Source organism: Lycium barbarum, chromosome 9, assembly GCF_019175385.1.
Source record: "Lycium barbarum isolate Lr01 chromosome 9, ASM1917538v2, whole genome shotgun sequence".
In the NCBI taxonomy this organism is placed as follows: Eukaryota; Viridiplantae; Streptophyta; class Magnoliopsida; order Solanales; family Solanaceae; genus Lycium; species Lycium barbarum.
Window position 1 is genome coordinate 111,398,684 of NC_083345.1, and position 72,089 is coordinate 111,470,772.

General features: G+C 34.6%; 7 protein-coding genes and 1 pseudogene across 7 annotated transcripts; 2 read left to right on the plus strand and 6 right to left on the minus strand.

Annotated features, from left to right (window-relative positions):
* Nucleotides 1–18,997: 18,997 nt before the first annotated feature.
* Nucleotides 18,998–19,894, minus strand: LOC132612170 (uncharacterized). Its single transcript, XM_060326491.1, has one exon. The coding sequence runs from the start codon at nt 19,892–19,894 to the stop codon at nt 18,998–19,000; it is 897 nt and encodes a 298-aa protein (XP_060182474.1).
* Nucleotides 19,895–20,809: 915 nt separating this feature from the next.
* Nucleotides 20,810–21,706, minus strand: LOC132612171 (uncharacterized). Its single transcript, XM_060326492.1, has one exon. The coding sequence runs from the start codon at nt 21,704–21,706 to the stop codon at nt 20,810–20,812; it is 897 nt and encodes a 298-aa protein (XP_060182475.1).
* A 915-nt stretch (nt 21,707–22,621) lies between these two features.
* Nucleotides 22,622–23,518, minus strand: LOC132612172 (uncharacterized). The gene has a single exon (XM_060326494.1). The coding sequence runs from the start codon at nt 23,516–23,518 to the stop codon at nt 22,622–22,624; it is 897 nt and encodes a 298-aa protein (XP_060182477.1).
* Nucleotides 23,519–24,433: 915 nt separating this feature from the next.
* LOC132612173 (uncharacterized) lies at nt 24,434–25,330 on the minus strand. The gene has a single exon (XM_060326495.1). It carries the CDS (start codon nt 25,328–25,330, stop codon nt 24,434–24,436), a length of 897 nt encoding a protein of 298 aa, XP_060182478.1.
* A 914-nt stretch (nt 25,331–26,244) lies between these two features.
* On the minus strand, nt 26,245–27,141 carry LOC132612174 (uncharacterized). Its single transcript, XM_060326496.1, has one exon. It carries the CDS (start codon nt 27,139–27,141, stop codon nt 26,245–26,247), a length of 897 nt encoding a protein of 298 aa, XP_060182479.1.
* A 914-nt stretch (nt 27,142–28,055) lies between these two features.
* On the minus strand, nt 28,056–31,166 carry LOC132609416 (uncharacterized). Its single transcript, XM_060323393.1, has 2 exons — nt 30,740–31,166; nt 28,056–30,459 (listed from the first exon to the last, which is right to left on the minus strand). Exons 1-2 carry the CDS (start codon nt 30,749–30,751, stop codon nt 28,057–28,059), a joined length of 2,415 nt encoding a protein of 804 aa, XP_060179376.1. The 5' UTR covers nt 30,752–31,166; the 3' UTR covers nt 28,056.
* A 10,319-nt stretch (nt 31,167–41,485) lies between these two features.
* On the plus strand, nt 41,486–49,447 carry LOC132609417 (2-oxoglutarate-dependent dioxygenase 19-like; annotated as a pseudogene).
* A 3,970-nt stretch (nt 49,448–53,417) lies between these two features.
* LOC132609418 (GCN5-related N-acetyltransferase 8-like) lies at nt 53,418–54,440 on the plus strand. The gene has a single exon (XM_060323394.1). It carries the CDS (start codon nt 53,526–53,528, stop codon nt 54,189–54,191), a length of 666 nt encoding a protein of 221 aa, XP_060179377.1. The 5' UTR covers nt 53,418–53,525; the 3' UTR covers nt 54,192–54,440.
* Nucleotides 54,441–72,089: the final 17,649 nt, after the last annotated feature.

Consider the following 72,089-nt stretch of genomic DNA (forward strand, 5'->3'; position numbering starts at 1 on the left):
GGTCGTATCTCAATTTTATAAAGCAGCAAAAGCGTACAATATTGATCTCTTCAATGACCATTTCAATCAAATCAGAGATTTGGTTCCTGGGGCCGCCGAACATCTTGAACGTGCTGGATTCCACAGATGGAGCAGGGCATTCTGCCCCGAAAATAGGTATTTTCATATTTCTGTTTCCAACAAGTAACGTATCTGCTGCAACTAATAGGTAACTTATTGCGGCAGATATTGTACTTGTTGTGATTTTTGACACAGCTGAGCCTCAGCCACATGTTCCAACACTAATATGTTTGTTTTGTCAGGTATGATTTTATGACGACAAACGCTGCTGAGTCGGTGAACTCAATGTTCAGTGTTGAAAGAGAATTTCCCATTACTGCTCTATTTGATTCCCTAAACAGGAGGTTTATTGAGAAATTTCATGAGAGACGTATGGAGTTCATCGACTCACCAACAATCTTTGTTCCTTTAATGGAAAAAAATATCAAAATTTGTCAACTTGGGTAATAAGTTATTGGCCCATCAAATTGTCAACTACAAGTTCAGCGTCATCGGCCACGGTTCAGTTGCAATAGTCGATCTGCAAAGAAGATCTTGTACTTATAGAGTTTTTGACCTGGATAAAATACCTTGCCCACATGCTATGGCAGCGCTTCGAGTCCAATATGGTGAAGACTTTGGAAGGCGAATTTATGACTACTCATCTCCATATTACAGGGTGGAGAATTACATAATTGCATACTGTGAGGAAATGAATCCTGTGCCTTCTGAAGAATCTTGGGAAGTTCCTATGGAGATTTTAGAGAGAGAAATACCTCCTCCACATGTTGATCCGAGCAAACCGGGAAGAAGACGGACAAAGAGGAGACGTGGAATCAGGGAATCACTTGTAACGAGGAAAAGCAAATGCTCCATATGCAAAACAGTTGGCCATAAAAAAACTACATGCCCAAACCGAATTGTTCCCTAGTTGTTAAATTTGCAATGTTTTGTAATAATAATTACTATTGTTTGTGTTTGTGAAATTGGACTTTATGACATTTTTATGTTGTTTCTGTTAGTAAAATTGGTTTAAATGATATGTTGATCTTGCTCAAATCACCAATGTATGTTCTGTGGTTTTGCAATTTCTGAACAGTTTTCACCAAGTAAAAATTCTGTTGCAACAGCTGTGTAACTTGTTGGGATTTTGCCAACCAGATTATGTACTTGTTGCAACAACTAACTTAACTTGGTTTTCCAACAAGTGACATGACTTGTTACAGTAAGTTCCTATAGTGTTTTGAGTTTTTACAACAAATGGAATGAGTTGTTGCAGAAAGTCCTTAACTTGTTTCATCCAACAAATAGATTGAGTTGTTTCATCCAACAAGTGATATGACTTGTTCAACAGCTATGTTACCTGCTGCAACAGATTATGTACTTGTTGCAACAGGTTAAACAACTGCTACAACAGATTATGTACTTGGTGCAACAGGTTATACAACTGCTGCAACAGATTATGCAATTGTTGCAGCAGATTATGTAATTGTTGCAACAGATCATGAAATTGCTGCAACAACTAGGATATAAGTCACATATGTTTAGTTATTAACAGAGGAAACCAATGATATTTAGTGTTAAGCAAAGGGATTCAATGATATTTAGGGATCAATATATTTATCTACTAACATCCTTAATGGATTTGACGGTAATTTCATTGATTTGATGGGAAATTCTAAGCGTATACTTCCCAAATCGAGTGATCGTTGGTGTAATTTGATGAGAACTACTTGATTCACCCATATTTAGGTGTAAACAACGAAAACCAATGATACTTATTGTTTACTAAATGTTCCTATCCAATTTGATGGTATTCTGAGTCAGGACATATGATCAACTAAGCGTATACTTCCCAAATCGAGCGATTGTTGGTGTAATTTGATGAGAACTACTTGATTCACCCATATTTAGGTGTAAACAACGAAAACCTATGATATTTATTGTTTACTAAATGTTCCTAACCAATTTGATGGTATTATGAGTCAGGACATATGATCAACTAAGTGTATACTTCCCAAATAGAGAGATCGTTGGTGTAATTTGATGAGAACTACTTGATTCACCCATATTTAGGTGTAAACAACGAAAATACAATGATATTTATTGTTTACTAAATGTTCCTAACCAATTTGATGGTATTCTGAGTCAGACAATATATGATTAACTAAGCGTATACTTCCCAAATCGAGCGATCGTTGGTGTAATTTGATGAGAACTACTTGATTCACCCATATTTAGGTGTAAACAACGAAAACCAATGATACTTATTATTTACTAAATGTGAAGCTTTTAAACAGGTTACTCATCCGTTACAACAGATAATGCACTTGTTGCAACATATTATTAACTTGTTGCAACAACTAACCCATCTGTTACAACAGATTAAAACCTTGTTGCAACAGATGGGTTAGTTGTTGCAATTTCTTCAACAATTGAAAGATTTGTTGCAACAACTGACTCATCTGTTGCAACAGATCACAAACTTGTTGCAACAGATTATCAACTTGTTGCAACTTCTAAAACAGCAGTTAGATTTATCGCAACAACTAACCCATATATTGCAACAACTGAACCATCTGTTGCAACAACTGACGCATCTGTTGCAACAGATGACAAACTTGTTGCAACAGATTATCAACTTGTTGCAACTTCTTCAACATCAGTTAGATTTGTCGCAACAACTGACCCATATGTTGCAACAACTGAACCATCTGTTGCAACAAATTTACATTTTGTTGCAACAACTGACTCATCTGTTGCAACAGATTATTAACTTGTTGCAACTTCTAAAACAGCAGTTAGATTTATCGCAAAAACTAACCCATATATTGCAACAACTGAACCATCTGTTGCAACAAATTGAAATATTGTTGCAACAACTGACTCATCTGTTGCAACAGATTACAAACTTGTTGCAACAGATGGGTTAGTCGTTGCAACTTCTTCAACATCAGTTAGATTTGTCGCAACAACTGACCCATATATTGCAACAACTGAACCATCTGTTGCAACAAATTACAAACTTGTTGCAACAACTTACTCATCCGTTGCAACATATTAAAAACTTGTTGCAACAAATGGGTCAATTGTTGCAACTTCTTCAACAGCTGTTAGATTTTGTGACTTGTTTAAAACAACTTAAATAATGAACACCTAATATATACTTAACAAAATGTCTTAGAAAAGTATTGAACACCTAATATATACTTAAATTACATAATGTCATAAAAAAACTCCTAATGTATACTTAAATTGTTCAACAGGCCATATTTTGGCTCCAAAAAACGCAAAATCAATGAACTGTTTATTAACCCATCTTAGGGCTCCAACACCTTTTCAATGACACCTAATGCCCATCTCCATTGCATCCTCCCTACAGAGTTGTCGCTGATTAGACTTTCAGGTTTTGTCACAGTTGTGCCGGTAAGCAAAGCCTCCATAAAAGCAATTGACCACGAACCACATGCCTTACCAGTGACATTGCGGGGGAGATTCTGTAGCCTATTGAATTCCCACGATTCATTGAGTAACTTTGCAGGCAAGTGTGCGAACATTCCACTCTGTTGCAATAACTTGGGCCACAACTCCATTACCGGCTCCATGAAACAAAAGAAATCAGATTCTTCATAGACAGGAACGTTGCAGTCATACACATTTACCACTCCCTCTTCAATCATGAACTCGAGAGTGACAAAATGTGTGGCATTAATATTCATCACTGTTAAAACCCTCTTTGCACTAGCCCACGAGCAGCTTCCCAGGTAGGGTCTGACACCCCTGCAATAATCGACCATATCATCATCCTACTTGAATTCAGCAAGTCTAACCTTCAGAGACACGGCATTTGGAACTGTACTCTCTTTTGTCAATTCTGCGTACCTCTTGGACATGTTGTTGTAAAAGTTGAGGTCCAGGATTATGTCAGTGGAATCATAGTACTCAGGGAAATTGATTTGCCTCATACGCATTAGAAGCAGGACTTCATCTACATACTAAAGTAAAAATAGTAAAACAGTTAGTTACTTGGTGCAACAGATTCAACAAATTATCTACTTGTTGCAACAGCTAGTTAACTTGGTGCAGCAGATTCAACAAAATAAAGGAACTGTTGCAACAGCTAGTTTACTTGTTGCAACAGATTATCTACTTGTTGCAACAACATACTGAATTAGATAGATATATACAAGTGTTGAAACTTACCCAATCCTCCCACCAAATTTCCATGCTTGTCAGAGCCTTGAAGTCTGCTGCTCCAAATTCATGCATTGAGGACATGGTTCTCCAACTCTTTTTGGACTTGATTGCAGTCTCAACCTTTTTCTTTCTTTGGGTATGTACAGGCTTGAAAATGTCCACCTTCTTTAGCACTTTTGGCCCAACATCAAGAAGAGGAGTCTCAATTGACTTACTAGGAGTAGCAACAGATCTTCTTGATCTAACTGATGCAAGTGCCTTGGCAATTGCTTTGCCCCTCCTCCGAGCATGAACAGGAGTATAAGGTGAGGAAAGATTCTTTGATGGTTAGATACCCCTCTTGGATATCAACCTCTGCATAGAAGTGTTTGTAGCTTCTTGGGCCTGCACCAATTCCTCCACCTTTCTAATCAAATTATCCATTTTGTCCTTGCAAGTGGTGCACTCACAAGCACATGAGGGCACCTTAGAAGTACCGGCACCAACATCAACAAATCTTCTACCACTCAATCCACCACTACTAAAATTACCACCAAATCCGAAAAAATCACTCAATCTAGGAACTAGAGTAAATCCACCAATATTAGCATCATCATCTCTTAATTTTTCCCCTGCAATACTTGCTGGGACATCATCACCACCACCACTAACAACAACATTAACAGGCTGAACAACATCACCAACAGTATCAGCACCACCAACAGCAACATCACCACCAGTGCCAACAACAACATGACCACCACTACCAGCTACAACATCATCAACCCTAGTGATGGTTGTCACTCCAGCCAATTCCCCTTTGAACCCATCAATCAGTCTGTTAGGCACAGATTCTATGGGCACAAAGGTGACAAGGCATGGCATCTCCAACTCTCTTATTGTTGGGACAAGCCATGGGTTCACAACCTACAACAAAAAAGTAGATATATCATAATGGTGCTAAATCATAAAAAGCAAAACCTATTTAAAATAAGTTAATAGGTTGTTGCAAAAGGTTACACATCTGTTGGGCAATGTCCAACAGATAGGAAACTTGTTGCAGCAGGTATCTCATCTGTTGGAAAATTTCCAACAGATGGGTAACTTGTTGCAGCAGGTTGCTCATCTGTTGGATATTGTACAATAGATTAGTAATTTGTTGCAACAGATTAATAATTTGTTGCAATAAATTATTGTACTTGTTGTAAAAACTTACTGTAACAGATTCAGAAGTTATCAAATTAGTAAATAAAGTGATATGTTGCAACAACTGTGGTACTTGTTGGAAATTGTCCAACAGATTGTCAACTAGTTGCAGCAGGTTTATCATCTGTTGGACATTTTCCAACAGATGGGTAACTTGTTTCAGCAGGTTACTCATCTGTTGTAAAAAACTAGTTGCATGTTATAACAGATTCATCTGTTGGGTAACTTGTTGCAACAGGTTAATTATCTGTTGGACATTGTCCAACATATGCATAACCTGTTGCAACAGATGCATGTGTTGTTGCAGCAGATTATAAAAGCTATTGCAACACCTAGTCATTTGTTGTGTTCTAATGCTTATAGCTTCCTTAGGGAGGTTGAAAAGGTCAACACTCAATTTTGTGTTGTTCCTGGCAGTGAGCCATCTAAGAATTCTTGGATAGGTAACTTCTTTGGAGCATTCCTTGACTTGACGCCTGAGGTGAGGAATGGCTTCAAATGCCCAAGCCTAGAAAAAAAAGATGCCATCAAAAATCAAAATAGTGATTGAAAAAAAAAGGTAAAACATTAAAGAAAATTTACCATGAAAGCCCAAGGGAAGCCATATAGGTTTTGTGTCTTCCCCGTTGGCTTCAAATCCTTCATCAAATATTCAACAGTCAAGCTAAAGCTTTGACAACCCCAGGCATAGTTGTTGAAGGCATCATAGTCCTCAGCAAGTTTAATCAATCCAAGCGGTATGTTGTAGTTTACGTCTCTTGCCCAAAGAACACTATGCACAAACCAAACTAAGCACAGTGCCTCCTTGTGCTTTTTTTTGAAAGTTTTGGACTCCAAGTCTTGCAATAATTTCTTTTGAGTGTAGCTCTTTCCCACTAAGTTTACCAAAGAGACATCATTCTTAGCTTTGGAACCCTTTGCTTTCTTGTCTGCCTTGGGCGTCCGGGCTGGCTTGGTTAATACAACAATAGGAAGAGGCTCACAAGGATAACATCTCAATCCGGTAACTATGGCAAACTCCTTCATGCCAAAGCAAACCGGCATGCCATAGTAATTGATCCAAATCTTATCCTTTCTATCACAAATAATCTTACGCTTCAAAAGCTCAGAAACCATTGTCATTTGAAATCGGGCACTAGTATCTTCAGGCAAATCTAAATAGAGCCCAAAGCAGCTAGCCCTAAAGAAATTCTCCAACCCCTGCTGCCGGAGAATGCCCCTGAAGGTGTCAAAGCCCTTGCCCATGGTTGATCTAACCACAAAATCACCAGACAAATCCTTATTTCCATTCAGCGGCATCGTCACACCGTACTTTTCAATGCTGAAACTCTTGACGACCTCCTCAATCGAAGGTCTATTGGGATCTGTGGCAATACTAGAAGACTCAACAAGATTGGCATCCACATTATGTTTCCTCTTTCTTCTTAACTCAGCCAAGATCTGATCTGTTGATTCTTCTTCTTCTTCATTACCATTTTCAGTTTCTGCATCTTCTTCACCTCCTTCATCCCCTTCAGCTCCTTCATCTCCTTCTTCTTCACTTACTTCTTCTTCATCTCCTTCTTCTTCATCTCCTTCAGCATTTTCTTCATCTCCTTCAGCAGATTTTTCATCATCTTTTTCACTTTCTTCTCTAGTTTCTTCACTTTTTTCATTTTTATCACTTTCTTCTTCATGCCCAACAGAGGTTTCGTGGGTTTCCTCTCTTTCTGAAGCCCCAGTTTCACTAAATCTTTCCTCATTTGTTGATTGACAAATAGCAGTCACAAGTTTATCTAATGGTGTTTGCACCTTAGCTCTTTTACTACTTTCTCCCTCAGTTGGTTTCTCTTTTTTTCTTTTAACTGGAGCCATTTTATCTACACACAGGAGATAGAAAAACAGTTTTAATTGGTTAGTGCAACATTCAAAGTAAAAAGGGAAAAGGAATATGTTGCAACAAGTAATCAGTTGTTGCAACAGATTAATAATATGTTGCAACAAAATACGAAGCTGTTGCAACAACTTATTACTTGTTGCAGCAGAATCTTAATCTATTGGAAATAGAAAAACATTTGCAACAGCTTAGCAACTGTTTTGATTTTTTACAACAGCTTGTTAATATGCTACAACAACTGCTTCAGTTGCTGCAAAAACCTCAACAATTGTTTTGCTTTTATCCATCAGCTGTTGGATAAAATCAAAACTTTTCCTAAACCATAGCATGACAGCAACAACAACAGCAAAAACATCTAAATTTAACTACAAAACATCTATATTTCACTACAAACACACAACCATCACAAATCTCACTTACAACTTAAACAAAATACACCAAATAGGATTTTTTTAACCATGCAACCTCAGCAGATGTTTGCAACTGTCAAACAAGTGCTGAATTTGCTGCAATAGCAACAACAACAGCAAAAACATCTAAATTTAACCACAAAACATCTATATTTCACTACAAACACACAACCATCACAAATCTCACTCACAACTTATACAAATATACCAAACCATGCAACCTCAGCAGATGTTTGCAACTGTCAAACAAGTGTTGAATTTGCTGCAACAGGTAATCTCAGTTGTTGGAAAACATCAACAAAATTGCAAGCCTTTTTTTTAAACAATAAGGAGAAGAAGAACAAAAACAGCACCAAAAACCATAATTTCACAACCACAACCACTATTTACAAACTCACAAACCCCAACAAGTGCAACAAATACACGAAACTACAACAAAACAAACAACATTCAAGAAAAACCCATGCTCTTCTTCATCTTCTCTAACCAAAATCATCATTTTCACACTCTGATTTCAAAACCCTAACTTTTGAACCAAGTGGAAAAAAAAAGTTTACCTGAGAATGAATAGACAAGCAACAGCAATGGAGAGAGAGAAAAAAATGAGCAGCAGCAGCAACAATGGAGAGAGAGGAACGAGCAACAACAATGGTGGTCACCGGTCGTCGATTTTTTACAGCAGCAATGGAGAGAGAGAGACAGAGATGAACTGAAGAACTGCTTTTTTTTTTTTTTGAAATAAAATGAAAAAGTAGTTGGGGTCGTGGGGGAAGTGGGTTGGAAGGAGTTTTTGTATAATGTGTGTGGGTTGGAAGAAGTTTTTGTATAATGTGTATGGGCTTTTGTGTATTTTGTAAAAGATTATAAGTTTTAAAAATTATAATTCAGTCCCAATTTAAGTTAATCAAATTTTTAAGACAAGTTTGACCTTGGTTGGTCAAACTTGTCACCATTTCTAATTATAAGACTTTTTTGTCACCATAAGTTAAATCTTCCTACAGAGTTGATATGTGGCAGTTTTGCAGTTGCACAGTTTGTGCCCCCAAAAAAAAAAAAGTGCTGGAAACTGTGTTTTAATTTAAAAGAGCCCAGCCTTGTGAATCCTAGCCAGAACTTGAACACCCAGGTAAATAAGTCTCACTTTAAATTTTTTAGCCCATTCCCTTATTTTACCCCTTGGTCCAATACAGATAAATCCCCTACCTCACACTCACAGCACACTCACCCACATGACACACAGACGCATAACATCACTTGGACAGCAACACGAATTCCCGACTTTTGTAGGACAAAAAAAAAGTTGAACCAAACTAACACAAAAAAAAAAAAAAAAAAAAAAAAAACATAAGTAGGTTTCACGCACTAATTTAGTGCGTGAAAGGACCAAACTTCAAAAATAAAAGTTTGGCCTTTCACGCACGAAATTCGTGCGTGAATGAGACCATTGTGTAAAATACTTAACTCTCAAATAAAAATGGGCGAAATTAGCAATGTTGGTACAAGTAAAGATGGATTACAATAAAAGAATCTCTATTTGAAGTGTTATCAAATTGAGAGTATTATAGAAAGTTTTATATTATTACAAGTAAGCTTAACTGTTAATGGTATTAAAAAAAAAACTGACAATGGGCAGGTATGGAGTAATGGAAAGGTGAAAAAAGTGAGGGGAAGACCAGTACCGACTAGTGGTGATGTAGTGGAAGTCAACAGTACCAGCAGTAGTACTAACTCCCACTGTGTATCACTGACATTGTTAGTTACACTTCCTCATGATAGCACTGTCTCTCCGTTGCTTCCCAAATCGCCATCACTTGCCGAGAGTGACACTGATGAAACCACGGTACTCAACGAAGAAGATGATGGCCTTGACGACAAGAATTCAAACACCATAGCACTGGAGGAAAGTCCAATGTTCAATTCATTTTCTTTTGAGGATTATGCATGGAGAGTCTATCACGAACGTCTTCTTCTTAAGGATCCTCTTGTGAGATACCGTGTTTGATTATTGATAGTGTTATTTTGGATCAGAATAATCGCCACTTTAGAGATTTTTACATCATGCAGTTGGTGAGTACCGTGTTAGCATGAGAGAGTAAACGTATCTAAGTATGTTGATGATGATATAGCTTAGGTTGCTCATTGATGATATACCTTTTTGTTGGCCTCATTCACGGACGAATTTCATGCGTGAAAGGCCAAACTTTTATTTTTGCAGTTTGGTCCTTTCACATACTAAATTAGTGCGTGAAACCTACTTATGTTTTTTTTTTTTTTGTGTTAGTTTGGTTCAACTTTTTTTTTATCCTACAAAAGTCACGGATTCCAGCAACACTCGTCTCAGTACTCTCTCTCTCCCTCTTCTGTCTCTGTTTCCAGATTTTTTTGTTTCTCTTCTTCTTTGTTTACTTTTTCTGTGGTCTTTTTGGTATTGAGTTGAGCTCAAATTGTGAAATGATGGTATTGTTGTTTGATTGGGATGAGAATATGCTGACTGAACTATAATTCCCATGTTTTTGGGAGGGTAATTCAATCCCCTAATTGTGACAAAAGCTTGGTGAGAGTGATGCACACAAGCAGCTCGATAAATTGTCTGAGAGGGAAATCAATTCGCCGGTGAAGTTTGAGTAACCAAGCGCTATTAGGAATCGATTGTGAGTAAGTTTTGGGTAGTCAAGTAGGTCGTGGACTTCTGACTAACCATTTAGTTCCTCAACTGAGTTTGATCGTGGAAGTGGATTGGATATGTGACTGGTCCGGTGTTTAAATGGCTTTTTTTGTTAACTTTCAAAGTGTTGGTTGAATGCATTGTATAATTGTTATATTGGCCCTTAAGGATTTTGTGCATCGTGAGTGTTTTAAAAAAAAAAAAAGACTTTTTGGCTGAATAGTCTGATGGATATTCCTAATGTTTTTCGACAATTGTGTTGATTATTTTATTTTGTGAGTTTAAACCTTGCTTAACTTGACGCACTCATTATATTGTGTGCTCACAGAGTTCTTTTGATGTTTTAGTATTCCTTTGCTTTAATTCTGAACTAGTATGGTTGAAAGCTGTTGGTTTGCACTTCTAAATGGTTCTTGATAGTGGAGTTAAGGCATAAAGGACATTCAATTTAGCTTTAATGGGATGGGGAGAAAATTAAAATTTTGTGGAAGCTGATGTCAAATAGCAATGGGACAAGGTGCCTGGAATCCCCGAACCTGTGAATATCTTTGGAGGCTGTTAATGTAGTAAATCTGAAAGAGATACTGTTGGTTGATAATTTTCTGCCTGTTCTTTAAAGTTGTTGCTTGTGTGCTATGATCATGACCTACTGTACGAGGGGAAGTCTGAGTACCCTGATACTACTTGCGTCTTTCTTAACTGGGTTATGTGACTGGTCCGGTGTTTAAATGGCTTTTTTTGTTAACTTTCAAAGTGTTGGTTGAATGCATTGTATAATTGTTATATTGGCCCTTAAGGATTTTGTGCATCGTGAGTGTTTTAAAAAAAAAGACTTTTTGGCTGAATAGTCTGATGGATATTCCTAATGTTTTTCGACAATTGTGTTGATTATTTTATTTTGTGAGTTTAAACCTTGCTTAACTTGACGCACTCATTATATTGTGTGCTCACAGAGTTCTTTTGATGTTTTAGTATTCCTTTGCTTTAATTCTGAACTAGTATGGTTGAAAGTTGTTGGTTTGCACTTCTAAATGGTTCTTGATAGTGGAGTTAAGGCATAAAAGACATTCAATTTGGCTTTAATGGGATGGGGAGAAAATTAAAATTTTGTGGAAGCTGATGTCAAATAGCAATGGGACAGGGTGCCTGGAATCCCCGAACCTGTGAATATCTTTGGAGGCTGTTAATGTAGTAAATATGAAAGAGATACTGTTGGTTGATAATTTTCTGCCTGTTCTTTAAAGTTGTTGCTTGTGTGCTATGATCATGACCTACTGTACGAGGGGAAGTCTGAGTACCCTGATGCTACTTGCGTCTTTCTTAACTGGGTTATGTGACTGGTCCGGTGTTTAAATGGCTTTTTTTGTTAACTTTCAAAGTGTTGGTTGAATGCATTGTATAATTGTTATATTGGCCCTTAAGGATTTTGTGCATCGTGAGTGTTTTAAAAAAAAAAAAAGACTTTTTGGCTGAATAGTCTGATGGATATTCCTAATGTTTTTCGACAATTGTGTTGATTATTTTATTTTGTGAGTTTAAACCTTGCTTAACTTGACGCACTCATTATATTGTGTGCTCACAGAGTTCTTTCGATGTTTTAGTATTCCTTTGCTTTAATTCTGAACTAGTATGGTTGAAAGCTGTTGGTTTGCACTTCTAAATGGTTCTTGATAGTGGAGTTAAGGCATAAAGGACATTCAATTTGGCTTTAATGGGATGGGGAGAAAATTAAAATTTTGTGGAAGCTGATGTCAAATAGCAATGGGACAGGGTGCCTGGAATCCCCGAACCTGTGAATATCTTTGGAGGCTGTTAATGTAGTAAATATGAAAGAGATACTGTTGGTTGATAATTTTCTGCCTGTTCTTTAAAGTTGTTGCTTGTGTGCTATGATCATGACCTACTGTACGAGGGGAAGTCTGAGTACCCTGATGCTACTTGCGTCTTTCTTAACTGGGTTCTAAGTTTCAAGCACATGGAACCGGAAAGTCATCTGAGATACTACAAGAACAAGCAGAAGCAAAGCAATCTTTCATTGGCACCATCTTTTCAGGAGTCTCTCTTAACTTTGATTTTCACTTTTTAGTTACATTGAGGACAATGTAACATTTTAAGTTGAGGGAGTCTTTATTTTGACAGATATTTTTGTGATGGGGGTGATATTCATGATGGATGATAATTTAGTAGATTGGTTTTTTTTTTTTTTTGGTATGTTTTTATGACATTTATATTAGTATGATTTTTTTTTTTTTTACTTTTTTTTTTACTAGCTTTTTTAGTTTTTTGTAGTATTAGTTGTAGGAATGGTGTTGGGATGTGACTTTTGCTCCTTGACCAATTATGGCTTGCTTGGTACCAACACATTTAAACCTTGCATATGAATTCTTGATTTTTGAAAAAGAAAATCGATTGAAGTAAGGATTCTTGTTGTGACTTTTCGACTCAATTTTTGGCTCTTACTTTCACTAATTAGTCTCTTTAGGCTATGAGTGACTTTTTGAGTTCATTTGTTTCAATTGGTTCTTGGATACATATTCTACTTGAGTTTTCATGTGCCATGTGTGGTGAGGTTTGTTTATGAGTTCTTTTGCATAATTTCTAGTCTAGAACTTGCCCGGAATGAGTTTCAAGGCGAAATCCTAGACTGCACTTGGTTTGAAAGATGGTGTTAGGTCTTCCTTGGACCGTTTTTTTGCCTTAAATATCCTACCCTTATATATTTTTCCTAGTCAACCCTTTTTGAGCCTTTAACCTTTTCTTTGGCAACCATGTTACAAGCTTTAACCTTTTATTCTTTATTGACCTATCTTTTGGCATCCTACCTCCCTAAGTGTTTTGAAAGTGCAAACATAGGCCAAAACCCTAAGTTTGGGGGTGATGGTTGGAAAAAGTTATTATGTGGGAGTTACTTTAAAGGTGAAAAGGTGAACGAAAAAAAAAATGAAGTAGTAGAATAGAAAAAAGATTTTTTTTTTTTAAAAAAAAAAAAGAAGAAGAAGAAGGAAGGAAAAGTAAGGAGTTGTGAATAAAGGGAAGACTAGGTGGTGAAATGAAAAAAGGGTGGAAAAGTTGTTGAATGAAGTGTGCTTTGATTGTTGCAAATTGTAGTGCTTAGGGAGGTTTTGAGTCACTCTTACCCAAATTGTGCCCTAGCTTAACCAAAAGACTACATTACAACTCTTTAAGTCCTAATTGATTTTGAACCAAGTGTGTCTACATTAGTGGAGAAATACATGAACGACAAGCTTACAGTACTACTTGTGCATTTGAACATCTTTGTGAGAGAAGAGAGTTAATTCTTTCCATTTGATATCTCATTTGTATTTTGAATTGCATTTTGTGAGATTGAGATTCTCTCTTGATTGTGAGGGCACATGGAGATTTGAGTTGTGAATGTGTTTCATTTACCAATTGGGAGGAATGAACAAAAGAAAGTTGTTTGTGATAATGAGGCAAATTTTGAAGCTTTAATGTCATGTCTTGATTGCTACTTTGATTAACTTGGTGTTTGAGCACGTGAAATGAAATGAATTTTTTTTGAGAAGTTTTGGTGATTCATATGTCTTGGATTAATTGTTGGTACCAAATAAGTCGTGTGTTTGTGCTTAAAGTGAACTTTTTAACTTGGTATGATGTTGGTGCACTATTGAGTTGATTCATTAGAAGGAGATTGTATGTTTTGATTTGCTTGAGGACAAGCAATAATTTAAGTTTGGGGGTTTGATAAATTGGTATTTACCAACGTATCTCTTCTTCAATTTTAGAATTTTGCTATGTTTGATTGACAAATTAGTGCATTTAATATTGTTTACTTCCATTTACAGGTTTTATGTGATTTAGAAGTGATCGGGAAGAAACCAAGTGAAAACGATGCAGAAAGGTTCCAAATTGGAGAAAATGACAAAAATGGCTAGAAGCGCAAAATGTGGATAAAATTGCAAATCTGAAAAATCTGCAAATAGGGGCTGTTTTGGACATATTTTTTGATTGGAAAATTGTGCAACTATAAAAGGAAGACTTGAAGGCAAATGTCATCATCTTTGGCCATTTTTACAAGCTTTGGAGCTAGAATTTTATACCACACTTTTGGAGGAGAAAATTGGAGCTCTTTAATGATAAATTTCTCAACGCTTTCTTCAATTCCTTACTTTGTATTGCATATTTAATTGTGTTGTATTTTATTCCATTACTTGAAACTTGTTTATGAAAATATACATTGTTAAAGTTTTGGATCAAACTCTTGTTATGCTTATATATTGAATGATTTTATATCTAATGAAATGGGTCATTGTTTCTTTAATTAATCTCATTTTGAATGATTCTTAAGGGAGTAGCTAACCCTAAGACTCGCCCATTTACTTTGATTGAGCTCGGAAGAGAAAATCTAGTTGAGAAAGATTAATTAACAAGAATTTGGGGCATAACCCTCATCTAATAACTTGAGCTAAGAATAGGAAAGTTACTTGAGATTCAATTGGTTGTGCTTGATATCACACTCTAAGGCTTGGAAAAGCTTAGAGTGAAATTCATTGATTTGGTTGGAAGACTTTCAATGAGATGTTAGAAACTGTTATCTGTTAATATAAGTCCACTCTTAGTTGTAAAATCATAAAATATATTGGATCGTTACTTTGAGAGTTCCTTGTATCCATGCTTGTGGCCATTGATCATTTTACTTGTTGTCCAGGTTAATTAGTTTACATTTTTGCATTAGTTATAATTTTCTTAAAATCAAAATATTGAAAAAGTGTTTAGCTTAGTGTAGTTGGTGATAATTCCTTACTTGTTTAAGTCGCCAAGTATATTGTTCCCTGTGGGATCAACCCCGACTCATAGTTGGGTAAATTATATTGCATACGACCGTGTACACTTTCTCTTTGAGGAGTGGATTTGAACGTCATCATAAGGGATGAGTGACTTTTGGTAGTAATGATTCTAATTTATTATTACAATAAAATGAATTAAAATATGAGAGAAAAATAAAAAAATTGAGAAAAAAATAAATGCAATTCTAAGTCATAGAGAGGTACACATCACCTTATCTATGTCTAGCTTTATAATATATCTAGATGCATGTTTGATGTATGTGAGTATGAAACTAACAATAACTCCTATGTTTAAATTTAGCAAGAAAGTGTCATTCATAGTAAAAGTAATCAATTACAGTATTTTTTTTTATAATAGACGATTAGTCAATAGCCAGTAGCTTAGTACAACAGCCGCAACTCGCGATCACAAGGCACGACCATTTTCCTAGACTACTAGTCTTTCCTGTACCTCTTAAATCCTATCTCCCAATCACTGCTTGTCCTTGCTCTTTTTTTTTCCTTTTTTTTTAATCTACAACACAAGCTGCAAGACACATAATTTTCAAATAACATATATTCAACACAACTTTTAGTATCATATAAGGATATATTGCATGTAAGAATGTCGACATATGAGGCAACACGATGATAGAAACTTCAAGGCTGCACATGTAAACTAAAAAAAAAAATCAAAATTTTAAGTTTGTGAGATGTGAATATGAGAAGAGACAACAGTAAAGGAAGAGAAGATTTCTGCATGGTAATTTATAGGTATAATGATTATAATTTGTAATTAATGTAGAAGCAAATTAATAGTAGCAATAAAGATTTTGATGTGCCAATTATAAGCCTTATCTTACGCTTTCAGTTACTAAGTCTTAATTATTTTCCAGAAAATTAATAAGTCTTTATTGGTATATGTAATAGTTATGGTAATTATTTTCAATTTTATAACTTGTGTAAAGTTTTTAAAACTCAGAATTTTTAATAGGCAAATAAATATACAAAGTGGAAGAAAAAGAAAGGAAAAATGCCACAAAAGGAGATAAAAGGAAAAATAGATTTGCTAGCTTTAGAAGCATGTCACATCAGCTTTACTTCAATAGAGTCCTTGTATTTACAGAGCTTGATAAACATAATCTTTCAGAAGTCATTCTATTTCACGAACAAATGATTCAGTTTAACACCTTCAAATATTACAAACTGACTCAACACTTCCCCACATCCAAGTTAGAGCTGCATGAATATGTCTTTTGAAAATGTAAGTAGACATGCATGTGAAATTAAAGGTTACCAAAAATCTAAAAAATAAAAAATAAAATGCTAATTTAAGGAATAACAGCGGCAAACCTCTCGTATCAAATTTAATGATTAAAAAGAGCATGAGCACAAAATTATTTTTGCAGTGGCTTGACCCTAGGCATGTATACTCACCTGTTAAAACCAATCCATAAATATCGAAAGTTGGATTGGATAAACTTGTTTTTTAGTCAAACAATCCATGAACATGAACCTCCGGCCATTAACCTCTCCATATATATATATGTATATATGTTTATCTATATATGTATATATGTTTATCAACTTGTACGTTAGAAGATAGATAATGATGTGGAATAAGTACCATTAAACATGCAAAATATGCAGTAACGGATCTTAGTGGTTTTCAATTAGGAATATGAAAGATTTGCATTATAATAATTGAGGCTATTTAGGCTTTCTTGCACAGATTTCAAGTGCTACTACGTGGCCTTTATTGCAAATGGATATTTACTTCATGAGACTTTTGTTAATCCATTTAATTAATAGATTATGCAAAGGAATGAGAGAAAAATGCCAAAAAAAAGGAGAAAAAAGATAAATAGCATTCTAGGCCATAGAGAGGTGTCACATCACCTTGTCTATGCCTAGCTTTATATTATTAATAAATTTCATAAAATTTCTTAGCTCCAAAAATCACATAGCAAAGCTAATTCCTCATTTTTGCTATAGTTGCCAACTATCGTGGCAATAATTACCCAAGTAGCTACTAATTTATTGCTACAATAAAATGTCGTAGCTAAATTGCATGTTTTTGCCACGCAGTTGAAGTAACTGTAGCAATAGTAATCCTATAGCCACGAAAAATTACTTGAAACTAAATATTATAGCTAAGAAGATATTTTTGCTTCAAGTTATAAAAATCCGTGGCAATTATTACCCAAATAGCTACAAATTTATAGCTACAGTAAAACGTCGTGGCTAAATCATATGTTTTTGCCACGCTTTTTGAAGTACTGTAGCAACAGTGATCTTTTTAGCCATAAAAATTTACTTGAAATACAATAATGCAGTTAAAGTGATATTTTTGCTTCAAATTGTAAAAGCAGTTACAATAATTAGCTTAATAGCTACAAACTTGTTGATAAAATTCTATAGCTAAATATAAGTTGTTGTTACGCATTTGAAGTTATTATAGCTAAATATTTTTTACGTCATGCTGTATGAAAAAGTAGAAATATTTTGATAACAACTACAATTATTTTTTCAGACAAAATGGTATATCCGCAAAATCAGAAAGACAATTTAATTATGACAAATGACCACAAGCTCAGAAATACACAAGAGGAACACAACAACGCTACAAAAGAAAAATAAATAAATTTACTGACATATGACATTTCATAACTAATTATCTAGATAATTTTTTCATAAATAAAAACAATTAAATAGTTATGAATTTTCGATGAAAAATGAAAATTGTCGCCAATTTTGGCGCTAACATTTAACATGAAATCTCCTTGCTAACAATATAATAATATTTCAAATTATTTTTATTTAAAAACTTTGTTTTCCTAAATATGTAGAATATAAGAATATAGTTTGCTTATATCTAGTTTCACTAAGAATGAAGAATTTAATACGGTTAATTATTGAGTCCAGTGGCGGAGCCAGGATTTTCACTAAGGGGGTTCAAAAATATAAAAGAGTAAGAAACGAAGAAGTCAATGGAGTTCAACATCTACAATTTATACATAAAAAAAAAAATTAACCTTGTGTATACATGGTAATTTTTCGCCGAAGGGGGTTTAGGTGAACACCCTGGCCACCACTTGGCTCCGCCTCTATAAACAGACAGTAAATATCACAATATCATTCAGCTCGCAAAGCATGCTACTTAATTGTCATAATGTTGTCATGCCTAACATAAACTACAAGCGTCACCTTTGGAATACTGGATTGTCTATTTGTGTGCTACATGAAACGAAACTAACAATATTTTCACAACACTCACAGGATCATTAACATGTTTAAAATTTAAGAATAGTAAATAAAAAGAGAAACAACTGACCTCTTGTCAAAGAATCAAAGTCCAACTCACACGAACAGGTCTCTGTAGCAAATAAATACATAAAGGAAAACCTCAAACAAGCCATATTACAGACCAGCAATCAGATTCACATTGCATAACTTATGGACCACCATATAGTAAACAGACAACAGACATATTGATGAAAGGCACAAAAATTAAACCATAAAAACATGAAATATGAGAATTTATCACAGAATCAATCTAGAAAGATTAATAGACAAAGTTAAGCAGAGTACCAAGAGAAAGTTGCAGAATCAGAGGAGAAAACTGGAAGTAAGAAGTTTCCATTATCAAAGGCAACTGGAAGGTGCCATATTACAAAAGCAAAAGCTTGGGAGCTTTTGAAGCAAAAACAAAAGCTAGTAAGCTTTTGGAGTGGAAACTAAGTTAGACTATGCAAGAACCATGGAGCTAGTAAGCTTTTGGAGTGGAAACTAAGTTAGACTATGCAAGAACCATAGAGCTTTACAATTGTACTCTACGAGGTTTCATTTCTTGAAATGTCTTAATAATAGCATCATTAGAAATATTATCAAATAAATCTTTTTCTAGATAAGGCACCAAACAACCGCTCAAAAAATCATCACTCATTTGACTCCGCAAGTCATTCTTGATAAAATTCATTGCCGAAAAAGCTCTTTCAACGGATGCAGTGGCAACTGGCAAAAGCAAAGCAAGTTTCACTAAGCGGAATACAAGAGGATAATTTGAATGCTTCTTTGTCTGAACTAATCTTTTCGAAAGATCACAAAGCCCTTTTAGATCGAAAAACCTTTCATCAACATCACGAACATCAATAATGTAACTTGCAAGTTGATTCTCAAGAGCACTCATATTGAACTCATCAAAGTCATCAGGATATAACGCAGCCATTTTCATTATCTTTCTGATGTCGAAACTTGAAAAAGAGTCAATTGGATTCAAACAAGCAATTCCACGAAGCAAATTAGTCGTCGCTTCGCCAAAACGATCTTTAAGCTCTTGAAGTTGCCAATCAATAATATTGCAAAACACTTCAACACGATAATGATATAAGACTGTATTGTCACCAAGTCTTCGTCGTGATCTTAAAGAGCTAACATATGGATCCTTAAAGTTAGGTACCAAAATTTCATGCTTGATACAAAATAAAGATACCTTAGCAATGAGAGAATCCCATTCCTCATCCCTATAAGCTTGCAACCTTATTTTTGCTACTTCAAGAAGTAGCATGGCATTTGCCAAATCTTGCTCCTTTTTTTGTAAGCATTTGTTAACCTCATTTGTGATTGCTAAAACCTCACTCATCAAATGCAACATGAATGCAACCTCATATGTTCGACAAGCGTCGAGATATCCCATTGCCTTGGCTCTTTCATCCATTAATCGTGCATCGTGAACAGTGGCGGAGCCAGGATTTTCACTAAGGGGGTTCAAAAATATAAAAGAGTAAGAAACGAAGAAGTCAATGGAGTTCAACATCTACAATTTATACATAAAAAAAAAAAATTAACCTTGTGTATACATGGTAATTTTTCGCCGAAGGGGGTTTAGGTGAACACCCTGGCCACCACTTGGCTCCGCCTCTATAAACAGACAGTAAAATCACAATAACATTCAGCTCGCAAAGCATGCTACTTAATTGTCATAATGTTGTCATGCCTAACATAAACTACAAGCGTCACCTTTGGAATACTGGATTGTCTATTTGTGTGCTACATGAAACGAAACTAACAATATTTTCACAACACTCACAGGATCATTAACATGTTTAAAATTTAAGAATAGTAAATAAAAAGAGAAACAACTGACCTCTTGTCAAAGAATCAAAGTCCAACTCACACGAACAGGTCTCTGTAGCAAATAAATACATAAAGGAAAACCTCAAACAAGCCATATTACAGACCAGCAATCAGATTCACATTGCATAACTTATGGACCACCATATAGTAAACAGACAACAGACATATTGATGAAAGGCACAAAAATTAAACCATAAAAACATGAAATATGAGAATTTATCACAGAATCAATCTAGAAAGATTAATAGACAAAGTTAAGCAGAGTACCAAGAGAAAGTTGCAGAATCAGAGGAGAAAACTGGAAGTAAGAAGTTTCCATTATCAAAGGCAACTGGAAGGTGCCATATTACAAAAGCAAAAGCTTGGGAGCTTTTGAAGCAAAAACAAAAGCTAGTAAGCTTTTGGAGTGGAAACTAAGTTAGACTATGCAAGAACCATGGAGCTAGTAAGCTTTTGGAGTGGAAACTAAGTTAGACTATGCAAGAACCATAGAGCTTTACAATTGTACTCTACGAGGTTTCATTTCTTGAAATGTCTTAATAATAGCATCATTAGAAATATTATCAAATAAATCTTTTTCTAGATAAGGCACCAAACAACCGCTCAAAAAATCATCACTCATTTGACTCCGCAAGTCATTCTTGATAAACTTCATTGCCGAAAAAGCTCTTTCAACGGATGCAGTGGCAACTGGCAAAAGCAAAGCAAGTTTCACTAAGCGGAATACAAGAGGATAATTTGAATGCTTCTTTGTCTGAACTAATCTTTTCGAAAGATCACAAAGCCCTTTTAGATCGAAAAACCTTTCATCAACATCACGAACATCAATAATGTAACTTGCAAGTTGATTCTCAAGAGCACTCATATTGAACTCATCAAAGTCATCAGGATATAACGCAGCCATTTTCATTATCTTTCTGATGTCGAAACTTGAAAAAGAGTCAATTGGATTCAAACAAGCAATTCCACGAAGCAAATTAGTCGTCGCTTCGCCAAAACGATCTTTAAGCTCTTGAAGTTGCCAATCAATAATATTGCAAAACACTTCAACACGATAATGATGTAAGACTGTATTGTCACCAAGTCTTCGTCGTGATCTTAAAGAGCTAACATATGGATCCTTAAAGTTAGGTACCAAAATTTCATGCTTGATACAAAATAAAGATACCTTAGCAATGAGAGAATCCCATTCCTCATCCCTATAAGCTTGCAACCTTATTTTTGCTACTTCAAGAAGTAGCATGGCATTTGCCAAATCTTGCTCCTTTTTTTGTAAGCATTTGTTAACCTCATTTGTGATTGCTAAAACCTCACTCATCAAATGCAACATGAATGCAACCTCATATGTTCGACAAGCGTCGAGATATCCCATTGCCTTGGCTCTTTCATCCATTAATCGTGCATCGTGAACAGTGGCGGAGCCAGGATTTTCACTAAGGGGGTTCAAAAATATAAAAGAGTAAGAAACGAAGAAGTCAATGGAGTTCAACATCTACAATTTATACATAAAAAAAAAAAATTAACCTTGTGTATACATGGTAATTTTTCGCCGAAGGGGGTTTAGGTGAACACCCTGGCCACCACTTGGCTCCGCCTCTATAAACAGACAGTAAAATCACAATAACATTCAGCTCGCAAAGCATGCTACTTAATTGTCATAATGTTGTCATGCCTAACATAAACTACAAGCGTCACCTTTGGAATACTGGATTGTCTATTTGTGTGCTACATGAAACGAAACTAACAATATTTTCACAACACTCACAGGATCATTAACATGTTTAAAATTTAAGAATAGTAAATAAAAAGAGAAACAACTGACCTCTTGTCAAAGAATCAAAGTCCAACTCACACGAACAGGTCTCTGTAGCAAATAAATACATAAAGGAAAACCTCAAACAAGCCATATTACAGACCAGCAATCAGATTCACATTGCATAACTTATGGACCACCATATAGTAAACAGACAACAGACATATTGATGAAAGGCACAAAAATTAAACCATAAAAACATGAAATATGAGAATTTATCACAGAATCAATCTAGAAAGATTAATAGACAAAGTTAAGCAGAGTACCAAGAGAAAGTTGCAGAATCAGAGGAGAAAACTGGAAGTAAGAAGTTTCCATTATCAAAGGCAACTGGAAGGTGCCATATTACAAAAGCAAAAGCTTGGGAGCTTTTGAAGCAAAAACAAAAGCTAGTAAGCTTTTGGAGTGGAAACTAAGTTAGACTATGCAAGAACCATGGAGCTAGTAAGCTTTTGGAGTGGAAACTAAGTTAGACTATGCAAGAACCATAGAGCTTTACAATTGTACTCTACGAGGTTTCATTTCTTGAAATGTCTTAATAATAGCATCATTAGAAATATTATCAAATAAATCTTTTTCTAGATAAGGCACCAAACAACCGCTCAAAAAATCATCACTCATTTGACTCCGCAAGTCATTCTTGATAAAATTCATTGCCGAAAAAGCTCTTTCAACGGATGCAGTGGCAACTGGCAAAAGCAAAGCAAGTTTCACTAAGCGGAATACAAGAGGATAATTTGAATGCTTCTTTGTCTGAACTAATCTTTTCGAAAGATCACAAAGCCCTTTTAGATCGAAAAACCTTTCATCAACATCACGAACATCAATAATGTAACTTGCAAGTTGATTCTCAAGAGCACTCATATTGAACTCATCAAAGTCATCAGGATATAACGCAGCCATTTTCATTATCTTTCTGATGTCGAAACTTGAAAAAGAGTCAATTGGATTCAAACAAGCAATTCCACGAAGCAAATTAGTCGTCGCTTCGCCAAAACGATCTTTAAGCTCTTGAAGTTGCCAATCAATAATATTGCAAAACACTTCAACACGATAATGATGTAAGACTGTATTGTCACCAAGTCTTCGTCGTGATCTTAAAGAGCTAACATATGGATCCTTAAAGTTAGGTACCAAAATTTCATGCTTGATACAAAATAAAGATACCTTAGCAATGAGAGAATCCCATTCCTCATCCCTATAAGCTTGCAACCTTATTTTTGCTACTTCAAGAAGTAGCATGGCATTTGCCAAATCTTGCTCCTTTTTTTGTAAGCATTTGTTAACCTCATTTGTGATTGCTAAAACCTCACTCATCAAATGCAACATGAATGCAACCTCATATGTTCGACAAGCGTCGAGATATCCCATTGCCTTGGCTCTTTCATCCATTAATCGTGCATCGTGAACAGTGGCGGAGCCAGGATTTTCACTAAGGGGGTTCAAAAATATAAAAGAGTAAGAAACGAAGAAGTCAATGGAGTTCAACATCTACAATTTATACATAAAAAAAAAAAATTAACCTTGTGTATACATGGTAATTTTTCGCCGAAGGGGGTTTAGGTGAACACCCTGGCCACCACTTGGCTCCGCCTCTATAAACAGACAGTAAAATCACAATAACATTCAGCTCGCAAAGCATGCTACTTAATTGTCATAATGTTGTCATGCCTAACATAAACTACAAGCGTCACCTTTGGAATACTGGATTGTCTATTTGTGTGCTACATGAAACGAAACTAACAATATTTTCACAACACTCACAGGATCATTAACATGTTTAAAATTTAAGAATAGTAAATAAAAAGAGAAACAACTGACCTCTTGTCAAAGAATCAAAGTCCAACTCACACGAACAGGTCTCTGTAGCAAATAAATACATAAAGGAAAACCTCAAACAAGCCATATTACAGACCAGCAATCAGATTCACATTGCATAACTTATGGACCACCATATAGTAAACAGACAACAGACATATTGATGAAAGGCACAAAAATTAAACCATAAAAACATGAAATATGAGAATTTATCACAGAATCAATCTAGAAAGATTAATAGACAAAGTTAAGCAGAGTACCAAGAGAAAGTTGCAGAATCAGAGGAGAAAAATGGAAGTAAGAAGTTTCCATTATCAAAGGCAACTGGAAGGTGCCATATTACAAAAGCAAAAGCTTGGGAGCTTTTGAAGCAAAAACAAAAGCTAGTAAGCTTTTGGAGTGGAAACTAAGTTAGACTATGCAAGAACCATGGAGCTAGTAAGCTTTTGGAGTGGAAACTAAGTTAGACTATGCAAGAACCATAGAGCTTTACAATTGTACTCTACGAGGTTTCATTTCTTGAAATGTCTTAATAATAGCATCATTAGAAATATTATCAAATAAATCTTTTTCTAGATAAGGCACCAAACAACCGCTCAAAAAATCATCACTCATTTGACTCCGCAAGTCATTCTTGATAAACTTCATTGCCGAAAAAGCTCTTTCAACGGATGCAGTGGCAACTGGCAAAAGCAAAGCAAGTTTCACTAAGCGGAATACAAGAGGATAATTTGAATGCTTCTTTGTCTGAACTAATCTTTTCGAAAGATCACAAAGCCCTTTTAGATCGAAAAACCTTTCATCAACATCACGAACATCAATAATGTAACTTGCAAGTTGATTCTCAAGAGCACTCATATTGAACTCATCAAAGTCATCAGGATATAACGCAGCCATTTTCATTATCTTTCTGATGTCGAAACTTGAAAAAGAGTCAATTGGATTCAAACAAGCAATTCCACGAAGCAAATTAGTCGTCGCTTCGCCAAAACGATCTTTAAGCTCTTGAAGTTGCCAATCAATAATATTGCAAAACACTTCAACACGATAATGATGTAAGACTGTATTGTCACCAAGTCTTCGTCGTGATCTTAAAGAGCTAACATATGGATCCTTAAAGTTAGGTACCAAAATTTCATGCTTGATACAAAATAAAGATACCTTAGCAATGAGAGAATCCCATTCCTCATCCCTATAAGCTTGCAACCTTATTTTTGCTACTTCAAGAAGTAGCATGGCATTTGCCAAATCTTGCTCCTTTTTTTGTAAGCATTTGTTAACCTCATTTGTGATTGCTAAAACCTCACTCATCAAATGCAACATGAATGCAACCTCATATGTTCGACAAGCGTCGAGATATCCCATTGCCTTGGCTCTTTCATCCATTAATCGTGCATCGTGAACAGTGGCGGAGCCAGGATTTTCACTAAGGGGGTTCAAAAATATAAAAGAGTAAGAAACGAAGAAGTCAATGGAGTTCAACATCTACAATTTATACATAAAAAAAAAAATTAACCTTGTGTATACATGGTAATTTTTCGCCGAAGGGGGTTTAGGTGAACACCCTGGCCACCACTTGGCTCCGCCTCTATAAACAGACAGTAAAATCACAATAACATTCAGCTCGCAAAGCATGCTACTTAATTGTCATAATGTTGTCATGCCTAACATAAACTACAAGCGTCACCTTTGGAATACTGGATTGTCTATTTGTGTGCTACATGAAACGAAACTAACAATATTTTCACAACACTCACAGGATCATTAACATGTTTAAAATTTAAGAATAGTAAATAAAAAGAGAAACAACTGACCTCTTGTCAAAGAATCAAAGTCCAACTCACACGAACAGGTCTCTGTAGCAAATAAATACATAAAGGAAAACCTCAAACAAGCCATATTACAGACCAGCAATCAGATTCACATTGCATAACTTATGGACCACCATATAGTAAACAGACAACAGACATATTGATGAAAGGCACAAAAATTAAACCATAAAAACATGAAATATGAGAATTTATCACAGAATCAATCTAGAAAGATTAATAGACAAAGTTAAGCAGAGTACCAAGAGAAAGTTGCAGAATCAGAGGAGAAAACTGGAAGTAAGAAGTTTCCATTATCAAAGGCAACTGGAAGGTGCCATATTACAAAAGCAAAAGCTTGGGAGCTTTTGAAGCAAAAACAAAAGCTAGTAAGCTTTTGGAGTGGAAACTAAGTTAGACTATGCAAGAACCATGGAGCTAGTAAGCTTTTGGAGTGGAAACTAAGTTAGACTATGCAAGAACCATAGAGCTTTACAATTGTACTCTACGAGGTTTCATTTCTTGAAATGTCTTAATAATAGCATCATTAGAAATATTATCAAATAAATCTTTTTCTAGATAAGGCACCAAACAACCGCTCAAAAAATCATCACTCATTTGACTCCGCAAGTCATTCTTGATAAAATTCATTGCCGAAAAAGCTCTTTCAACGGATGCAGTGGCAACTGGCAAAAGCAAAGCAAGTTTCACTAAGCGGAATACAAGAGGATAATTTGAATGCTTCTTTGTCTGAACTAATCTTTTCGAAAGATCACAAAGCCCTTTTAGATCGAAAAACCTTTCATCAACATCACGAACATCAATAATGTAACTTGCAAGTTGATTCTCAAGAGCACTCATATTGAACTCATCAAAGTCATCAGGATATAACGCAGCCATTTTCATTATCTTTCTGATGTCGAAACTTGAAAAAGAGTCAATTGGATTCAAACAAGCAATTCCACGAAGCAAATTAGTCGTCGCTTCGCCAAAACGATCTTTAAGCTCTTGAAGTTGCCAATCAATAATATTGCAAAACACTTCAACACGATAATGATGTAAGACTGTATTGTCACCAAGTCTTCGTCGTGATCTTAAAGAGCTAACATATGGATCCTTAAAGTTAGGTACCAAAATTTCATGCTTGATACAAAATAAAGATACCTTAGCAATGAGAGAATCCCATTCCTCATCCCTATAAGCTTGCAACCTTATTTTTGCTACTTCAAGAAGTAGCATGGCATTTGCCAAATCTTGCTCCTTTTTTTGTAAGCATTTGTTAACCTCATTTGTGATTGCTAAAACCTCACTCATCAAATGCAACATGAATGCAACCTCATATGTTCGACAAGCGTCGAGATATCCCATTGCCTTGGCTCTTTCATCCATTAATCGTGCATCGTGAACAGTGGCGGAGCCAGGATTTTCACTAAGGGGGTTCAAAAATATAAAAGAGTAAGAAACGAAGAAGTCAATGGAGTTCAACATCTACAATTTATACATAAAAAAAAAAAATTAACCTTGTGTATACATGGTAATTTTTCGCCGAAGGGGGTTTAGGTGAACACCCTGGCCACCACTTGGCTCCGCCTCTATAAACAGACAGTAAAATCACAATAACATTCAGCTCGCAAAGCATGCTACTTAATTGTCATAATGTTGTCATGCCTAACATAAACTACAAGCGTCACCTTTGGAATACTGGATTGTCTATTTGTGTGCTACATGAAACGAAACTAACAATATTTTCACAACACTCACAGGATCATTAACATGTTTAAAATTTAAGAATAGTAAATAAAAAGAGAAACAACTGACCTCTTGTCAAAGAATCAAAGTCCAACTCACACGAACAGGTCTCTGTAGCAAATAAATACATAAAGGAAAACCTCAAACAAGCCATATTACAGACCAGCAATCAGATTCACATTGCATAACTTATGGACCACCATATAGTAAACAGACAACAGACATATTGATGAAAGGCACAAAAATTAAACCATAAAAACATGAAATATGAGAATTTATCACAGAATCAATCTAGAAAGATTAATAGACAAAGTTAAGCAGAGTACCAAGAGAAAGTTGCAGAATCAGAGGAGAAAACTGGAAGTAAGAAGTTTCCATTATCAAAGGCAACTGGAAGGTGCCATATTACAAAAGCAAAAGCTTGGGAGCTTTTGAAGCAAAAACAAAAGCTAGTAAGCTTTTGGAGTGGAAACTAAGTTAGACTATGCAAGAACCATGGAGCTAGTAAGCTTTTGGAGTGGAAACTAAGTTAGACTATGCAAGAACCATAGAGCTTTACAATTGTACTCTACGAGGTTTCATTTCTTGAAATGTCTTAATAATAGCATCATTAGAAATATTATCAAATAAATCTTTTTCTAGATAAGGCACCAAACAACCGCTCAAAAAATCATCACTCATTTGACTCCGCAAGTCATTCTTGATAAACTTCATTGCCGAAAAAGCTCTTTCAACGGATGCAGTGGCAACTGGCAAAAGCAAAGCAAGTTTCACTAAGCGGAATACAAGAGGATAATTTGAATGCTTCTTTGTCTGAACTAATCTTTTCGAAAGATCACAAAGCCCTTTTAGATCGAAAAACCTTTCATCAACATCACGAACATCAATAATGTAACTTGCAAGTTGATTCTCAAGAGCACTCATATTGAACTCATCAAAGTCATCAGGATATAACGCAGCCATTTTCATTATCTTTCTGATGTCGAAACTTGAAAAAGAGTCAATTGGATTCAAACAAGCAATTCCACGAAGCAAATTAGTCGTCGCTTCGCCAAAACGATCTTTAAGCTCTTGAAGTTGCCAATCAATAATATTGCAAAACACTTCAACACGATAATGATGTAAGACTGTATTGTCACCAAGTCTTCGTCGTGATCTTAAAGAGCTAACATATGGATCCTTAAAGTTAGGTACCAAAATTTCATGCTTGATACAAAATAAAGATACCTTAGCAATGAGAGAATCCCATTCCTCATCCCTATAAGCTTGCAACCTTATTTTTGCTACTTCAAGAAGTAGCATGGCATTTGCCAAATCTTGCTCCTTTTTTTGTAAGCATTTGTTAACCTCATTTGTGATTGCTAAAACCTCACTCATCAAATGCAACATGAATGCAACCTCATATGTTCGACAAGCGTCGAGATATCCCATTGCCTTGGCTCTTTCATCCATTAATCGTGCATCGTGAACAAGTGATTCAAGAACATTAACAATAGAGCCATACATAAGAATAAAATTGTTAAAAGATTTATAATGAGATCCCCAACGAGTATCACAAGCTCTTGAAAGACCAAGTTCTTGATTCAAGCCCCTACCGGTTATAAGCTCACCCATATCTAATGCCTCTTGAATTCTTTCTTTTTGAGAATCTCGAAATTCATCCATACGCTTAAAAGAAGATCCTAATACATTCAAAATATTTGAAACCAATACCACAAGTTTTCCCACTTCAATACATTTTTTAGAGACTGCAACAAGAGTTAGTTGAAGTTGATGAGCAAAACAATGAATGGAATGAGCCGATCTACTTTCTTGCCTAATCAACATTTTAAGGCCATTGATCTCACCTTGCATATTGCTTGCCCCATCATAACATTGTCCACGTACATGTGATAGACTCAAGGAATGTTGAGCAAGTAAATTAACGATCGCCCTCTTTAAAGATAAAGCACTAGTATCTTGAACGTGAACAATGTCAATAAGTCGCTCCATCACAATTCCCTTTCTATCAATATATCGTAAGACAATAGCCATTTGCTCCTTGCGTGACACATCAAAAGACTCATCAACTAGTAAAGCAAAGTAGTCACCATTTAATTCATCAAGAATAGCTTTAATTGTTTCTATTTTACATGATGTCACTATATCTTTCTGAATCCCTGGAGAAGTCATTTGATCATTTTGAGGAGCATGTTCCAGTACATAATCACGAATATTATCACACTTTTTCCCATACCATGAGAGAATATGAAGAAAATTACCCCTACTAAGTGATGATTTAGATTCATCGTGACCTCGAAATGCAAATCCTTGAGTTACAAGAAGCCTTACTACATCAACTGAAGCACTTAAGCGAACCCAATATGCATGTTTAAATTGATTAAATTGTCTCCCAAGTGAAAATTCAACAGACTGTTGTTGTCGCATTAGATCTTGACATTTCTTTTTTGATTGATTATGTACGCTGTTCTGTAGACCGATATGTCCCCCAAGACTACTCTTTTTGTGCCAACTCTTAAACCCAGTAGTTGAAAATACTTCACCTCCACCTTGATGAATGCTATGGCCTTTAAATAGATAACAATACAAACAATAGACTGCGTCTTTACTAACACTATACTCCAACCAATCATGATATACATCATCAAACCATTCAGAATTAAAACGACGCATTGATCCAGAAATATTCGTTTGAGGATACTCACGCTGAAGCAACCGAGGTTGACAAGGGCCATTCTGAAGGTATGCTCTTCTAATAACATCACGATGATTTGGATGATAGTCCAAAATTGGAGTTCTTTCACCCGGATCATAGTTTAAAGTACTCAAATCAAATTCTTGAGAAGAATGTAACGCTACTTCTGAACAGTTGGCATTTGCTTCTTGGTTAAGTTGACTAGGAGACGCTAAACTTGATTTTGGTACTTTGGTAAAATACTTTTTCAGTGAATGTTGAGACTGAATCGTAAAAGTAAGAATTTTGTTAGACTAGTTACCAACAAATTGAAGCAATCTATCTAATCTTCATAGCAAATATATAGAATTCTGGAAAAAAAAATATCTCTGCTATTCTGATATATTAATTGCTTGTCCTATTAGGATTTAGGAACATGCTAAATTTATAAAAGAAATTATCTTTGTAGACCATTTGTATATCATTCTGCAAAAATGAATTTGTGTTTGAATAATGCCTATTCTCTTGAGAAAAAATAGAAAAAGAAGGGAACTAAGAACTTACTGAGGAAGCCATGGATGGAGACTGGAGAGCAACAACGAGCGCAACAGCTTCAGCAACAATCAAGTATCAATAGAGCAAAAAAAAAAAAATGTAAGAGGCAGAAATGAATAGTGAGGTCGTGTGAAATGTAAAAGAGTGAAAGAGCAGGAACTATGCAATAGGGTTTTTTTATTATTTGCCTTTTAGATTAGGGATTTTATTCAAATCCCAATTAGATCTGCCCAGTTATTAAACGTGGTCGTTTTGTTTGTTTTAAAAAATATTGAAAACGCCTGAAGGAAAAATATTGAGAACATGTTGCAAGCGGGGTTCGAACCCGCATCCCATGCGCGAAACTGAACCCCCTTCGCCGCTCAACCAAGTATTTGGATTGTAATAAGGGGGTTCATTATTACATATATACACATAAAATAAAATTTTGACGCTATATAAACAGTGTAATTTCCCGACGAAGGGGGTTCGGATGAACACCCTGGGCTCTACGTAGATCCGCCCCTGATTGAGTCCATAACCAAATTACCAAAAAAAACAAAAAACTACTAGTAATTTTTATTATTAAGTTACCTAGGAGTTAAAATCACCATTAAAAGAACAATTGAATTATATGTAATTAATGTGCAAATAACTAATTATATAAAATTTAAACATCTATGTGCTCGTGTTTGATTACATTGTATAATTAGTTATATTTATTTTATAGACAAATAAAAAAAAGTTATAATGGCTTGGTCCTTTTCAAATTTAATAATTTACATTATAATATAACTCATTGTCCATCTATTAGATCATAACTATTACATCATAATGTACATCAACTAGAGATTTACTTGTAAGATTCTACATAATTTAAGTAACAATTTAATTTTATTTAATTAAATTTGAATATCTTATTATCTCACATTTAAATAATTATGTGCTTGTATCTAATTTTATTGATCAATTTAAATAAGAAAAACAAGTTATTAATGTTATTGTATATTATAATTTCAATAAATTGATACTACAACAACAACAACATCATACCAAATGTAGTTCTACACGTAGGGTTTGAAAAGGATAGATTGTACGCAGACCTTACCCCTACATTGGTAGGTACAAAGGCTGTTTCCAATAGATTCTCGGCTAAAAAAAAGCACATCAATTTCAATAAATTGATAATTATGATGAATCTAATTAAATTTTAAAATTAATAATGTAATCTAATTAATATTGTAGCATATGACCCTAACACAATATCATAATTCAGTATAAAAAATATTACATTTCAGTTTTAATATTAATTCATTTAAATAATAATGTAATTATAATCATCTCTAAATTAGAGAATTTAATATATGTTGATATTTCCTTACCCCTACCTTGATAGGGAGAGACGTTGTTTCTGATAGTCATTCGGCTCAAAGAAAGCATATCAATTTCAATAACTTGATAATTACGATAAATGTAATCAAATTTTAAGATTAATAATTTAATATAAGTAATATTGGAGCACATGACCCAGACAAACAATATCATAAATTCAGTATAAAAAATATTAAATGTCAGTTTTAAATTAATTCGTTTAAATAAATCAAGTAATTATAATCATCGCTAAATTAGCAAATTTAACATTTGTTGATATTTTACTTATTTTGTTATTTTATTTTTATATATTGGATTATGTGATACTTGAAAGATATATTTTGGAATGTCTTTTTTTCATGAAAAGAGTTAATTTGTTCTACTCTATTTATTGTAACTTATATCTTTACAATTCTTTTTTGGGTTGATTATATTAAACACTCCTATAATATGATTTGGTTTTGGATAAATTCCTTCTATATTAAATCAAACACTTATATTTCTTATACTATATAAATGCTACACTTACACACCCTATGAGGTATATTTGAAATTAAATATTTGAATATATTTATCTCCAAACTCATGGGAAAAAAAAGTGGACCCCATATTATCAAAATCAAGCAATATCAAAAATAAAAGTGAACCCCATATTAAAAAAAATATAATGTTAAAAAAAAAAAGTGCAGACTTTGTATTCGTAGCAAACACTAAAGTTTTAGATACGGAGCACAAACTATAATGTTATATTAATCGTGTTTTGAACATAGTAATATGCATATATATTATATGTATAAAAATAGTACAAACTAATAATGCCCAAAAAAACAAATTACACCCCATAAAAGGTGGATCTCATACTAAACAACATCAAGCAATGTAAAAAAAAAAAAAAAAGTGGAACCCACCATTTCTAAACTCACGGTAAAAAAAAAGTGGACCCCATATTAACAAAATCAAGCAATATTAAAAAAAAAAGTGAACCCCATATTAAAAAAAAATAATGTCAAAAAAAAAAGTGCAGACTTTGTATTCGTAGTAAACACTAATATAATAAAGTTTTAGATACGGAGTACAAACAACAATGTTATATTAATCGTGTTTTGAACATAATATATATATATATATATATATATATATATATATATATATTGCAAATTAATAATGTCAAAAAAAAGAAGTGTACCCCATATTAAAAATTCAAACAATATTCATGTAATTTTCAAAGTATCTCATTAAGTCAATAATGATGGATTCATTGCCACGTGCATATTCATAGCAAACACTAATATAATAAAGTTTTAAATACGGAGCACAAACTACAATGTTATATTAATCGTGTTTTGAATATAGTATCCCATATTGACAAAATCAAGTAATATAAAAAATAAAAAAAAAGTGAATCCCATATTAAAAGAACAAACAATGTCAAAAAAAAAGTGCAGACTTTATATTCGTAGCAAACACTAATATAATAAAGTTTTAGATACGGAGCACAAACTACAATGTTATATTAATCGTGTTTTGAACATAGTTTATGTATATATATGCATAAAAATAGTGCAAATTAATAATGTCCAAAAAAAAAAAGTTCACCCCGTATTAAAAAATCAAACAATATTCATGTAATTTCCAAAGTATCTCATTAAGTCAATAATGATGGATTCATTGCCACGTGTGTATTCGTAGCAAACACTAATATAATAAAGTTTTAAATACGGAGCACAAACTACAATGTTATATTGACAAAATCAAGCAATATATATATATATATATATATATATATATATATATATATATAAAGTGAATCCCATATTAGAAAAACAAACAATGTCAACAAAAACAAAAAGTGCAGACTTTGTATTTGTAGCAAACACTAATATAATAAAGTTTTAGATACGAAGCACAAACTACAATGTTATATTAATCGTGTTTTGAACATAGTATATATATATATATATATTTATATATATATTATATGCATAAAAATAGTGCAAACTAATAATGTCCAAAAGGGTGGGTCTCATACTAAACAACACCAAGCAATATAAAAAATAATAAAAAAAGAAACTATATAAAGTCGTCGTCCGTTGTCCCTTAAAAAAAAAGTGGGCCCCATACTAAATAACACCGAGCAATAAAAACAAAAAAGTGGAACTCAACATCTCCAAACTCATGGGAAAAAAAAGTGGACCCCATATTATCAAAATCAAGCAATATCATAAAAAAAAAAAAAAAAAAAAAAGTGAACCCCATATTAAAAAAAACATAATGTTAAAAAAAAGTGCTGACTTTGTATTCGCAGCAAACACTAAAATAATAAAGTTTTAGATACGGAGCACAAACTACAATGTTATATTAATCGTGTCTTGAACATAGTATATGTATATATATGCATAAAAATAGTGCAAATTAATAATGTCAAAAAACAAAAGTGCACCCCGTATTAAAAAATCAAAAAATATTCATGTAATTTTCAAAGTATCTCATTAAGTCAATAATGATGGATTCATTGCCACGTGCGTATCAATCCATTAGTGGGAGCAAATGAAATTGCTTTTCTTCAAAAGGTTAAGTAGTCAAACCATACAATTTTCTTTCTTTTTTTATATTAGCCTGAGATCTAATCTAGATATTAAACTGTTGTATTTGCTATTCCACCATGTCATTTATTTGTTATGTTTACTAAAATAAATATACTTAAAATATTTATATTTTAAAATAAGATAAAATTTAATTACTTTTTTATTTTTATTCTTACTCTAATAAATGTGAAAAGAGCTTAATGTCGTAAAAAAAAAAAAAAATATATATATATATATATATATATATATATATATATATATATATATATCAAATAATGAATAAGGTAAATTAGTCAAATTATAATTCTAATCGACGTTTTCTTAAAAAACCATGCAAAAGACAACATGACAAGTAAAATGAGCTAAACCGAGAATACTTACCAAAAATTAAAAAATAGTATTTCTTCATTTAAATAGAAAATCAATTTCTACTTTGTTTCGTTTTAAACATGTAAAATTAATTTAATAATTTGAATTAGAATTATCCAAATCAAAATTTGATAAAAAATAATAAGTATTTTACACATTTAAATTAATCGAATTAAAATTGAAAGTATCAACTGATGCTTAAATATTGCTATTGTTTTATCTCAAAGAGAGGAAAATAGTTTCCTTTTAAACAAGTTTTCTCTTTTAAAAAATATTAATAAATTTGCCGATTTTGTATTCGTAGCAAACATTAATATAATAAAATTTTAGATACGGAGCACAAACTACAATGTTATATTAATCGTGTTTTGAACATAATATATACTCTATATATATATAATCACTATTCAAAGACAAATACATACACATAGATGCACTATAATCTAAAGTGTTGGGTCCATGTTGTGCACGGGCATAGACCGTCTAGTATATATATATATATATATATATATATATAAATGCAGGGATATAAATCAATAGGACGCAAATTGGCCGCCGTCCAAGATCCCCAGAACCGAAGATCTTTTCATCCCAGCTGCCACACCCCTCAGGCCCTCACCCGCTTCCCCTTTGCTACGTCAATCAAATATCAATTTGGAGCTGTTCAAGCTTTAATTTCCTTTCCTCTCCATTTGTTGTTCAGAAGTATTTTTACTTTTCTCTTTAAGTTGCTATAACCTTAGACATTAAAGCAATTATCTTATCTATGCATTTATTTATGTAGATTAATTCTCATCGGTTTAAGGTAAGCAATGGTGATTCCATTTAAATTGAGAGTGAAGTTCTCTGAACTCGACAACAAGGTAAGTTGGGATTTTGCTTTTTGGATGTTGTAGTCGATGTTGATTTTTTTTGTTATACATACCACTAATAGAAGCTAAGTTAGTTTATGGTTGTGTCGTGTCGTATAAATATTTATGTTGGGAATTTGTTCAACAGTCATAATGTAGTTAAAATCAAATGCTTATTATTATTTTACATGTTAATATCGGTTCAGTAGGTGTTCTTGTTATGGATCTATAATTCTTCCCTGAAGGATAATGTAGTGTTGCATATGTGCTTGTTCCTTGATTAAAACTTTGTCGACAAAAACTTTTAGGGAAAAAGATTGAATTGCTTGGAGCTTCCAATCCATTTTAAGATTATTGAGTTTCATTGTCTTACAAAAATTGGAATTATTAGAGCAACAATGATAAGTGAGCGATATATATTGGTCAAACTACGGTACAATTGGAGACAATGACAGAAGAAAAAGGAGAAGACTATGCAGCTTTGTATCTCAAGCAAGACACTACTATTGTAGTTGACATAGAAAATTATGTATAGTGAATATTTTGAAATGTAACTATGTAATTATGTGTAACTTGAAACCTATTTTGGAATCTAAATTTTTTGATTTTTTGCTACGTTATAGAAATTATTGAGTTAACAATGCTTATGGCATATTCTTCAATTTGTAGCAATGGAGTTTCTGTAATCATGACTAAACCTATATATAATTGCCCAAAATACGGTTATACGTTTTCACCTTTCGTAGCAAAATAAAATTAAAAATTGCTGCTATTTTAAGAATTTTGTGGCAAAAAGAATGAATTTATAGCTATGTGACGAGGCCAAGGTGCATAGGAAATTTCGCTCGTATTCTGTCAAATTCTAATATAGTTTAAGATATCGTCCCACGGAGATTGGAAAATCTATGCTACAGACTTGTAGTATTTTTGCTGCTATTTGAGAGAATCAGATTGATGAAAGGAGAGTAGTAACTTAAATTTGTAAATTACTTTAACAAAAGAAACAACTTTCAAAAGATTATCTTAAATGAAAGAGTTAGGAGTCGTTGAATCCACTTAGTGTATATATGACAATAAAACCTTTTTTTAGTAAATTCCACAAAACAGTAGAAATAGTTTCTAGACTTGATTTGTGTTATGAGGAATAAAGACCTCTTGCGATTAGTCCTTAAATCAATAAACTTATTTGAAACAATTCCTCCGCGAGAATTAGAATTGAAAGAAATAAGATAGAGATCCCTCAAATCAATAAACTTATTTGAGACTGTCCCTCCGTGAGAATTAGGACGGAAAGAAATAAGATATAGATTTAGACCTAAAAACTAACTTGAAATAACCCCTCCGTGAGAATTAGGATTAAAAGAAGCAAGTTCAAAGATTTGGAATAATGGATGACTAAAAATTATTATTACATATATATTTTATGCGATTATTATAGTATATTAATTTCCTCCTTGTTAGTGATACGCCTAAATTACACCTTTAATGTCAGGAGTAAGCGGTCGTTGTCAAATATAGAACCCAACGAGGTTGGGGTCGAATCCCACAGAGAATACAATGAAGAAATATACTTAATAAGTGTAACACCCGACTATTAGTCTATATTTCAGGGGAAAGAGGGATATAATAGTGGTTTGATTGTTGTTTGTTCATTAAAGACTAAGAATGGTTATAAGATGTAAACTATTGGTAAATGAGACTAAGGTTGTGGTTCCAATGGAAAGTAATGCGATTGGGTATCAATTCAACTTATTTATATGCCTAAGTGCATTAAACCAAGGGTCACGCGAATCTTGCCAAAAGTTTTCCAACCAAATTAGCAAATTTCATCCTAGGCTTTTCCAAGCCCTAGAGTGTTTTATAAGAGAACGCCCATGTAGCCTCAACTAGCTTTCTTATTCCTAGCTCAAGCTGTTAGATGGATTTAATGACCCAAATCGTTGCTATTAACTCTTTTCCTAACCTCTACTTTCTTTTCCAAGCAAAGTAATGGTATTAAGGCACAAGTAATGTTGTACACCATCACAAGACATTAATGCTTGAAGAGTTAATAGAAAACACCATTAACATATAAATGTAGTATGATTATGAAACTCAATCACATAACTAACACATTTGGTCCCACAACCTTAGCTAAAAAGATTAGCTACTAATATTCATTAAAGGTAAAGCAATAAAATAAAGTGTATTCATAAAGCTTACAAAAGTATTGAATGGAGAAGATGACAAAAGCCAAAGGAATCTTAAAAGCTTCACCAACCAATAATAAATGAGTTCCACAAAAATCTAGGCTAAAAAACTGTAGAATAATGAGTCCAAAGCCCTAGAAAATCTATTTATAGAATGTCCAAAACGGGATCAATTTCCAGACAAAAATGCCCCTGCGCATCTGGTGTGAATCGCACTTGGTGTCGCATGTGCAACCTGCGAGTCGCAGGTTGCACCAAAGCATCGTAGGTGTCGCACCTTCAATCATCTGTGGAGCAGCATCTGCGACATAGGATGCGATTCGCATGTGACACCTGCGACTCGCATGTGGTGTCGCATGTGGTGCACCAATGTCTGTCTTCTTTGGCCATCTCTGTCAACAGATGCTGCACCACCTGCGACTCCCAGGTAGTACCTGTGACTCACAGGTGATGCCCTGGTTCAGTTCAACTGGATTTTGCTTCATTTTGCCTCAAGTTGCTTCCGGCACATGTTATTCTACAAATTGACACAAAAACACGAGAAACGACATCAAAAGTACTTGGGGATTTACAAAAGACTAAGTAGTTGGCGTCGAATGTGCCGTAATTTCACGACACATCAGTTAGAAGTACAAATTAATATAACTATAATCATAACACAAAATATACTGAGTAACGATAATGATTAGTAGAACATATCATTCCAACACAAAGTATGACACTTAAATAATATCAAGACGAAGAATAACTAAAATAAGATAATATAACATTACACCAAGTTTCTTCAACTATCCCAACAAAAAGAGATTACTCCATTATGGAGTTAGAAAAGAGAAAATATGAATTTAAGAAACTAGAAATATTGAAAGACTTGGAGAAATATTTTTACTACAAGGGAAAGAAAAGAGAATAGAACAAGATTAACACTTTGTCTTCTAAATTATTGGATGATTTGTAAGCAAAGTGATGCTTCCATTTATAGGAAAATGTAGTGTCTCCCCCTACGAATGCATTCCTTGAAGTAGTGCTCACATCTGTGACCTTACTTGACGGGTGAGAGTATAACAATGGTAGTCGCACCAGTGAATTTTGCAACTTCTTTCTTGACGCCCATAGTTGACGGGTGTGAGTATGAAAGTGGCGGTGACACCCGTGGATTTCAACACTTGACGGGTGTGGGATTATGCAATTTCTTTCTTGATGCCCATAGTTGACGGGTGTGAATATGAAAGTGGCGGTGACACCCGTGGATTTCAACACTTGACGGGTGTGAGATTATGCAACTTCTCCCAATGTTGTCTTTTGTAATTCCTACATGTAAAACTCCACGGTTATGACTTATGAATTCGTGGTTGCACTTATTGAATTCTTTGCTTACTTCTTTGACAATTTGTTTCTTCTCTATTCTTCTGCAGTACTCTTCTTCCTGTAGAATTTGTCAGAACATATGCGAGAATAGGATATATTTATTCATGTTTTATTTAAAAACTTATTTTTATATACAAAATATCATGAATAATTTATATCCATCACTATGTACAAAAACGTTTGTGGCAAATACTTCAATTCATAGCTATGAATTTCAAACTTGTAACTAAATACAAATCTTATTGCCACGAAAGTAAAATATAAAATAGCCACAAAGTTTGAATTTCATAGCAAACAAATTAAATCTTTTTCCACAGTAGAATATATTGTGGCTATATACAGTGGCGGATCTAGAATTTATAGGTTGTGGATGCTTCACTAATTTTGGTATACGTTTTACAATGATCATAGAAACCAAACATGGGTGCTCATGGTCACTTTATTAGCATTTTAAAATATTTTCATGCATATATAATACAATTTAGCTAAACCCAATGGGTGCTTCAGCACCCATAACGAAGCACCCATAACTCCATACATAGGTCCGTCACTTGCTATATAATATAAAGATTGCTACATATTTTATTTGCCATGGCAAAAGAGTAAAGCTATTTGCTGCAAGTATATATTTCGTGGCAAGAATTTTTTACTATCACAGCTACAACATAAAAAAATTTGTAGCAATAAGTATTACTCCTTAGCCATGGACCATGTAAAGTTTGTAGCTAACTTTTAGCTACGCTACTTCTAGCTGCGAATTCTTTTTTTTTTTTTTTTTTTTGTAGCTAAAGCGTTTAGCCACGAAAATTTTCATATTTAGCTATAATATATTTCGTAGCTATATGTACTCTGTGTCGTAGTGACGTCTTTATTATTATTTTTTTTGTTAATTGGCATGTATGTAATTTTTATAATTTTTTAATATTTATTTACTTTGTGCTTTTAGGGTATTAATTCTTTTAAATTTTTGCATCAAGTTGATGCTATCATTGAGAGGCTTAAGGCTCACAAATACGTGTTATGTTCTTATTACCCTTTTTTTTTTCTTTTTTTTTTCTGTATTTCTTTCTTTCTTTTCGGTAGATTTACAAGTTCTATGTTTATTAGCATGTTAGTTCTTGTAAAATCTTATTTCTTTGGTAGAAACAAATATTTTAAACTAAATGTAGGAATCAATGTCTATAACTTTTATTTTACTAATCGGCAATTGTTTTATATTTCTTATCTTTCTATTAAACTTATGATTTTTATATTTGTAAGAGATTTTTTTTTCGTGACTGCGCGAAGCTCGGTGAAGTACACTAGTTAAAATATTTAAATCCAAATTAAATTGCAAAGAAAGAAGGGTTAAAATATGTTGTTGCTTTGATATCGATAGGGGGGTATGGATTCCCCAAAAGAAATTATGCTTTCTTCAGATAATGATTGAATAACCGTGATTAAGATTAAATTAACCTATGATTCCAATTTTGACTGTTAATGAATTGACTGGATTATGACAGTTACTAAATCGTGATTCCTGAATTACGCTTGAATTGAGATGTGTTTCCTCTTTTATAAAGTTAATCTTGTTAGGTAAATAGATTTGCCTATTTTTTTATTGAAGCAACAAAAATAAGTGATGAAATAATTGCATAGCTTGATCGTTGAACTTGAACATAGACATGCAATAGTTTAAGTTTGGGGGTTTGATAAGTTGGTATTTTACCAACTTATTCTTTTTTAATCTTAGATTGTTGCTATGTTTTGATTGAGAAAATAATGCATTTAATGTCATTCTGGTGTGTTGATCACCAGTATCATACTTTGACGTAAGTGCATTATCATTTTAGGAAAAGCTTAATAATTTCATAGAACTTTTTAGCTAAATATTACTATCAAATAGCAAAGCTATATCAAAGTTCGATCAATCAAATATATTAAAGTTTACTAGCAGACAAACTAGTAAGTCAAAAAAAAAGTTAAAATTGCAAAACAAATATCTCCGATCCATTGGCAAATAAAGTTGATGTTCTCTTATAAAGTACCTTCTCACCAAGCCATTTGATTATCTCCATATTGTACACACAATATACCATCATTTTTGCTAAGATTAAAGTTAAATGGCTCCTACTCAACCTGCCATTACTGTGAAAACACTTTCTGAGTCACCAAATCTCAAGTCTATTCCTTCAAACTATGTTAACTCTGCTATGTATCCCTCTGATTCCCCTGCATCTGATCCTATTGATTCAAACTCCATCCCTACCGTTGATTTTTCTCTACTCAACTCCACTGATCCTCATCAACGTTCAGAAGCTATCAACAGCCTAAACAAAGCTTGCCAAGACTGGGGATTTTTCATGGTACACTAGAAAAGGGAAAACGGTGTTGTCTTTTATTAATTTTTTGTTGTGTTATTCATGAATGCTTTAAAATATTGCAAAGATTTTCATCTTTGGATCATAGGCGATAGATTTACTTTCATGGTTTCTATAAATATTTTTATTTCACTAATTACGACTATTTTAGATATGTCCTGACACAAAATTATTACTAGAACAAGCCGGATCATAGAGCAAGATTTTATAAGTAATCTTTTGGTCAAAAACCATTATATGATGAGTGTTTAGTTAAGCTTATATGCTGGTCAAATTGGCGTATAAACACTTTTTCGCTTATATACGTATTTGGTAAATACTCCAAGTGCTTATAAGTCAAAATCAACCAAAAATCATAACTTAGTCGTCCTAACTTAGCTTTTCAGCTTATCAGCATTCTAGGTTTGGCTAACTTTTTACTATTTTTTTTATATAATTCTCAATACCTTTTCCAAAACAAAATCTCACAGTTCCTCCTCACACCATATTCACTGTTCCTTCATTTCTTACGAAGATACTTTTAAATTTATAATTTTTGATAAAATTTTATGAATATTTAAGTCATTTTAACAAAAGAACTGCTGATCCGCATTTTTACCAAGCATCATCACCTTATTTCAGTTTCAACATCTTTATCAAAATGCATTTTGCTTATTTATAAAATTAATTTCAACATTTAAAGCTTATCAACTATTTATAATATATTAATATTTCGTAACTATTACACACCTAGTTGCCGGTCTCTTTTTTCTTCTTTGTAAGTTTAAAAATATCACTGATTATATGAATGGTGCAGGTGGTAAATCATGGAATACCAGAAAATTTGATGAAGGAAGTAATTGATGGGACTCAAGGATTTTTCAACATGAGAGAGGAAGAGAAGAAAGAGTTTGAAGGGAAGCACGTTTTGGATCCAATAAGGTGTGGTACCAGCTTCAATGCCTCTAAGGAGAAAGCTTTTTTTTGGAGGGACTATCTTAAGGTCTTTGTACTGTCATACCTCATTTTAACCGGATTAAATTAGAGTACAACATATTGGTGATTCTTTTTTTTTTTGTTTATTTTAAGGAGTCGCCACCTAATTATTTATGGTGAATTAGGACACCTAAAGTTTATTAAAGTTATGTTTAAAGTTAACTCTGTTTAAGGTCTACGAAACTTAAGATTCTAGGTAAGGGTTCAATTAGTCTAAAAGGAAGGTATTAGGCATCCTTTAAGACCCATTAACAATAGTTAACAGACCGGACTTATATTATTAAATTAAGGCTAAAATATAGATGTAAATATTAATATAGATGTAAATATTTAAATATTTAAGAAAATACCTCGTGAGTATTGCTAAAATTATTTAAAGTAAAACTTGTAGAAAATAATAGTGGCATAAAAGAGTTTAGTTACAAATGAACTAAAAGAAACAGGATGTGTAATGTTTATATGTTTTGGAAAAAATGACTAACAAATTTAAAAGAGTTATTTAATAAAGTTTTATAGAAAGACTATTAGTTCAACGTATATTGTGCGAAGGTTGTTTTAAACAAATATGTATTTCAAGTGTTGGATAGGAACTGAAGTGAAAAAGTTACCTGTTGAAACTAATTTGCTTTTTATTTCTTAGTATAAGCCAACGTTAGTGTAAGATTTGTAACGTTTTAAACTTCTAAAATAGTAAGCATAAATTATGATTCCCTTAGCCAAAAGATGTAGTCATGCTATTTTGAAAATCAATTACTCAAATAAATGTTATAGATACTATAAATAGTTTTAAAAATAGAAGTGAATATAATTTGTGGAATTAACTACCCATTACTAAACTAAAACCCTTAATGTTACTAAAGTTTATCTTAATTAACAAGCACAAATGTTAGTCATACAATACATGTTAAATGCACACAGAAATAAAAAATAGAGGGATAGATATAATGTAAATGGGCTTGGCCCATTTGGATTGCTGTGATCCGTTTGCAGCTGGGCTTCGGCCCAGTAACAATTTTTTTATATGTGTTGCTGCTGCTGTGGGCTGTCTTGTCTATTGGGCTTTGGCCCAGATTTTGTTTTCTTGTTTGGCTGCGGATTGGACTGACACAGGAGGAGTTACGTTGGGCTAAAAACCCAACGTCAAGCGCGAGTCCGAGGAACTCGTATGCGATAGTCATGCATAAAACAAAAGAAAATGATTAGTATACGATCAATGAATAATGTTAAATATACGAAATATAAACATACTTTGCAATATACAAGCAAAGCAACTTTTAGACATAGGCAGAAAGCAGTACATGACTACTGAAAATGAGACAGACCAGAAAAACAGTGCAAGTTCCTTTAGACATAGGTAGATTGCATGGTATATTTCGATCACATTCTAACCAAATTAAGACCCCCAACATGTGCAAGTTCCTCAGATTATCCAGTGAAGTTCATAGATACCATGTTTTGTGTTGAAAGAAAACAAACTCTAAAACCCTCCATCTACATTCTAAGACCCAGAATTCCAGACTAGCTAGCAAGATTATAGCACATACTGCCCAGCCCCAAAACAGAGTCACACAGAGGTATCTTAGAGGATGTCATGTTGGTCTAAGCTACTTTCATCTTACAACCCTTTAAACATATGTAATCTTAACACTAATCTAAAACTTGCTTGTATAATAAACTGTGATTAATATGTTGACAGAACATTCACAGCATATCCATGGGCAACCAAACAACAGACTTAACTAACAACTAAGTAGACATGGACAAACCTAGAGAGCTATCAGACAAATGAAATACAAGTTTGGCCAAGTTTAGACTAATTTTTAAAAGGAAAGTGATGCATTGTGAATTCAGGTACAGTTTGAAATAAAACAGATATGAATCATGGAGAGGAGGTAGCAGGGGAGAATATAAGGGTTCAAACCATAGTGTTTGGAATTAAGGAAATCACAGACTCAACTAGCTAAGACCAAAGCCAAACAAGACAGAACAACAATTTGCTTCAGACCAACTATGGTTTTATGCAACACATTAGTGATAGGATTTGAATGATATTGACTATAGGCAGGCAAATCTCAGAAGACTCACAGATATAAACATGGTTACATGCTTATGAGCAGTTTAGGAATAACATTTAGTCAAACAGAGAGAACTACATGATTTGAAATGCATTTATCTTAGCATAAAAAGTAGGTTTATCAACTTTAATAGAGGATGGATCAAAACTTGATCAGTATTCTTGCGAACTCAGATTAAAGCAGTTTAGACTAGAAGAAATCACAAAAAGTAGGAGCATTTTAAAGAAACTAAAGGGAAACTGAATACAAGTCCTAAGGACCCATGCACTAGCAAATGACAGCATAGTGATAAATCACATGGAGTTGCATCAATTATCACTTAATAGTTTCTATGATCATGAGAAGAGAGAAAAAAAAAGGATCATGCAGATTCTTGGACATGGTGTAACCTCCTTATCACTATTGTTTTCCCACCAGTTCTTATAGCATCTTCTAGACATGCATCATAACTTAAACTGGTTTACAGCTAGCATGTCATTCTGGCCCTAAATGATTTTCAAAGAAAAGTACAAGTTATTCAAGGATTTTCTCAACATTATACCCTCTTTTAGACCTTGTTTTAGACAAATGAATATTTAAGCTAGGTGGTTTATGCCTTATTACCATTTTCAAACCTTAACATGAAGTACAAAGTGGACATAGTTCCATTAACATGAAGTGCAAAATGGACATAGTTCCCATGTGATGAACTAACACAGAATTCCTATCATTTTCTGTTTCATAAGTCCAGTAACCATATACTCAGACTAAGACACAAGTATTTCAATTCAAAATAAACAAAATCTTAGAGCAGAGTTATTATCAAATCCTACAAGAACACAACAACACATAGACCAATCTGAATGGCTTGAACAAGTCAGTGATAGATTCAGGGGTACAAGGGGACATTGTGCAGTTATACAGACTAACACTAACAAACACCTGGACATTTGCAAGGCTAGACATCAGTATAGGAACCTTCGTTACAATATTCGGACACAAGGACCATAAACCCATTAGTTATGACCAGAACTGAGCATACAGTACAACTAATATATTTGGACCCTGCATTTTATCACATAAGACAGACCATAATTTAGCAAACATGATTGGATTAAAAAATTTAGACTTAACATACTCATGGTCAATTAGTTTTAATCACATAAATCATAATTCCAACCAAAAGAGATCACAACTTCACAAGATGACTCGAGATGTTGATTAGGACTCGAAACACAGATTCCATAACCAACAGATTGTTTATCTAAGCTAATTCGCAACTTAATCAAAGATATGGAAATGACCTTTCAGAATCTACAATGCCAATCTTCTCAATGTACATAAGGCTAAACAACTAACTGTGACAAAGTTAAAACAAAACCAGCCTTATGAAGCTAAGAACATCACAAATAAACACAAATGTAAAACATCAAACCATACCAGCAATTAGAAGGCAAATGACTGAAACGAAAAGAAAATAACTAAGGAAAGAAAATCACCTTTGTTAGGTGCAGTGAATAGGGCGTCGAGGTTTCGAATCTACACTCGAACGCGACGAACCCGAAATTACTCAGATTAGACAAAGTTCGAACAGAAAGATAAAATATGGTAGTTTGGGATCATATGTGGCTGTAAAACTTGTGTTTTGTAGGGGAATTTATAGATTCCCAATATTGTTGTTCTGGGAGATTTCCCGGTCTGTCCTTTGATCGGGTTTCTTGCTCATCAAATCCCCTCCAAAACTGAATAATCTCCTTTTTTTTTCGACAAAGTTCAGTCCCCCCCAGATTTATAAGGTTTCGTTCTGTTTAAGAGAAGAGAAAGAGGAGCGTATGAGAGAGAGGAGCGGGGGGGCAGAGAGAAGTGGGGATGGCAAAGGCGTGGGGGACAGCGGTGAGTGGAAATGGCAGAAGCATGCGAGAGGAGTATGGGAGAGAGGAGGGGTGTCGGGTGAAGTGGGGGGAACGTGAGGATAGGAAAGAGGAAGGAGGAGAGAGGAGAGAGTGAGGGGCGGCGGAGGTGAGAAGAGAAACGAGTGAAAGAGAAAGAGGAAGGAAAGGTGAAGGGATTAGGTTTTCTTTCCCTCTTCATTGTAGAAGACGCACAGGTCGGGTCGGTTATAAGGTATTGTTGGGCTGGTCTATTGGTCCGAAAATTGTTGGCCCTTCCTCCTCTATTTTAATTATCTTTGGGCTTCTAATTTAATAACTAGTACAACATATACTATGTAAAGACAATTAATAATTAATATGTAGAAAAGTAAATATTTTACAAATGTTGTCTTGTAATTAATTAAACGATCCCAAATCCGAAAATGAAACGATGATGAACATTTAAAATTTGTGATAAAGTAATGCTAGCAATGTTGATAGTAAAAAATAGTGAAAATTAATAATAGTGAAAATAAAGTGTTTAGCTTGTCAATAAAATTAGAAGCCCGAGTAAATAAATTGAATTAAAGGAGGGACAAAATTGGGTGTCAACATGTACATCTTAAATTTCACTCTCCTAGCAAACCCCAAGGATACAGGTACCTTCTTCCATCTAACAATATTTCAATAAAAATTTAAGTTGTATAAAGTATAAAACCAATTTAAACGATCATCGTAGTTTAACCTATTATAACTTGTTAATTACAATTTTTATCAAGTTACCGATTAATTAATAATCATCATAAATATTTACTGTGATTATCTTTCTAATTGTGTAAAATATTTACATGTTAAGTACTTGATAGTACTAAAACTAGGTATGTCAAATGAGTGGATTAGGTGAAATTTGGTTAGATCAAAATGAGTTGTGTCAATAAATGACCCGGCCTAAAGTTATTTGTGCTAAAATGAACTAAGAAACGGGTCATAACTCAACCTGCCTATTTTTTACTGAGTATTTAAATTTTCCTAAAGCTTTTTCCCCACCCTTTATTATGGGCTTATGGTTGTATACAACATATCAACAAAGCTTTTTTAAAAAACATTTTGACAGTTTCTCATGGGTACTACATTCAACCCATATTGTAGATGGGTTGAATTGGACGGATTAAAAGGGGCAGAGCTAATATTCCGCCCTAACTTCAATGAGTTGGATGATTCATGTTTTCATGAGCTAATTTAATCACTATTAGTACCTCGGAAAGTAAATGATTATGAGTTCATTTTTATTTATTTATTCATTTATCTCTTTTGTTTTCTAGTGATACTATGTCGGAGTATTGTGAGTAAACTCGAGAAGTAGCAAAAGGATTACTTGCAGGAATATCAGAAGGCTTAGGACTTGAAGAATGTTCCTTGGACAAAGCTCTAGACATGAAGTCAGGATTTCAGATATTCATTGCAATTATTACCCACGTTGTCCTCAGCCTGAACTTGCACTTGGAATGCCACCTCATTCAGATCATGGCCTTTTAACGCTTATTATTCAAAACCAAGTTGGAGGTCTACAAGTTCAACATCAAGGCAAATGGATTCATGTCAATGCTCTTCCAAATTCTCTCTTGGTCAATACTGGTGATCATCTTGAGGTAATTAAATTCCTTTTTTATTGTATTTAAATTGTATGTGCTATTGATCGGTAGACAATAGACATAATTAATAAAAATTTAAAATAGGCACTAATTAGTATTCTGACAAAAATGGTACTCCTAAACTTTATACAAAAAAAGTAATTGGTTAAACTACCTGAATCGTGAAGGAATTTGTGTACTGTAAACTACATGAGCCAATGTGCCCTCAGAGTATGTGCATAGGACCAAATATGCTCTTTATATGGGTACAAATAAATTTAGGTCTCTTAAGATTATGACACATGTCAAGATCTGGTGCGATTTGACTTATTAATCTTGTAATTAGGTTAAGTTGGGGAACCTTTGAAAATAAGGGCATATTTGAACCATGTATTTGACGATAAAGACATATATGAGCTAAAGGTATTAACAGATAAATATACTCAATTTCATATAGCACAAGGGCACATTTGAACCTTTGCCGTTCATGATATAATCATACAAACTTCAAGCTCTATATTATATCACTTGTAGTGTAATTACAGATAAATCTATATGACAAGCATTAATCGATATAAAAATGATAACAACACTACTACATATAACAAGTTAAATTGTGCTGGTAGTCTAAAGAAAGTTTTAGACTATAGGTGCGTATAATTTAACTTCAATTAACATTTAGTAACAATGTGTCTTTCTATTGCTTTGGTAGATTTTCAGTAATGGCAAATACAAGAGCAATGTACACAGAGTAGTGGTAAACAACACACGTCCAAGAATATCAGTTGCTGTTGCTCATGGACCATCACTAGAAGCAATTGTGAGCCCTGCTTGCCCATTGGTACAAAGTGAAAGCAACCCTCCAGCTTATATACCAATGAAGTACAAGGATTACATGGAGTTGCAGCAGAGTAATCAACTTCACCAAAAATTCATCTTGGAACAGGTCAAGATTCTTAGGAACTAAATTTTCTTTTTTTCAATGGGGAGCTGTATTTTATATTATTTCTGAGGTTCACATCAATAAATTTTGGTACCTAATAATGGGACGCATTCGTGTAATAAAGTCACAATCTTTTTTTCTTTTTCTCGGAAAGAAAACTAGATTTTATAATTCTTAGTGGTAACTTTAATATACCTTAATGGTCAATTCCGGGGGTGGAGCTACAAGTTTGTTCACAGGTTTTGCAGAACCCTTTTTTGTCTAAACCTTATATTTGTATTTAAAAGTTCAATTAATATATATAAATAATTTTTTCAGAATTCAGCAAGCTGTCTTTTCTAAAATCAGAATCAATAAACTCAAATTTCTAACTCCACCTCTAGTTGATGCATAATACCAATCAACAACATGCCCATTGTAACTCTACAAGGGGGTCTAGAGAGGACAGAGTGTATGCACACCTTACCCCTACCTTGCGGAGGTAGAGGTTATTTCCGATAGACCCTCAGCGCAAGGAAAGCCATACAAAGCAGTTATGGAAAAAGAAAATATGAAAGCAAAGAAATCATGAGAAAATAATAAAGAAAGCATCATGATCATGAAAGAAAGGAGCGGTAACAACAGCTAAATAATGCGATAACTGAAGTACAAAAAAATAGATATTAACAAATATCAAAGAACAAGTAACTACGAGAATAATACTAATACTATTGGTATGAAAGGAGAAGCTGAAACGGTGCTCCAAATTCAGAGGCGGACCCAGGATTTTGAGTTCGGGGGTGCTGGATCCAGGAATTTTGAGTTCAGGGGTGCTCTATTAACTATTTATATCTGTTTCCTTTATATTTTCTATACAGTTATACACTCCGTAACTGAATTTAATGGGTGCCGGAGCACCCAAAAACTCTACATAGGTCCGCCCCTGTCCAAATTACCACCTAGTCTATCCCATAGGACAACGTAACGAGACAATGCTCAACTGTCTACTAACCGTCTATCTTAATCCACGCCCTCTATGTTACCATAAATAAATTTAAAATCTATAGTAACTGAATTAAAAATTTATTTTGTTGGTAATGCAATGACAACATAAGCAATTGCAATTCGAGAGGCGGTTCTTTTCGCTATTCAACAGGGTTGGAGACGTGTGTAAAAAGATATGTGTAAAACAGTTTTTGCAAGTGACAAACAGAAATTTTACTCTTCCATTGGATGTTCATTAATCTATGTGCATATATTTGGCATCTTAGTAATTACCTAGATCTTGTTGGAGGTATATATCGGTAGAAAATATAACACTTGCAGTCATAAGCTAGCAAAATTAGATATACCTTAGTGAGGTATCTCATGGGACGGGTAGTTTAATTTTAAAATTTGATATCTATTAATGACTGGTAAATTTGACTCAGCTGGTTGTTTAAAAATTATTTTAAATAATAAACCGACTTACTCGTTTGGTTCGTCAGAAAAATTACTCCTATTTTCCGGTTAAAATTATCATTATGTCGGTCGGTTTTTTTTATTTCCGTGTTTTGACGCTAAAAAGGCGACAGAATTCAATGGCTTTCTTTAAAAAAAAAAAAAACTTTAATTCCTTACGATTGGGTCGGTTTTTGAGTTGATATTTTTAGGGTCGTTTCAACTATAAGGCCTCCACTTTTACTTATTAATATATAGTTATTATGTGTTAGTTTTTTTCTATTTTTATTTTGAATACTTCTAAAGAAAAAATTCAAGCCGCTGACATAAAAAGGGAATAACAGCTTTTCTTTTTTACCATAAGATGATTGATACTGACTTATGGAGCTCCATCTTTTACTATTAATATATATTAGTTGGTTTTCCATATCTCTAAGTTTATTGGCATAAAAATGGATAACAAGAAAATTAAACAATTTTGCATCTCAAAAGACTGAAAAATATAGTTTTCACACAAATATTAAGTATATGTTTTACTTAATTTATGCCTTGTATTAAGGTTTGTCCTTAGGCCACAAATATCGTGGACACGATCATGGATATTTTTGACCGATTAAATCGCTCAGTATGCTTTGATCGAAAAAGAGTTTTTTTTTGGTAGTGACATGAGGCAACTAGCTTCTTTTTAAACTCACACTGAATTCGCATAACCTGCTCTAATTCCAACTTTCCATACTACAAGCGCTTAGACCCTTAGTGATCGTTTGGTAGGTAGCCAAAATTACCTCCGGATTATAATTTCGGGACTAATTTATCCCACTTATTAGGATTATTTTATTCCATCTGGGAGATGGGATAAAATAATCTCAGGATAAGTGGGATAAGGTGGGATATCCACCCTTAGGATAAGACTTCATTTTGTACCGTATTTGGTAGGAGGTATAAATTTATTTCAGAATAAATTTATACCTTCTATTAAATACGGTATAAAAAATTACTACTGAAATATTCCAGCCTATACCATGCACTAAACGACCGCTTAGTTATTAACAAAAACACTCATATCAATGAAGGTGGATGGTCAAAATATGTGCATTTGTTGAAAAAAGATAACTTCACTTTCATGCTTAGCCACATTCTATTTTCCAGCTTGAATAGACTGATGCTACAGTATGTACATATCTGTCTCAAATACTTCCAGATTAGTGCTTGCTTTTCATTTCCATTATGTCTTTCGAGATTTAGAGACCATAACTTCATTATCCTTTTATACGGAAACAGCTATTTTCAATTGGACTTTTAGACTTGTCCAGTTGCAAGTATTATGAAGCTTAAGCTGGCTACTGGCTCCATGACAGCTAGAATTAGAAAATAGTTCACACAAATAAAGTGCGTTCAACTCTTCAAAAGTTGGTAATCAGTTGACTACTCAAACTTTGTAATGAAATAAAATAGGAGTGGAAGTTAGAGTGATCAATTCGAATTTGTATACGGAGTAAAAACAAAATATGAAAGTTTCATGACCAATCGAACCGATACTGGGGTAAACAGAGGAAGAGAATTTATTGAATGCCCTCAGGAATTTATTAAAGTAGTAATATATTATGTTTCAAAAGGATATTTTTTCCTTTTTCTTTTTTATATGGATCACTGTAGCTATAAAAAGACTAAAAATAAAAAATAAAATAAAAAGAAAAAGGAGTTTCCTCCATTTTCCTTGTGTTAAATTAACCCTCAAATGGATACCATATATTTGTGTATCGGGAGGTTTTTAATAGCATAATTGGTTGGCTATCTGGAATTTCACATTGTTGGTAAGGGCTCAATTCCCACCTTGTCTTCCCCTACCCCTTATGTAATTAAAAAAAAAAGAAATTGTGTATCGCTTTGACATTTTTTTTAAAAAAGCATACCAATTTTTTTTTTTTAAACGTTTTTAGGTTAACTGGTTTGGACTAAAAAGTTTGTAGAATTAACACGATCATTTTTTATCCTGTAGTCGTAATAATCAGGGGTGGAGTTCAAGTATCACTTACGTGTCAGTAGTTTTTTGCTTAAACTCTATATTGACGTTACAAATTTAATAAATATGTATAAAAAATATCGTATTACATCACATAAATATTGCAAAATCACGACGACTTTCGTTTTACACTTAGTTTTACATGTTGGAAATTTCAATTTCAAGAATTTGTTTCGACATTTATTTTAATATCTATAAAAATGGTACTTTATTTACGATATTTAAGAAATATCACATTAAAATTTCCAATATATATTAATGTCGCTAAATAAATAGTGAATTTTTTCTGCGACCTTTTCAATCTTTGATCCTTGATTAACTCAGAATTGGTACGTTGTATCTCCCTTCTTTCAATATATTTGTTTTTTCCCGCTGGCCAAATGAGAATAGCACATGGCATTTTAATATAAAATATATACGGCTAGGTTTGTTTTCTTGCAGTAGAGAAGACACACTTGGTCATGTTAACTCAACTGAAAGTTCAGTTGACAAAGTAACAAGTTAAACTAGCGATGGCTAGACTGCTAGAGCCAAAGACGAGTCAATATATGCTTTTCAGTCAACCAAAAGCTACTCTTGATGTGATATGTTATAAAAATATCTATTTGAATGATTAAGGAAGTGGTCCCTCTATTTTATCCACTGCAATTTGGTGACAATATTTTTATAAAGATATTTGTCTTTTTGTTTTTCTTTTTTTTTCATTTGAATAAAGGGTCACGAAACAATAGAACATATATACTGTCTTACCATATTTGAAAACTTTTCCTATAGTCGCAACTATTATCATAGTTTACAATACATCCAATGGCCGAAAAAGTCAGTTTCGACACCCAAATCTCTGGTAGAGTTCGTATCGCCACAGAATCTGACGTGCCACACCTCCACAAACTCATGTATCAAATGGCGAAATATCACGATTATACTAAGGTTTTTAATGCCACTGAGGCTTCCATCTCTACCAATCTTTTCAATTCCAATAATCCTTGCCCTCCTTTCTACTCAGTGACAACATTCATTCTTGAAGTCTCACCCGACACTTTTCCTCAAAAAACCACTAAAAATTCCATTTTTGACCCAATTTTGAAAACCATCAATCTTGATTCACCTATATTAGATCCAGAATTAGAACTGTTCAACACCGATGAACATAATAACGTCTTTGTAGCTGGCTATGTCCTTTTCTTCCCTAGCTATTCGGGGTACTTTGAGAAACCCGGTTTCTTTATAGAAAACATGTATGTTAGGGAGTGTTATAGAAAGTATGGATTTGGGAAGATGTTGTTTTCTGCTGTGGCATCGCAGGCAGTTAAAATGGGGTTCACTAAAGTTGACTGGCTAACAGTTGGGTGGAATAATAATGCAATTGATTTTTATCTTGGAATGGGGGCTTATATCATGGGAGATGTCAAACGTTTTAGGCTTTCTGGTGAAGGGCTTGATGCATTTGCTACAAGTGATCGAGGATGCTAACAAGTTTTGCTAAGTGGATACCAAGATTGATGGTCCTTATTATGATCATAGACGAATCAAAATTTAGAGTCAAAAGATTCAATACTGAGTGTTATCGAACATTAAGTTTTATTTGCAATATGCATATATGATTCGAGCCGAAACAATATGTACGGATAAATTCATAACTCGCCCTATATAAATTCGTCTCTAAAACCGAGTACCACATTCAAGTTAATTATTATAACAAGAAGTATATGTTTTTCAGTATTTTTTCTCCTGAAGGGTTCCCCGTAGTGATTTTCCTCTTACTTTATGTCAAATTACCTTTCCACTTTAAGAATGAAGAAGAGAGTCAATAACCCAAAAAATTCGAAATGTACAAACCTTTTCTTACTAAAAATTTACCCCCACTCACGATTTACATCAAACTATATTAATATATTACAATTAAGCGATAAATTGAGGTAGAAGTATGTATTAACTAGTCATGATTTAGTAATAAAGTTAAATATAACATAAATTACGAATAGATATCATGCATGTATTGATTTGGTATAAATATTATTTATGAGTAAAGTATTTTTCATCTCGCCTCCTTTTCCCTTCTAACTCTGTGTGGTCTCTACCCAAGTGCGAACACATAGAATTTTATATTAAGGTGAATCCCCACTCTAATCCAGTTAAATAAATTTACAAAGGGATTCAAGTTCATGTAATTCCACTAATTAATGATAGGGAGAAAGGCTAGTTCAGTGATTCCAAAGATACAAAGTGTGCATTTTGAAAATTCGAAAAGAGTTGTATTGAGAACAAACTTGGGGTACAACCATGCCCCTAGCTTTATGAGCTTCAAAAACCAACCCGTTTGAGCATTCACCCCAATAAAGTTGCAGTACTGCAACTTTCTCATCCAGTATAGCTTTTACATTTTCCTTGTGAGGAAATGCAAGAATAACCCCAACAGTAAGTTCAAGGAACGACAGAGATTTAGACAAGAAGCAGCAGATTGAACAAGAGGGTCAAGATACAATTAACTACCAGACCAATTAAAAATGAGGTAGACCTACAGGGTGAGTGGATGAAGTAATAGTGCAACGGGCATAACTGTTGGGTCTACGAATAAAGTCTCACATTTGTAGCTGAAATGAAAAAAAGAACTACTTATAAGGTGTTGGATACTCTTAATGGTGTGAAGCCTTTTGGAGAAAACTGTGCGGACTTGTCCCAAAGCGGATTTGTTACACCTTATTAAGAATATTCTTGGACCATTTTAGCCCAATAATAACCGGAGAAAGAGGTCAGTGAAATAAGCTGAGAAGGTGATAGAAAAAGTAGCTGAGCTACTAGTGCAGACTGAAAGCAGAAATAGACCTCCATACAGACTGTCACCTCTTTTCCCTCATAGACTTGCAAAGCAAAGGAAGGAGGATCAATAGAGGAAGTTTATTGAAATCCTGACAGTTGAGTGTCAACATTGTATACGGTAAAAACCGGATGCGAGCCAAACCGGTGGAGCGAGGGGACCGACTGATCTGCCTTCTTCGTCATTGGAACGACCAAGCCCGGTGACCCGAGCATTCGTGGCCGTTGGTCCGAGTAGCCGTTGGTCCGTGTGGGCGTTGGTCCGAGTAGCCGTTGGTCCGTGTGGCCGTTGGTCCGAGTAGCCGTTGGTCCGTGTGGCCGTTGCACGCGGGTCACGTGCCAGTAACGTCCTGTCCTGGTCAACTACCCACCATGCGTGTGTCAGACGGCGCCGTCAGCCCAATCCCACCAAATCCGTGCAGAGCTGTCCTTGTTGCTATTATTTTATTAGTTCACATCATATGAGACCCATGGAGGTCACACTATAAATAGAGCACATCCCCCTCCTTTGTAAGGGTTGGCATCTTTTACTTTCCAAGAACATTTATAATAGAAGAGCTCATATATTCAATCTCTCTCTCAATATCTGATCCGGCCAAGATTGTTTGTTTCGGTTTATATTGTGTTTCTTCCATCAAAGTGTTTCGCACTGTTTATACACGTTTACATTCTTGGCAAGTCTCCATCCTCGATCGCTTTATCGAAGAACTCTCGCATATACATTTTCTCCATCTACATAAACCAAGATCCAAGCACATATCCTATACCCACTTAATTGCGTATCCGATTTCGGGGTAAACAGTTTGGCGCCCACCGTGGGGCTAGGATAATAGTGGTCTTTGATCTTGATCTCTATCTTACCCATCAAAATTAGAAACATCTGCCACCCGTCTCTGAAAAAAACGGACCAAATGGCTAACAGTGGGCAATCTGGTCACGTCAACAACAACGAGATCGTGGCCGAAAATGAAGGCAGCGGGCCACGAGGATTGCCAAACCCCACTGACCCTTTAAATACTAACAATTCAATTACTTTGTCAGGGACACAAGTCCGGAAAGAACCGGATACCCCGAATGATAATATTGACTTGCGTTTAATTTTTGAAATGTTGTAGGAACAGAGAGCGGCGATTGCCGAACAGGGAATCGCAATAGCCCAGCTGCAAAACGGAGGAGATAAAACGACCCCGGAAAAGGCGAAGAGTGTTGCTGAACCCAGAAGAGATGAGGCACGGATGGTTGAAAGCAATGGCTCCGGAGCTGTTCCATCCACCGAGATTCTGAGAATGCTCGAAACGTTGGCGAAGCGGGTGGACTCGACCGAAAAAAGGGTGGAGACATACAACTCTCGGGTGGATCAAATCCCGGGGGCTCCGCCTATTTTGAAAGGGCCGGATTCAAAGAGGTGCATCCAAAGGCCTTTTCCTCCGAGTGCAGCTCCGAAATTGATCCCGAAGAGGTTCAAAATGCCGGATATCCAAAAATATGACGGCATAACGGACCCTCACGAACACGTGACCTCATACGCCTGTGCTATAAAAGGAAATGATATGGAAGATGATGAAATCGAATCCGTGTTGCTGAAAAAGTTCGGGGAAACTCTGTCAAAAGGAGCATTGACTTGGTACGATCATCTGCCCAAGCATTCAATCGCTTCTTTCGAAATGCTCGTCGATGCCTTCATAAAAGCACACGCCGGGTGCAGGCTCGAAAGACGGATATTTTCCGTGTAGCCCAAGAGACGAGGAGCTATTGCGTGAATTTGTCAACCGGTTCCAAAGGGAACGAATGGAGCTCCCCCCGGTTCCGGAGGAATCGGCCGCACAAGCTTTCACAAAGGGGCTCAATGTTCAGAGCTCGACGGCTTCGTACAAATTAAAGGAAAGCTTGCTGGAATACGAGGCCGTGACCTGGGCGGATGTCCATAACCGATACGAGTCAAAAATTCGGATAGAGGATGACCAAATCGAGCTTCCCCCGGGGCCCGTAAAAATGAACAAAAGCTCGGAGAGATCACGAAAGAATTACGAACCGGAGGCCGGACCATCGAGGGAAAGGTATCGGCCATACTCTAAAAAACCAAGCTTCAGGTCGGAAAAATCAAGGGATGGCCCGAGTCATTTCTCCGGGCGGGGGTGATAAACGGGCCGAGTCCCCGGTTCAGGTATACCACCGAGGAGTCAAACGAGGAGGCCACGGCTGTGAAACTCGATCTCACAGATGAACTTCGCAAAAACGCGTTGGTCCGTATTGCAACCCAGAAGCAGAGAATGGAAAGGTACTACAATCGGAGAGCCAATTTTTGATATTTCTAAGTCGGGGACTTGGTGCTTCGGAAAGATACCTTGAGCACCAAGAATCCCAACGGAGGAAAACTGGGTCCGAACTGGGAAAGACCGTACAAGATAACCGAGGTAACGGGCAAAGGATCGTATCAGCTGGAATCCGTGGACGGGTAGCGATTGTGCAACAATCGGAACGTGGCTCATTTGAAGGGATATTACTGCTAAGGTATGGACACCTCATGTTTAACCTTTTTCTTTTTGCAGGAAGTCAAGTACCGGATAAAGTTAGGATCTAGGTCTGAAAACGCGTGTTGCACTCTTTTCTTTAGTACGGTTTTATCCCAAAATGGGTTTTTCGACAAGGTTTTTAATGAGACAACAAGTACAACGTGTTACTTAACAAAAATAAGGACAAACGACCGGGAACTCGGGGTCACGGCCTACGAGTGGGAACTTGATAGCGCTCGCCTGATGTTGCAGCTCGGATAAACACTAGGGGACTTATACCCACATCGAGGTTTACCCCGGTTAGTGAAAAACGGAGGATCTCAACAAATCAAGACCGGACCTTCTGCATTAGGTTCCGGTGTAAGGACCAAACGATCATAATGAATCGTGTCCCATTCAACATTTTCTATGGTAAAACTAAGGCCCGGCCACCGGCCATAGCCTCCGATGTAAGGACCAAACGATCATAATGAATCGTGTCGCATTCAACATTTGCTACGGCAAAATTAAGGCCCGGTCACCGGCCATAGCCTCCGATGTAAGGACCAAACGATCATAATGAATCGTGTCCCATTTAACATTTGCTACGGCAAAACTAAGGCCCGGCCACCGGTCATAGCCTCCGATGTAAGGACCAAACGATCATAATGAATCGTGTCCCATTTTTCATTTGCTACGGCTAAGGAAGGAAGAATTAAAATTCTCATATGTACAAGCATTTTGCAAACGCAAAGTTACCAAAAGCTGGTATAACAAAATCTTGGGTGTCTTTCTGTTAAAAGGACTTCGCCCCGATGGTAACCGCCGTATTCCGTCACTGCCCCACTCACATGCTCTATATCGAGGATTGTGCCCGAAATTCGACAAAGGCGACAAGGTCACAATGACCGAAGCCAAAGCTTGGCAAATTCCCCCAAAATGGGGACTGCTACATCAGAAACTTTGCCAAGGTTGAAAAAATACCGACCCTGAAGAAAATGCCTATCGTAATTCGGAGACATCTGAACTTATGAAGCATCGGATAAGTCCCACGGGCACGGTGAATTAACGACTATGAGTCGACCTGTCCTAAAACGGATCAATGATCATGACCAAAATAATGGCAAACATTCAAAACGAAGAAACAAAAAGGTAACGACGAGCTGACAGGGCCACCGGTTTCAGAAGTTATCCACTCCCCGTTACTCCGATAGATCGGAGATCCGAGAAGTGTGGGGCTATCTGTATATGGTAAAAACCGGATGCGAGGCAAACCGGTGGAGCGAGGGGACCGACTGATCTGCCTTCTTCGTCATTGGAACGACCAAGCCCGGTGACCCGAGCATTCGTGGCCGTTGGTCCGAGTAGCCGTTGGTCCAAGTAGCCGTTGGTCCGTGTGGCCGTTGGTCCGAGTAGCCATTGGTCCGAGTAGCCGTTGGTCCGAGTAGCCGTTGGTCCGTGTGGCCGTTGCACGCGGGTCACGCGCCAGTAACGTCCTGTCCTGGTCAACTACCCACCATGCGTGTGTCAGACGGTGCCGTCAGCCCAATCCCACCAAATCCGTGCAGAGCTGTCCTTGTTGCTATTATTTTATTAGTTCACATCATATGAGACCCATGGAGGTCACACTATAAATAGAGCACATCCCCCTCCTTTGTAAGGGTTGGCATCTTTTACTTTCCAAGAACATTTATAATAGAAGAGCTCATATATTCAATCTCTCTCTCAATATCTGATCCGGTCAAGATTGTTTGTTTCGGTTTATATTGTGTTTCTTCCATCAAAGTTTTTCGCACTGTTTATACACGTTTACATTCTTGGCAAGTCGCCATCCTCGATCGATTTATCGAAGAACTCTCGCATATACATTTTCTCCATCTACATAAACCAAGATCCAAGCACATATCCTATACCCACTTACAAATTTAATTGCGTATCCGATTTCGGGGTAAACAAACATTCCCCTGCTAGAGGTATTGAAATATATGCCTAGGTATGCTAAATTGATGAAAGACTTTTTGTCAAAGGAGATTGACTTCCAACAAAAATTTACATGGAACAACCCGAAGAGTTTGTAGTTCCCGAAAATAGAAAAAAAGGTGCGTCGACTTACTAAATGTCTTTACGGACTAAACCAAGCACCCAAATAATAGCACGCAGATTTTTGATCGGATAATATTGTCAAATGGTTTCACAATTAATGAATGTGATAAATTGGTGTACATTAAAAATAACTCCAATAAAGTGGTCATTGTTTGTCTATGATTGGATGATATGTTGATAATGAATTATGACATTGCCAACATAAACACTACTAAGTGTATGCTTACTAATAAGTTTGATATAACAGACTAATAAGGAGTTGCTGACTTAATTTTGGGAATTAAGATCCATAAGACTCTACAAGGTCTAGTATTATCTCAATCTCAATACATTAAGACGTTACTTGACAAGTTCAAGTATTTAGACTTCAAAGTTGCAAAGACGTCAATAGATGTAAACCTAGCTCTTGCAAAGAATAAAGGTACAGTAAGTCTTAATTGAACTATGCTCGAGTATTGGAAGCTATCAACACATGAGTAATATAAATCAAACTCATTGGATAACAATGAAATGGATTTTTGGATATTTGAAACATATCTAAAATTTTGCTTAGCGTTACAATAAATGCTTTTACGGTTATTGAGGAATATAGTGACGTAAATTTGATCACCGGGTCAACCAAAACTAAGTTCATAAGTGAATATGTTTCACCGTTGGGGGAGGTATAGTGTCTTAAAAATCGTCCAAACAGACATACATCGCTCGCTGAAGAATGAAATCTGAGTTCATAGCTTTAGATAAGGCTAATGAAGAAGCTGAATGAATTTGTAGTTTCTTGTAAGACAACCCATTTTAGCCCAAATCATTGACACCTATATGCATACATTGTGATAGTTAAGCAACAATAGGTAGGGCTAGGAGCATTATGTATAGCGGAAAATTACATCACATAAACGAAGACATAATATTGTTAGACAACTACACACTAGTGGAATTATCACAATTGACTACGTGAAGTCAAGATATGTCAGATTCACTTACAAAAGGCCTAACTAGGAATGCGGTTGAAAATCATCAAGGGGAATGAGACTGTGGCCCAAAATTTAGATTCAATGAGAATAAACAAAATTATGTATGACGGTTCAACCCATTCTCGTGATATGACAATATTTAGAGACAAGGATAAATTGTTAAGGCTTTTTAATGCTTCCAAAGTTTGATATGATATAATCAAAAAGTGTGTCTATGGGTTACACGTTTATGATTCATCTATCTGAGTGTGAAGTATTAGTCATTTCAAGGAGAATGACTATAAGGATAATTTTCTAGGCACTCATGAAATTAGACGGTGTTAATGACTGAAATGAACACAACAATGAGGATCAAAGACGGTCAAGAGTTAATTGTGTGACTTATGTTGTCTAAATATACACTAAAGTTCAAAAGTTAAAGGATACATATTACATCTATCGATTGGCCAAGTATCTTTGATATATGTTTGTTGACACCCAATTTTGTCCCTCCTTTATTTCAATTTATTTACTCGGGCTTCTAAATTTATTGACGAGCTGAACACTTTATTTTCACTATTACTAATTTTCACTACTTTACTATCAACATTACGAGCATTACTTTATCACAATGACTCGTCATCATTTTATCTTCGGATTTTTGTGTTCGTTAAATTAATTATACTTTGTCAAGTTTTTTATTTATTTATCATAGTAAATATATTGTACCAGTTATTAAATTAGAAGTCCAAGAATAATTAAATAGAGGAGGAAGGATCAACAATTTTCACCTCATAAACAATTGCTCGGAAGTATATCAAGATTGGACTCATTTTGAAGCTCGTATTTTAAAACGACGTGTTATAATTTTTATTTCATCAAAATATTATTTTACAAGGGGTAAATTCTTGATAATAACTATCTACCCCAAAAAAAAAAAAAAAAAAAAAAAAAACTTTGCATTTGCATTCCTCTTTCCACGCCACACATCTCCCCTGATTTCTTTTTCCCTTTTTCTTTAATAGGCTCCACATGCTTCTTCCTTTTTTGACTGCATTTCACTCAGGCTCCCTTCCATTGCTTCTTGTCCCCCCACGCCGATGTCCTCTCTACTCTCTCTGTCTCCCCCCCAATTTCAGGACAAAATTTTAACATTTCAACGGCTCTCTTTTCTCTTCCTCTCTTTAACAAAAATCCTAATTTTCTACATCTATAAATACTTTATTAAATGTTTTAGCAGGGGGGGATTTTTTTGGAACATCTTGAAACACTACCATATCAAATACATTCTCTGCACATTTTAAAAGGGGAAGAACCTTTAATTTCTAGAGTTACTCTCTCTGTCTCAGTAGACTTTAGCTGTGACAGAGATTTCGGAATTCATTTGAGTCAAGTTTCAAATTTATTCATAACAAAGGAGTAGATCTGAAGAGGACCTCAAATCCTTTGTTCACTGCACCCACAAAAGGTAAATTCGACTCTATTTTAGTTCATTTACTCCCTCCGTATATAGCGTCTTTGCTTATTTAGGAAAAATCCGTGTTGATGATTTTATTTTTGTGTGTTCGGATAATGAATGTTTTAAGCATGACTATGATTCTACTTCAGTTAAGTTAATTTATTTTTCTTCTGCTACCTGCCATGCTGAAATTTTCTTGAAATCCTATTCTTTGTTCCTTTCATTTATCACGTGGATGAGTATAAATGTTATCATGACTTAGAATATTTACTTTGATAGGTTGTTTAACTTTATTCATCCTTTTAATCACATGTATGAAGGTTTAATGAAAATGTTACTGTCTCGGGTCATATTTCTATGTGTTACTGTACCGATTTATATATTTTCATAGGGTAGAAGTATTTAGATCTTTGTTCAAAGCTTTTAAGTCATGATACTTTCCTTATAAACTCAAATGGACATTATTATACTAGTAGTAATGGTTAATCTTTTAATCGACCCCAAAAAATGATCCATGATCTCCTCGCTCGTGTAATTCATACTGTCTTGATGCATTATGGCATGAGTCCTAGTCGGTGATGTTAGTTAGTCTATCTCGCCATGTCTGGGTATATGTTGCTGTCTCTGTTTCTTTACATCTGGTTGCTATTTCAACTTCATTTTTTTTTTCTCTCTGTTAATCTGAGTCCGCATGTCTGGTAGGAATATTTAGTGTCACTGTTTTCCAGTTAAAATTCCTCATGATTAGGTAGAATTTAATCTCTTTCATTTCGGGTATGCCATCAGAGGTATAGCAATCAGGTGGCTTGCTTAATTTGTGTTAATTGATTTGGACAGCCTTATAAAACATGTACATAATCTACTGATTTGTTTTGAACTCATATTTTACATGTTTAATCTTATTTGTCGAGCAGGTACTAATCCTTTTCTTTTATTTTTATTTTTTGCATGACATCTCGCATATGAGTCCGGGCGACTCGTCGTCTTCTCCCACATTCAGTGTTGGGCCAAGGCCCAACGAAACATCACTCCTCCCTCTGTCTAGATCTGTCCGCAGCAATACAAAAAAAGAAAATCTGGGCCGAAGCCCAACAGTGAACAGCCGCAACAGACCACATCAGTTTTCTTTGGAAAATGGGCTGAGCCCATTTACATCATACCTACTCCTCTATTTTTATTTTTGTATGCATTTAATGTGTATTGTATGACTAACATTTTTTCTTGTTTGTTAATTTAGATAAACTTTAGTGACATTAAGGGTTTTAGTTTAGTAATGGGTAGTTGATTCCACAAATCACATTCACTTCTATTTTCTAAACTATTTATGGTATCTATAATATTTATTTGAATAATTGATTTTCAAATAGTATGCCTATATATTTTTGGGTTAAAGGAATCATTTCCCATTATTACCATCTTAGGAATTTCAAAATGTCACTAACACACAAAATATGAAACCAATTGTATTTTATAAACATTTTTAAGATTTACCCAATTATACATATTTTAGCCGATAAAAAAAAATAGAAAGAAATTCATGGCCTTTTTCATCATATTTAAGAACATAAGTCCAGGCATTTCTATACCATCATATTCATATAATATTATTTTTACTTAAAGATCACTTTTGTCAAATTATCGTTTAAAAGGCTATTATTCATAGGCAAATCATCCTATTTTCTACAAATCTTATTTTGTGAATAACATTACTATTTAAGGCCTTAGCAATACTTTCAAGATATTTTCTTAAAATATTTAAAATACTATATTTACACTTAAGCCTAACAAATTATAAGTCCGGTCGGTTAACTATTGTTAATGGGTCTTAAAGGATGCTTAATACCTTCCCTTTAGATTAATTGAACCCTTACCTAGAATCTTAAGTTTCGCAGACCTTAAACAGAGCTAACTTTAAACATAACTTTAAACTTTAGGTGTCCTAATTCACCATAAATAATTAGGTGGCGACTCCTTAAAACAAATAAACAAAAAATAGGAATCTCCAATATGTCGTACTTCTAATTTAACCCGGGTTAAGAAGGGGTGTGACAATGTTCACTAAGGAAAGTTCAAAGAGAAACTTGGGCTTATTAATTATAGGTGACTAAAAAGTTACAAAATTGAGTGGAGGTAACTCGAGTTTTTTTTTTTATTGGGTAGAGGTGTTAATATTTGGATTAGTGATTAAGGGCTTTTGACCATATTCCAACTTGCCCAACAGTTTTGTTTTTAACACTTTAGCCCAAAGATTTATTTTTAACACTTTACCCCCAAGTTTTATTTTTTACACTTTGGCCCAACTTAATAAAATCCTAATTACCTAAAATTGGTGGGGGGGAAATCCAAAAAAACACACCAACCCCCCCCCCCCCCCTACCCCAAACAAAAATTTTAAAAAGTTTTGATATTTTTTTTGTTTTTTCACCAGCAACCCCCCACCCCCCTACCCGCAATTTTTTTTAAAAGTTTTGACATTTTTTTGTTTTTACACCAGCACCCAACCCCCCCCCCCCCCCCCCCAAAAAAAAAAATTAAAAAGTTTTGAATTTTTTTGTTTTTTCACTAGCCCCCGCCTCATCCTCCCCCACCCCTCACCCCCTCCCCCACACCCTCCATGACCCAACACACCACACCTCCACCCTCCAAAAAAAATTGGTTTTTTAAAAAAAAAGTTCTGAAAAGTTTTTATTTTTGGTTTTTTGTACCCACACCCCCCCCCCCCCCCCAAAAAAAAAAAAAAACACAAATAATTTTTCTTGATAAGAAGTTTTTTTATTTATTTTTTTATTTTTGGTTTCTTACTCCACCCACCCACCCACCCAACTTTTGTTGTTTTTAAAAAAAAATTATTTTTGGTTTTTTGCACCACTCACCCCAAAAAAATAAAAATCTTGAAAAGAAGTTTTTTTTTTGTTTCTTACTCGACCGACCCACCTTGCCACCCCTCTCCCTCCTTCTCCTTTTTTGCTGCTGCTGCTTTCTTCTTTTATTTAGAAAAAAGTTGCTCAAGAAAAAAAACACAAACTCACCCGATTTACGTAATTGTCGGACCGAATTTCATTCGTGTAGCACTGGGAATTACTTCATGGATTATTTCTGTTCATTTGGTAAGTAAAACAATGTTGTTTTATTTCAATTATTCATCTGGGTATAACTGTTGATTTTCCAACAATTTACAGTAGCAGTTACAGTTGTTGTAACAAGTGCTAAATATGTCGTATAAGAGCTTCTGAATTTATTGCAACAACTGTTGTAGTTTTTGCAACACTTGCAACAATTTATGCAGTTGTTGCAACTTCTGTACTAATCTGTTGCAACAACTGCTAAAATGTGTATAAATAATTTAGCCTACTTGTTGCAACAACTGTGAAAGTTGTTGGACAACTTCTACTCTTTCCAACAACTCACTAACTTGTCGCAATAAGTAGACTTCTTGTTGCAACAATTACATTAGTTTTTGGACATATTTTACAGCTGTTGGATGAAACAGAGACAACCGAAGTTGTCACCAACAACTGAGTGATCAGTTGCAACAACTCATCTAAGAGATATGCTGATCTTGTTCAAATCACAAAAGTATGTTCTGTTGTTAATAAATTGCTGAAAAATTTCCAAACAGTAATAAATATGTTGCAACAGCTCTGTAACATGTTGGGATTTTTCCAACAAGTAACAGGACTTGTTGCAACAACTAGTTAGTTATTGAACATATCATAACAAATAGGAGGACTTGTTGAAACAACCATTTATTTGTTGGACTTTATCCAATAAGTGACAGGACTGGTTGCAATTAACAAATCTGTTGTAGCAACTAAGTTACTTGTTGGGGTTTGTCCAACAAGTTACACGACTTGTTACAGCAACTAGGTTGGGTGTTTGAAATTTTCCAACAAGCGGAATGACTTGTTGCAGAAACTAGATAACTTGTTGTGTTTTATCCAATAAGTGATATGTCTTGTTCAACAACTTTGTTACTTGCTGTAACAGATGCTGCAATTGTTGCAACAACTATGATATGATTCGCCCATATTTAGTGATCAACAAAGAGAATCAATGATATTTAGTGATAAACAAAGGAAATCAATGATATTTAGTGATCAATATATATATATATATATAATCAATTTGATGGTATTTTGAGTCAGGACAGATGATCAACTAAGTCATTTTGCACTAAATCGAGTGATCAATAGAGTGATTTGATGTGAACTATTTGATTCACCCCATATTTAGTCATAAACAAAGGAAATCAATGATATTTAGTGATCAATATATATATATACTTAATCAATTTGATGGTGTTTTGAGTCAAAAACAGATGATCAACTAAGTCACTATGCACTAAATCGAGTGATCATTAGAGTGATTTGATGTGAACTACTAGATTCACTCATATTTAGTGATAAACAAAGAAAATCAATGATATTTAGTGATCAATATATATACTTAATCAATTTGATGGTATTTGGAGTCAGGATAGATGATCAACTAAGTCATTATGCACCGAATCGGGTGATTATTAGAGTGATTTGATGTGACCTACTTGATTCACCCATATTTAGTGATAAACAAAGAAAATCAATGATATTTAGTGATCAATATATATATATATATATATATATATCTATATATATATAATCAGTTTGATGGTATTTAGAGTCAAGACAGATGATCAACTAAGTCATTGTGCACTAAATCGGATGATCATTAGAGTGATTTGATGTGAACTGCTAGATTTACCCATATTTAGTGATAAACAAAGGAAATCACATATATTTAGTGATCAATAGAGTGACTGTTTTACAACAACTAAGTACATTGTTGCAACAGATAAGTCATCTGTTGTAACAGATGAGTAACTTGTTACAACATTTGAGTCATTTGTTGCAACATATTAGTAACTTATTGCAAAAGCTTCAGCAACTGTTTGATTTGTTGCAACAGCTGAGCCATCTGTTGCAATAGATTACTCAGCAGTTGTAACAATTTACTCAGTTGTGATTTTTATCGACAAGGTCAGGAATCTGCTGCAACAAATTACTCAGATGTTGTAACCATTTACTCAAAGAAACTCTTTGATTATTTCCAACAGTTCTTTAATCTATTGCAACAGATGGGAAATCAGTTGCAACATCTGCAACAACTGTTTGATTATTACCAACAGATTTAGAATCTGTTACAACAGATTTGTAACTTGTTTGAAACTACTGAACATAAGGAAGCTGTTGCAACAGGTGAGGAATCTATTGCAATAGGTGAGGAATCTATTGCAACAACCTCAACAGCTTTTTGATTTTTTCCAACATGTGAGGAATCTGTTGTAACAATTTCCTTGATTATTGCAATGACTTTATGACTTGTTTGAAACTACTGAACATAATTTGAACAACTGAAATACATACTGAACATATAATATATTGATATTGAACACACCCAATATATATATAGACACACACACAAACTAATAAATAATTTTTCGTCAGCCCCCTTAGGGCTTCAAAAGTACAAATTAACAGTTGTAATATGTTCAACAACTAACTAGCTGTTGCAACAAGTCCTGTTACTTGTTGGGAAAACCCCAACATGTTACAGAGCTGTTGCAACATATTTATTACTTGTTTGAAATTTTTCAGCAATTTATTAACAACATAACATACATTTGTGATTTGAACAAGATCAACATATCACTTAGGTGAGTTGATGCAACTGATCACTTAGTTGTTGGTGACATCTTCGGTTTTCTCTGTTTCATCCAACAGTTGTATGTCCAAAAACTAATGTAGTTATTGCAACAAGAAGTCTACTTGTTGTGACAAGTCAGTGAGTTGTTGGAAAGAGTATAAGTTGTCCAACAGCTTTCAGAATTGTTGCAACAAGTAGGCTAAATTATTTATATAAATTTTAGCAATTGTTGCAACAAATTAGTATAGAAGTTGCAACAACTGCATAAATTATTGCAAATGTTGCAAAAACTACAACAGCTGTTGCAACAAATTCAAAAGCTCTTATACAACATCTTTAGCACTTGTTGCAATAACTGTAACTGCTACTGTAAATTGTTGAAAAATCAGCAGCTATACCCAGATGAATAACTGAATTAAAACAACATTGTTTCACTTACCAAATGAGTGGAAATAACCCATGAAGTAATGCCCAGTGCTACACGAATGAAATCTAGTCTGAAAATTACGTAAATCGGGTGAGTTTTTTTTTTTCTTAAGCAACTTTTTTCTAAATAAAAGAAGAAAGCAGCAGTAGCAAAAGAGGAGGAGGAGGGGGTGGCGGCAAAACTTCTTTTCAAGATTTTTTTTTTTTTGGAGTTGGAGTGGGTGGGTGGTGCAAAAAATCAAAAACAAAAACTTTTTTTAAACAAAATTAATTTTTTTTGGGGTGCGTGGGTGGAGTAAGAAACCCAAAAAAAAAAAAAAGAAATTCAAAACTTCTTTTCAAGAAAAAAAAATTGGGGGGGGGGGGGGGGGTTGCAAAAAACCAAAAACAAAAACTTTTCAAAACTTTTTTTAAAACCAAAATTAATTTGTTTTGGAAGCGTGGAGGTGGTGGGGAGGGAGGAGGAGCGGGGGGTGGGGCTGGCGAAAAAACCAAAAAAAAAATTATTTTTGGGCGGCGGGTGGAGGAGTGGTGAAAAACCCAAAAAAAAACCAAACTTTTTAATTTTTTTTTGCTGCGGGGGGGGGGGGGGGGGGGGGGGGAGGGGAGGGCCGGGGGGTGGCCTGGTGAAAAAACAAAAAACAAATATTAAATTTTTTTTAGGGGGCGCGCGGGTGGAGGGATTGGAGGAGGATGAGGGGGTGGGGCGCTAGTGGGTTTTTTAGGATTAAATTGGGGTTTTTTTTATATTTTGCAAAAGTTTAACAAGTTTTAAAATTACATTTTGGACCCCAATTAACTTAATCACAAATTTAGGTGGTCTTTGACTTGAGCTGGTCAAAGTTGTCACCGCTAGTGATTACAAGACTTGGATGTCACCTTGAGTTAAATTTTTGGAGAAACTTACTTATCAAGAGACTATGTTTTCTGCTTATTTTTCAAACATATGGACATTTCTTATTCATTTGGGAGATTGTTGAGGTTTTTTGTTATGAATGGGAAATAAAATTTATTCTTTGCGCCTTTTTTTGGTAAAGGCAATTGTTTTCTGAAAACGTACATGCCTTTTCAGAAAAGACACATCTAATTTTCAAAGCAGACACCTCTCTTGGGTATAAATTCAGAATTTTTTTATATAGATTTATAATTCTTCTTCTCTTTTCTTTTCACTTGTAATACCTCGTACCTTTAAATTAGGCTTCGTTCATGATTCGGGACTTAGAAAATCAGACGGGAAAATGTTCGAGTTGAAAACTGCTTCAGTTCAGCAAAACAGGAATTATATGACCAACAGTACTGGCCGTATTTTGAGATACGGACCGTACTTTGGGTTGTATCACGAAGGAGGAAAATTCCAGTTTCTGCCAAGTTTTTAAATGCTTAAGTACGGACCGTATATTGAAGTACGGACTGTTGACACCCAATTTTGTTCCTCTCCTATTTTTACCCGGTTTTCTAAATTTACTGACGAGATAAATACTTTATTTTCACTACTATTATTTTCGCTACTTTTATTTTTTAACATTATAAGTATTACTCTATCACAGATTTTAAACGGTTAGTCATCGTTTCGTTTTTTCGGGTTTGGACTCGTTAAATTTATTACAAGACCACATTTTGCAAAATCTTTATTCTTCTACATATTAATTATTTATTGTCTTTACATAATATATATTATACCAGTTATTAAATTAGAATCCCAAAATATTTAAATAGCGGAGGAACGGTCAACAATTTTCAGCCAGTTAATGGCTTAAAATACAATATTATTTCCCTACCCAAATAAACAACCCACATTTTAATACCCAACCCACATTTATATCAGCCCATATTTAAATTAATAGACCGGCCCAAACGAATTATTGGCCAGCCCATTACCCGACCCGGTCCAGCCCATCCATTTCCCTTCCCCTTTTAACCCTAATCCCATTTCCGCCTCTTTCTTTTCCTCTTCTTCTTTTTCCGCCTCCCTCCTCTCTCCCTCTCTCCCTTTCACCGCCGCTCCCATCTCCCACCATTTCCGCTCTCTCCACTCACCTCTGTCCCCCACTTCGTCTCTCTCCCACGCTCCTCTCTTTACCAACGAAACCCTATAAATATAAATGCAAGTTGAATCGGAAAAGGGGAGGAAAAACAAAAAAAAATCAACGAAAAAAAGAAACAGAAAGAAAAGAGGGAGAAGAGAAAACAAATCAGAAAAAGGGAGTATTTTTTTGGAAATCGTTTCAAAAGGGATTTGTTTTCAAAAGGGGGGAATTAGGAAGATTGGGGGGATTTTTCAGTGTTTTTGGGAAGATACACAAGTATTCTATCATCGAGTCTTAAGTTTTATTTATTTATTTCTGGTCTTGATTTTCTTTTAAATCAGGAAAACCCTTCTGTTGAAAATATAAGATTTGGGACGGAAATTATCATCGAAAAGCTAGCCTCATTCTAAAAGAAAAAAAAACAGCCACATATTACTCTATTTTCACTTTCCAATTGGAAACTTTAGTTACTTTAATCGGGTTCGGGTTCGGGTTCGAACATAAATCCGAGACCTCGACGCCCCACTTCACTGCACCACGAACAGCCGAAGAGTCTTATTTTGAGACTCAACGACGCTACACATGAAGTTATCCTCATCAGTTTATCCATATCTGCCAGGGGATACGTCCTGGAGACCATGGAGATAATGTTGAAAATCTCCATCTTCCTCTATGATTCGTGTCGTAAACGCTGATTTTGCCGTGTGCTCTTTAACTGTTGTGGTTCATATAAGAACACCTTTATTGTGTTTTTTTTGTTGGTTTGCTGTTCTCTGTTTGTGGTGAGCACCTAGTTAGTAATTTAACGACATAGGGATAAAATAGATATTGTCATTATAACAAACCATTTAGTATTTTAGTGTTCCGCTCCGTTTCTTTTTTTTATGAAATCCCACTATCTTTTGAATCATTGTTGAGCTTATGTTTTCAAGGTTTTAATAAGTTAAAGGGTGAGCAGATCTTTAAGTTTGTTCTAGCTAAAATTTGGAGCCATGATTTATTTAGAAAATGTTGCAAAAAGCATAAAGTCTAATCATTGTTTTGGACTCAACTTGAAATGTTGGACGACTTTAATGATTCCTTCAACGAGGAATTTAATTTCTATACGAAATCAGATTTTAAACTATTGGTTACCCTTTTTTTTTCTTTTACTCTTAATCCCTGAATTTAAATGTAAAAATGTTTTAGCCACCACATTTTTTTAACGCCAACTGAATTTATACCTAGGGATAGTCATTGCCTTTCGCTTTTGAATACTAATCCCCTCTCTTCATCTATAACTAATCAATTATTTTATACATCATCATTCATTTCCTACAAGTCATATTTTAAATAGCATTCTTATATACCTATCTATAATTTAGCAATACTTACAAAGTTATTTTCTTTTCTATTATATTATAATTACACTTAGC

What these genes read in the sequence shown, in the direction of transcription:
- LOC132612174 (XM_060326496.1), bottom strand. Translation starts at nt 27,141, where the DNA reads ATGGATGAAAGAGCCAAGGCAATGGGATATCTCGACGCTTGTCGAACA.
- LOC132609418 (XM_060323394.1), top strand. Translation starts at nt 53,526, where the DNA reads ATGGCCGAAAAAGTCAGTTTCGACACCCAAATCTCTGGTAGAGTTCGT.
- LOC132612173 (XM_060326495.1), bottom strand. Translation starts at nt 25,330, where the DNA reads ATGGATGAAAGAGCCAAGGCAATGGGATATCTCGACGCTTGTCGAACA.
- LOC132612170 (XM_060326491.1), bottom strand. Translation starts at nt 19,894, where the DNA reads ATGGATGAAAGAGCCAAGGCAATGGGATATCTCGACGCTTGTCGAACA.
- LOC132612171 (XM_060326492.1), bottom strand. Translation starts at nt 21,706, where the DNA reads ATGGATGAAAGAGCCAAGGCAATGGGATATCTCGACGCTTGTCGAACA.
- LOC132612172 (XM_060326494.1), bottom strand. Translation starts at nt 23,518, where the DNA reads ATGGATGAAAGAGCCAAGGCAATGGGATATCTCGACGCTTGTCGAACA.